Genomic DNA, 65,110 nt, shown 5'->3' on the forward strand with positions numbered 1-65,110 from the left:
TTTTCTCACCATCAACAAAACCCTAAAAACTCATCAATCCACTGATAATCAGTTTATTAAAGTCCCTGTTGGAGTCAGTGTGATCATTTCCATAGAGCCACTTTGCATCAGCAGCACCATGCTCCAGTGCTCTGGGAGAGTTTATAGTCATGAGAGTTGAACACTGGATGACTGACAGCTGTCCTTCATGACAACAGAAGACACAGAAATCCTCCTCATCAAAAACATGACTCTGATCTCCGTCCTCATCTGGACTCTCCTCTGCTGCTGCTTCACAGGTAAAGTCCAGAGAATCCAACTCCTCTCCTCTATTAACATCCGTCCCTCTGAAATGAAGCCCACAAAACCATGATGCTGCTTTCTGTTTTTGTCTCTGTGTCCTCAGAGACCAGAGGTCAGGTCACAGTGACTCAGCCTGGAGCAGTGAGCTCTGCTCTGGGAGGAACCGTCAACATCAGATGTAAAACAAGTCAGAATGTTCGTGTTTGGAAAAACTATCACTATTTAGCCTGGTACCAACAGAAAGATGGAGAACGTCCTAAGCTCCTTATTTACTATGCCACCACTCGAGCATCAGGGATTCCAGATCGTTTTTCAGGCAGTGGATCAAACTCTGACTTCACTCTGACCATCAGTGGAGTCCAGACTGAAGATGCAGCAGTTTACTACTGTCAGAGTTTTCATGTTATGAAGAGTCAGGATGTGTTCACACAGTGAAAAAGCATCGTACAAAAACCTCCCTCAGTCAGACTGAACAGAAACTGAACTGATGCTGCAGCTGGAAGCTACTGCAGAGACTGATACAGTTCACTGAGGACACGCACACACACACACACACACACACACACACACACACACAATTTTGCAAAACACTAAAAAATTTCTCCATCTCAGCTTCTAATCCTCTATTCAAACAAACAAAAAAAATCTTAATTGTTCCATATTCTCAAAAAGCCAAAATGGCTGTTTAAGTGACTCAGCTTTAAACTTGTTCAGCTAAATATAACTGAACAAAACCATGAAGACAAAGATCAGCATCAGAACCCTTGATGAGTGAAGACAGTCCAAAGATAAACATCACATCCCTGAAGTCCTACAAAACTTCATCTTTGTTAACATATGAACTAATTTCAGAATCAGTTTGAATCTTAAAAAGTTAAAGATCACTGACTTCATTTGTTAATATAAATAACTAAAAATCGCTGTAACAAACTGTACAATCACACATTTTCTCTAATATTTGACTGGAAAACTAAAATATAAACAGATTCAAAGATCATTTGGAAACAGCTGTAAACAAAACTATGTGACCACATTGTCCCACTACTTGTTGTGGAGTGTGACGTCCTCTGACCTCTGTGCTTTAACTTGTTTTGTTTAACGTTTTGTTTTTTATTTTTTGAATGTTGATGTGGCTTTCAACATGGTGCCCTCTGAGGCAGACGTGTTTGCTTGCTCCGTGCTCAAATATAAGGACTCATACCTGAGGATACTCTTCATAGACTACAGCTCCGCCTTCAACACAGTCATCCCTCACAAACTCACCCATAAACTGTCAACACTTGGTCTACACCCCACCCTCTGTGACTGGCTCCTAGACTTCCTGACTGGCAGGCCTCAGTCTGTCAGGATTGGTAACAGGACTTCAGGCAGCATCATCACAAACATTGGCACTCCACAGGGTTGTGTACTCAGCCCCATCCTCTACACCCTGTTCACCTATGACTGTGTCGCCTCCCACAAGGACAACATCATCCTGAAGTTTTGCGGACGACACCGCAGTGATAGGACGCATCGCTGGCTGTGACGAGGCAGGCTACAGGAGGGAGGTGGCCAGTCTGGTGTCATGGTGTGGAGACAACAACCTCACCCTCAACACGGACAATATGAAGGAGATGATAGTGGACATGAGAAAGGAGAGGAGAACGCATCAGCCACTGTTCATCCGGGAGCTTGAAATGGAGAAGGTGAGCAGCTTTAAATACCTGGGTGTCCACATCAGTGAGGACATCACTTGGACACCTCACGTCACGCAGCTGGTCAAGAAGGCCCAACAGCGGCTGTATTTCCTGAGGAGGCTGAGGAAGTTTGGCATTTCACCTAAGATCCTCAGCAACTTCTAAAGCTGCGTCATCGAGAGTGTCCTGACCAACTGCATCACTGTGTGGTACGGCAGCACTACTGCCATGGACCGTAAACGCCTGCAGAGAGTGGTGAAGACTGCACAGAAGATCACCAGGACTCCACTGCCCTCTCTGTAGAGCATCTACCACCGCATAGTCCACAGGAGAGCTGCTTTCATACTCAAAGACCCCTCCCACCCCCAGCACCGACTGTTCACACTTCTACCCTCAGGACGGAAGTACAGAAGTGTGAAATGCAGAACCTCAAGACTGAAGAACTCTTTCTTCCCCTCTGTCATCAGACTCCTAAACAGCTGACAGGAGTTTGCAACCATGAACATAACATAACATAACTGTTTACATTGAATCACATTGTGCATTTGCACACTCATTTTTTCAGAACTGCACTACCTCACTTTATTGCCTTATTGCTCTCTTTTTTTGCTCTTATTTTTTATTTTATTTGTATTTTATTTTATTTCTATTTTTCTTTCTATTTTTCTTTTACTTTACTGTATGACATTTAAGACAAGTAAGAATTTCATTGTGCAGGCAAACATGCTTTCTGTCTGTGCATATTGTCGTGGCAAAAACTGTAGGGCAAGTTAGGAGGCAAAAGGCAACATAACGGTGAATTTAATCAGCAAAATGGAGAAACATGCAGAGCAGAACAGAGCTACACTCATGAGTGGGTCAATCTGATTGACCAAGATGTGTAGGTTGTTCAGCCTTTTATACATTTAACTCAACAGCTGGGTTCACACAAAGAACAAAGGGATGAGTCAATGCAAATCAACCTTCATACAATGTGGTCAGGATCTGGTGAATTCTTTCTCTAATAGCTACAATTTTATTCATAAAGAAAATCATGAAGTCATTGCTGCTCAGAGTTAAATGAAAACTAGGCTCAACAGAACTATGGTCTTGATTGAATGATTTCAAATCTACAACAACAAATAACAAGAAATCCAATAAAGTCATTTTCAAACATCACTAGTTATCGTTACTCTGTTAGAATTTAGTGGAAACAAGTCACATGTAAAGATCAGAAAGCAGTTTTCAATGTGGTGGATTAAAGTAGTTTAACTTTGACCCTGACAGGAACATGGAAAGATACGTTTAGTAAAACTGCTCTGAGTTCACCTCCATGATGAAGGTGGGGAATAAAAACACAAATACTGAATCTGTTCCAAAGAAAACCCGATCATTTCAACAGCTGCAACTATTTAAAACACGACTTCACAAGATTTGACTTAGTATTTAATCAGAAACTTACTTCCAACATCCAGTCTGGTTCCTCCACCGAACATGAGCCACAGTGATACAAAGTGACTGAGTCTTCGTACAAAAACCTCTGACTGTACAGAGACACGGCTCTCTGACTTTGGAACAAACAAACTCAACAAAATGAGTCGGTGGTTGTAAACATGTCTTAGCTGATATGAAAATTGACAATAACCTCAAAATGTCTTTAATTTAAAATTAATAATTTAATTACCATGAAAATGTTAATAAATATTTTACTATATATGATCATATAAAAATTAGTTTGTAAATATTATATATAAGAAAAAAGATGTTTTCACAAAAGTCCCAAATAATAAAAAGATAATAAATAACCAAAATAAATAATAATTCATTAATCCACTGACAATCAGCCTGATCAGATTGATCCAAGTCCCTGTTGGAGTCAGTGTGATCATTTCCATAGAGCCACTTTGCATCAGCAGCACCATGCTCCAGTGCTCTGGGAGAGTTTATAGTCCTGAGAGTTGAACACTGGATGACTGACAGCTGTCCTTCATGACAACAGAAGACACAGAAATCCTCCTCATCAAAAACATGACTCTGATCTCCGTCCTCATCTGGACTCTCCTCTGCTGCTGCTTCACAGGTAAAGTCCAGAGAATCCAACTCCTCTCCTCTATCAACATCCGTCCCTCTGAAATGAAGCCCACAAAACCATGATGCTGCTTTCTGTTTGTGTCTCTGTGTCCTCAGAGTCCAGAGGTCAGGTCACAGTGACTCAGCCTGGAGCAGTGAGCTCTGCTCTGGGAGGAACCACAACCATCAACTGTAAAACCAGTCAGGATGTGTATGCTGGGAGCTATTTAGCCTGGTACCAACAGAAAGATGGAGAACGTCCTAAGCTCCTTATTTATTATGCCACCACTCGAGCATCAGGGATTCCAGATCGTTTTTCAGGCAGTGGATCAAACTCTGACTTCACTCTGACCATCAGTGGAGTCCAGACTGAAGATGCAGCAGTTTACTACTGTCAGAGTCTCCATAGCATCAACAGTCAGTATGTGTTCACACAGTGAAAAAGCATCGTACAAAAACCTCCCTCAGTCAGACTGAACAGATGCTGCAGCTGGAAGCTACTGCAGAGACTGATACAGTTCACTGCATCAGTGAACTGTATCAGTCTTTAAATCATAAAATTTAATGATCTAAAGATTAAGATGAATATAAAGCAACAAGAACATTTTTTCTAATGTTTTTGTTCTTCCACTGTATGAATTTTTATACAAAGTTCCACAGAAACTTCAGGCTCAACAGCAAAGAATATTTTGAGGTGATAAAAGAAAAGCTGGAAAGTCCTATATGAATAGTTGGTTGGTGAAAACTTTTCTTAGTTAGAAATGTTTCGCTACTTATCGACGTAGCTACTTATAAATCAATCCAAACTGAAGAAGCTGTTTGGATAATTAGTGAAACATTGTTAACTAAGAAGAAAAAGTCCAGTTTACACCATTCAACCTTCAAATATCTGGTTAGAAATTAAAGCACATTTTCTCAATAGTTCCTCCAGTTTGAATGTGCAGAAAATCATTGACATTGCTTGAATCCACATTTCACCTAATGGAGAAGCTGTTAAATAGATAAAGGTCAAACATTTCCTCAAGTTAAAATAAGTAAAACATCAGTTGGAATATTTTTTGTTTCTCCTGTTGAATTTCATGATAAAGTGAAGAGGACAGTTCCAGCTGAGTGACTGTGTGTGTTTGCATATGTGTCCTGCCTCTGTCTCCCAGCTGTTAAGAGACCAGTGTTGATCAGGGTCTGTCCAGGCCTTTCAGAGCCACTGACACGTCGGCAGCACAATGATGATGTCTCTGAGTCTACTGCTGTCCACCCTGGGGCTCCTTGTTCAGGGTGAGACTCTCTTGTGAAAACTTTGCTTCAGGATGAAACCAGGTTCAGCACAATGATGTTCTGCTCTGATGGAGAAACACTGAAACCAGCAGCATTGACCTTCTTCCATCTATTGTCCATGTTAAACAAATGATCCTCTTCTGTTTGGATGCTGATCATCTTTGTCCAAGCTGGATTTGTCTCAATAGGGATTGTCCAGGATTTCAGAGTTTGGACAACATTCTCCTCTCAGCCACAGCATGCAGAGGGTCCAGCTTCTCCCCCAGAACCGAACCAGTCCTCCTTATTAGTTTGTCCAGTCTGTTAATGTCTGCCACCTTCATGTTGCTGCCCCAGCAAACCACAGTATAGAAGATGCAGCTGGCTACCACGAGCTCATAAGACATCCACAGAATGGTGCTGCAGATGTTAAAGGACATTATTCTCCTTAGAAAATACAGCCTGCTCTGTGTTTTCCTGTAGATTGATGCTGCATTAATTGACCAGTTTATTGTCTGGGTGGACACCCAGGTATTTGTACTCCGAAACCACATCTACCCCCTCTCCCTGGACAGGAGTCCCGGACTTCTTGAAGTTCACCACCAGTTCCTTTGTTTTACTGATGTTGACCTGGAGATGATTGTGCTCAGACCAAACAAAACTGTCCACCACTGATCACTGATATCTCCACCCTGGATACCTCCAACAACCGTAGTGTCATCAGAAAACGTCTGAAGGTGGCAGGACTCTGAGTTGTACCCGAAGTCAGAGGGTTTACAGGGGAAGAGAAAGGAAGATAGAAGTGTCCCTTGGGGAGCACCTGTGCCTCAGATCACAGTCTCAGACACAGTTCTGCAGGTGGACGTACTGGGGACAGTCTGTGAGCTGGTCCAAGATCCAGGCAACCACAGGGTTGTCAATGAGCATTAAGCTTAATTTCTCCCCCAGCAGGACAGGCTGGATTGTGTTAAAAGCACTTCAGAATTCAGCTCAGCAGGTGGATGAGGGCGTCCTCTACCCTAAGTGGAGGGTGATAAGCAAACTGGAAGGGGTCCAGAGATGGTTTAACCAGACCATCAAGAAAGTCCAGGACCAGTCTCTCCAACACTTTTATGATGTGGGAGGTTAGAGCCACGGGTAGTTGCTGGGGACACTGGGGCGGGACACTTTCTGTCCTGGTACCAGGCATGATGTTTTCCATCCCACAGGCCCCCTCTCCAGCTGCAGGCTCAGGTTAAAGATGTGCTGCAGGATGCCACATAGCTGTGGGGCACAGGCTTCCAGTAGCCTGGGGCTGACTCCATCAGGACCTGCAGCCTTTGTGGGGCACAGCCTGCATAGCTGTCTCCTCATCTGCTCTGCTGAGATGGTCATTACTGCAGAGACAGGAGTGGTGTCTGAATCCCACAGGGACGAGACGTGGTCACCAGTAGTGAAGCTCTTTGGGGGTTGGACATGAGGCACAAAATGAAATCTATTGAAAACCATTAGCTCGATCCACACTCCCCTCTGTCCTCTGGTGCTGGTCTTATATCCATTGACGTTCTTCATGTCCTTTCAGACTGCTCTGGCATCCTTCTGGTGGAGCCTCTGTTCCAGTTTCCTCCTGTAAGCCTCCTTCCCCTCTTTGATTTTTTACTGACAGCCATCTCTGGACCTTCCTCACTGCTTCCCTGTCACTGGACCTGAATGCTGCCTTCTTGTCAGTCAGGATTACTTTAACAAATTCTCATCAATAACATAATTGTACTGAAAATAGTCATTATGTGGAAGAAACACTTCACTAGGTACAACTGTACAATCCAACACAATGCAGTAAAACATCTCTGACATAAATTCTGATTTTACAGAAGCAGAATCAGAAAACGGTTTATTGACTGTACTAGGAATTTGTCTTGGTGACAGGTGCACACACATGACTAGAATATAAAGTTACAATGCAAAGGTTTGCACCAAGGTTATAATACAAAAAAAATAGTTTAAATGCCATAAATATTATTTATGTAATTTTTCTATGTCGTTTACATATTATTTAAATGTTTGTGTGATTTATTTAATTGTTTTAGGTAGGAACTATAGGTCTTTTCTACACTTTTTAAGACAAGTGCTCGGTAAAGAAGAACATGTGGAGCGATAATTTAAAGAGCTAAAGTTATAGTGTCTTACATGATGTGTTGAGTTTCTTAAGTTGTTTTTGTTGATATATTTGATTTGAATTCATTCTCTCCTGGATGTGCAGCCAGCGAGGTTTGTGTAATAAGTTTGCATCCTGTTTTACATTTTATTTACGTATTTGATGTTTATTTTATCCACTTTGTGTACAAACGTGTATTTGTCTATGTGATGTTTTATATGTTTAATAGTTCGACGGTGGATTTACCTAAAGTAAGAGCAACAAGCGCTAATTAAGAGGGAACAGATCCATCAGTTGCAAAGAGCTTCGGTGTTGTGTCTTTCCTGGAGGGAGTGATAAATAGTAATAAACTTTTTAACTTGAAACTGTCTGATGACAATTCTAACTTGTTTATCATTAGGGTCATAGTTGGTCATGGAGTCATACTGGAGGGAATGTATAGTTAACAGGTGGTTCTAATGTTTTGACCCCTTCATTCATCTGCTTCATTCTTCCTGTGTGATCTGATTTTCACACGTGAATGTTCCAAAATGAATTTATCACATAACACAAATTAATTCTGACCGATTTTATTCATTAAATGTTTATTGCTTTAATAATTATACTGGACTTAATGCAGTGACATAGTTCAGCCACTATGGGGAGCAATCCCCCCCCTGCATCCTAACAAACTTCATGTATGTCCATGTCCCAGCTCCTCTTCAGGTGACAGGGAACCACAGAGGGGTTGGTTTGACCCACTGCAGAAAGAGAGATTGATACTGTTCATGTGAAGTAAACTAATCTCCTTCCCTCATGGTTCTATTGCTTTTCAGATTTTATGAAACTGGTCTTAAAAGTTTCACTTCTAAATCTGAGCTCAGTAACCATGGAAACAGACAGGCATCACTGCTGAACCATGAGAACGGACAGGTTTCAGTAAAGATATTTATATATTTACAACATGAAAGGTCATTTTAAAATCAAAAAATGATCAATTTTAAAGTGACAATTCTAAAGTAGGTAAATAACAATATTAAGTACAATGTTTTGACTCTGTTAATGCTAAAATTTAAACAACTGAATGAATTGTATTTGCTATGTTATTTAAAAAATATATATTTCTAAACATTCACAAATACAGAACTACTTACAAAAGCCCATCAAATCAATCTTGACACATTTCTTATCAATACTTTAATACAGGACTTGGCCATTGATCCGTTGATATCAATGTGATCCAAGTCCCTGTTGGAGTCAGTGTGATCATTTCCATAGAGCCACTTTGCATCAGCAGCACCATGCTCCAGTGCTCTGGGAGAGTTTATAGTCCTGAGAGTTGAACACTGGATGACTGACAGCTGTCCTTCATGACAACAGAAGACACAGAAATCCTCCTCATCAAAAACATGACTCTGATCTCCGTCCTCATCTGGACTCTCCTCTGCTGCTGCTTCACAGGTAAAGTCCAGAGAATCCAACTCCTCTCCTCTATCAACATCCGTCCCTCTGAAATGAAGCCCACAAAACCATGATGCTGCTTTCGGTTTTTGTCTCTGTGTCCTCAGAGTCCAGAGGTCAGGTCACAGTGACTCAGCCTGGAGCAGTGAGCTCTGCTCTGGGAGGAACCACAACCATCAAATGTAAAACCAGTCAGGATGTTTATTACAGCAGCCCTAATCATTATTTAGCCTGGTACCAACAGAAAGATGGAGAACGTCCTAAGCTCCTTATTTACCTTGCTACCACTCGAGCATCAGGGATTCCAGATCGTTTTTCAGGCAGTGGATCAAACTCTGACTTCACTCTGACCATCAGTGGAGTCCAGACTGAAGATGCAGCAGTTTACTACTGTCAGAGTTATCACTACATCAACAGTCAAGATGTGTTCACACAGTGAAAAAGCATCGTACAAAAACCTCCCTCAGTCAGACTGAACAGAAACTGAACTGATGCTGCAGCTGGAAGCTACTGCAGAGACTGATACAGTTCACTGAATGTACACAAACACCAGTTGATGGTTAAAGTCTGTGAACATCATTCACTGTATCTTAACATAAACATGAACATAAAGCAACAAGAATTTTTTTTACAAACATTTATTTCTTTCACCCACATACACATTTTTATTTAAGGCTCCAGGTGAACTTTGGACTCAGCAAATGACATTTTGAGGTGAACAGGAGTTGGAAATCGAAGCACTGATCCTGTCAATAATGAAGAATCTACTCTAGCTCCCAATCCACAACTCCCTAAAATATCAGCCTGTATGCTGATAGCCTCCTACTATATATAAAGAATTCTCATTTTCTCTTATTTCTTATGTTATTTTTATGTATTTTTAATGTTATTTCTCTCTGATCAGAAGGTAATTCACATTTTCTGGACATGTCCTCTGTTGTGAATATGCTGAAAATCTTTGACATTGTTTGGATCCACTTTTCACTAAACTGAGATACTGTAGAAAAGGTACGAGTCAAACATTTCCAACATAAGATTTTTTTCAACATTTTTTTCTCCTGTTGAATTTCATGATAAAGTGAAGAGGACAGTTCCAGCTGAGTGACTGTGTGTGTTTGCATATGTGTCCTGCCTCTGTCTCCCAGCTGTTAAGAGACCAGTGTTGATCAGGGTCTGTCCAGGCCTTTCAGAGCCACTGACACGCCGGCAGCACAATGATGATGTCTCTGAGTCTACTGCTGTCCACCCTGGGGCTCCTTGTTCAGGGTGAGACTCTCTTGTGAAAACTTTGCTTCAGGATGAAACCAGGTTCAGCACAATGATGTTCTGCTCTGATGGAGAAACACTGAAACAAGCAGCATTGACCTTCTTCCATCTATTGTCCATGTTAAACAAATGATCCTCCTCTGTTTGGATGCTGATCATCTTTGTCCAAGCTGGATTTGTCTCAATAACCCTTCTCCTCTTTTTCATGGTTTCCAGGTTCATCAGGACAAATCACCCTGACTCAGTCTCCTGGATCTCAGTCTGTTGTTCCAGGACAGTCTGTGTCCATCACATGTAAATCCAGTCAGAGTATTAGTAACTACCTGCACTGGTACCTTCAGAAACCTGGAGAAGCTCCAAGACTTCTTGTGAGATATGCTACAACTCGTCACTCTGGAGTTTCTGATCGTTTCAGTGGAAGTTATTCTGGAACTGACTTCACTCTGTCCATCAGTGGAGTTCAGACTGAAGATGCAGTAGTTTATTACTTTGGACAGAATGGATACTTCTTCCCATTCACACAGTGAAACAATGTTGTACAAAAACCTCCCTGAGCTGAAGAGGAACTGATCTGACAACAACTGTAATGAAACTAAAACACTAAAAGTTTGTAAAGTAACACAGAACATAACAAGTCAAAGCACAAAATCACAGAAACAGATCATTTATTAAAGTACTTATTAAAGTAACAGCAGTAAACTGAGTTTTACCTGCTGTTAAACAGTCACTTGTACTGACTGTTTTCTGTAACAATGAGACGATGAAACGTGGATTGAAATAATGACAGATCTGTCTTAATGTCTAAAAAGTCAAAAATCATAGTAAATACATAAATAAAAGTTTCTTTTAACTCCACACATTATAAGACTTTTTTAAATAAACATTTTTGTCCTTTGAGGTTTAGTTTATCATTTATATTCAATGCACTTAAATGAGCATATTAAAAAATAGAAATCATGGTCTTCTTTAGTTTTTGTTCCCATCAATTGTGACCTTCTTGTCTATTTATCCACATATATACAGCACAATACTAATAACTGAGCACTATATCCACACACACACACACACACACACACACACACACACAGCTTCATGAGGAATTGTGTTGGAATTGTCACATGTGTGTGTCAGACACAGGTTTATAGGTTTACAGTTACGTTTGCATCCCCCTACATCCCCCATGTAAGGAGACACAATCTGAACCTAAACCTACAGTAACATAGTAATAATGTACATTCAGCTGCTACAAATGGACTTTTTCCATCAGACGCAACAAAAATGTCCATTCTTCATAAATTATTTAAAAATGAGCTTTAATTATTTCTGATTAAGGATCATTTGTACCAGCTGAATGTGCCGTAAATGAAATGTTGATGGAAAAAAATGACTCGTTTTTCAATCTCACAATAGGAAAATGCAAACTTTGGCATCCAACTGTAGGACTTATTGTCACGCAGTTGTCATTTAATTAGCATCACTCAGTCAGTATCATCAGTACCATGTGTCCACGTGTTTATAAGAGTATTAAAACTTGAAAAATGTGTCGTTACAGTAAAATCTGATTAAAACATTTGTATTTAATTTTGGCTGATTAACTGGAATTTAAACATTTGAAGCAATTGACATCATACTAACGACCAAAGCTCTCAACTTGAGAACCCAAATAAAAGTGGAAGAGTTACAATGTATAAACCTGTACGGTACATTGTTTATGTGGGTCTTACAGTTTTAACGGAGTGGAGTTTATCATGAGTGGATCTAATGAAACTATGAGCACAGAAACATGAGTTTATTTTCCATCAACACACATGAAAACTACAGACTGGATGAGCAGGTTTTTATTGGACTGAATCAATCAAAGTTACAACAAGCATCAAAACTAAGAGACAAAGACAGATACAGAGAGAGGGAGCAGAGTGACATCAGTAGCAGAGTCCCTGGAACACATGTCAGGACTGGGGACACTGGTCTCTCCTCAGTGTCTGTATGACCGGAGTCTGGGAGCCCTGGGTGGCCTCACAGGTCACAGAGCCTGCATTCCTCCACTGGTCTGCAGGGATCCTCAGGGTGCTGCTCCAGCTGTAGCGTCCGTCCTTCTCCAGCACCCCGGGACTCCTGGTCTCCTCCCAGCTGCTGCCGCTGCTGCTGCCGTCCACCTTCCAGGACAGAGTCCAGTCTGAGGGGAAGCCCTTGTTGGCCAGACACATGAGTGAGACCTTGTCCTTCTGCTGCTCCTCGCTGGACGGGGACAGCACCGTCAGGCTGGGACTGACATCACCTAGAGTAGGAGACACCAGTCAGTTAGAGGACAGAGACCACACAGTTGGACGCCTTGACTGTGTGAGAGTGGGTTTGGTCCTTGAAGGAGTTTCTGTCAGATGGTTGTTCTGCTCCACCAGTCACTGACTCACACATTGTTTCACTTCCCTTTAAGAAACCTCTCATGCAGATCAGGACAGAGACAAACATCAGACAGTTTGACCTGAAATATGTCCCATTAATCTTAACTCTACATTAGTTTCAAATATGTAGTGGAAACATGGAGACAGAAAAACACCATGTGACAACAATCAAATGTTCTTCATGTGGATTTCAATCCCAATCAAACACATCAAATGATTTCAAATCTACAGCAACAAATAACAAGAAATTCAATAAAGTCATTTTCAAACATCACTAGTTATCGTTACTCTGTTAGAATTTAGTGGAAACAAGTCACATTCAAAGATCAGAAAGCAGTTTTCAATGTGGTGGATTAAAGTAGTTTAACTTTGACCCTGACAGGAACATGGAAAGATACGTTTAGTAAAACTGCTCTGAGTTCACCTCCATGATGAAGGTGGGGAATAAAAACACAAATACTGAATCTGTTCCAAAGAAAACCAGATAATTTCACCTACTGCTACTATTTAAAACACGACTTCACAAGATTTGATTTAGTATTTGATCAGAAACTTACTTCCAACATCCAGTCTGGTTCCTCCACCGAACGTGAGCCACAGTGATACAAAGTGACTGAGTCGTCGTACAAAAACCTCTGACTGTACAGAGACACGACTCTCTGACTTTGTCCAACTGAACTAAAGCTGAAACATCTCAAAATGTAACTTTAACATTTAAATCAGATTTACTGGTTTATCCACTGGTTTAAAAATTGATATTTATCACAACCAGTTTTTAAATTTCAGTTGCTAAAACAACGTTGTCTCTTAGTACAAAATATTTCCTTAACTACAGTGAAGTAACATGGAAACACAAATATTTGACCTGGAAAACTGAATAACAAGGAGAAAAGCTCCTGAAATATAAGAGTTTTTAAACCTTTGACTTACTTCCAACATCCAGTCTGGTTCCTCCACCGAACGTGTACCACAGTGATACAAAGTGACTGAGTCGTCGTACAAAAACCTCTGACTGTACAGAGACACGGCTCTCTGACTTTGGAACAAACAAACTCAACAAAATGAGTCGTTGGTTGTAAACAGCTGATATGGAAATTGACAATAACTTCAAAATGACTTTAATTTTACATTAATAATTAACAATTCAGGAAAATGGGAATTAAATGTTTTACTATATATGATAATAAAAAAAACACAATTTTTATTGTTTGTAATTATTACAAATAAGACAAAAGATGTTTTCACAAAACTCATAATTATAATAATAAAAAGATAATAAATAGCCAAAATAAATAGAAACTCGACAATCCACTGATAATCAGCCTGATCAGATTGATCCAAGTCCCTGTTGGAGTCAGTGTGATCATTTCCATAGAGCCACTTTGCATCAGCAGCACCATGCTCCAGTGCTCTGGGAGAGTTTATAGTCCTGAGAGTTGAACACTGGATGACTGACAGCTGTCCTTCATGACAACAGAAGACACAGAAATCCTCCTCATCAAAAACATGACTCTGATCTCCGTCCTCATCTGGACTCTGCTCTGCTGCTGCTTCACAGGTAAAGTCCAGAGAATCCAACTCCTCTCCTCTATCAACATCCGTCCCTCTGAAATGAAGCCCACAAAACCATGATGCTGCTTTCTGTTTGTGTCTCTGTGTCCTCAGAGTCCAGAGGTCAGGTCACAGTGACTCAGCCTGGAGCAGTGAGCTCTGCTCTGGGAGGAACCACAACCATCAACTGTAAAACCAGTCAGAATGTGTATAGTGGGAACCGTTTAGCCTGGTACCAACAGAAAGATGGAGAACGTCCCAAACTGCTCTTTTATTATGTTAACAGCCGAGTGCCAGGGACTCCAAGTCGTTTTACAGATGGTGGATCAAACTCTGACTTCACTCTGACCATCAGTGGAGTCCAGACTGAAGATGCAGCAGTTTACTACTGTCAGAGTTATCACTACATCAACAGTCAGAATGTGTTCACACAGTGAAAAAGCATCGTACAAAAACCTCCCTCAGTCAGACTGAACAGAAACTGAACTGATGCTGCAGCTGGAAGCGACTGCAGAGACTGATACAGTTCACTGAATGTACACAAACACCAGTTGATGGTTAAAATCGAGATCATTCACTGTGTCTGTTATGCTGAACATCAGTGTGTAACATCTTTACAAAGACTCATTTATGACCATGTTACTTGATAATATTTTATAATATTCTATAATTATTAAATCTTGATGACTCCACACTGTAGGGACTGATGCAATTCACTGAACACACACACACACACACACACACTTTAGCAAAACACTAAATAATTTCTCCATCTCAGCTTCTAATCGTCTATTTAAACCAAAAAAATCATCATAGTTCCATATTTTCAAAAGGGCAAAATGGCTGTTTAAGTGACTCGGCTTTAAACGTTTTCAGCTAAATATAACTGAACAAAACCATGAAGACAAAGATCAGCATCAGAACCCTTGATGAGTGAAGACAGTCCAAAGATAAACATCACATCCCTGAAATCCTACAAAACTTCATCTTTGTTAACATATGAACTAAATTCAGAATCAGTTTGGATCATAAAAAGTCAAAGATCAGTGACTTCATTTGTTAATATAAATAACTAAAAATCACCGTAACAAACTGTACAATCACACATTTTCTCTAATATTTGATTGGAAAAGTAAAATATAAACAGATTCAAAGATCATTTGGAAACAGCTGTAAACAAAACTATGTGTCCACATTGTCCATGTACTTGTTGTGGAGTGTGACGTCCTCTGACCTCTGTGCTTTAACTTGTTTGCTCTTCTTTCACAGTTACATGTAACTGGTGGTGTTTGTCTCAAAGGCAAAGAAAGTAAAAGACACTGAAAACACACTTGAAGAATTTATAGACAGAACATAAAGTGTGAAATAAGAGACGTGTGTAAGTCAGTTAAAAACTCCTAAAGGATCCACATTAAAGGCCTGGAGAGAGTCTTACAGAAAGGACTGAGGTGGAAACTTCTCTTTTGGTTGAAAGCACTGCTGCACTGATGGGAAACCCCCTGATCCACTGAGGACAGTTCCAGCTGAGTGACTGTGTGTGTTTGCATATGTGTCCTGCCTCTGTCTCCCAGCTGTTAAGAGACCAGTGTTGATCAGGGTCTGTCCAGGCCTTTCAGAGCCACTGACACGTCGGCAGCACAATGATGATGTCTCTGAGTCTACTGCTGTCCACCCTGGGGCTCCTTGTTCAGGGTGAGACTCTGTTGTGAAAACTTTGCTTCAGGATGAAACCAGGTTCACCACAATGATGTTCTGCTCTGATGGAGAAACACTGAAACAAGCAGCATTGACCTTCTTCCATCTATTGTCCATGTTAAACAAATGATCCTCTTCTGTTTGGATGCTGATCATCTTTGTCCAAGCTGGATTTGTCTCAATAACCCTTCTCCTCTTTTTCATGGTTTCCAGGTTCATCAGGACAAATCACCCTGACTCAGTCTCCTGGATCTCAGTCTGTTGTTCCAGGACAGTCTGTGTCCATCACATGTAAATCCAGTCAGAGTATTAGTAACTACCTGCACTGGTACCTTCAGAAACCTGGAGAAGCTCCTAGACTTCTTGTGAGATATGCTACAACTCGTCAGTCTGGAGTTTCTGATCGTTTCACTGGACGTGGATCTGATCCTGATTATACTCTGTCCATCAGTGGAGTTCAGACTGAAGATGCAGGAGTTTATTACTGTCAGCAGAGTTACAGCTCGTTCACACAGTGAAAAAACGTCGTACAAAAACCTCCCTGAGCTGAAGAGGAACTGATCTGACAACAACTGTAATGAAACACTAAAGGTTTTTACAGTAACACAGAATATAACAAGTCAAAGCACAAAATCACAGAAACAGATCATTTATTAAACTTCTTCAAATAAAAGCTGAGTTTTACCTGCTGTTAAACAGTCACTTGTACTGACTGTTTTCTGTAACAATGAGACCATGAAAAGTTGATTGAAATAATGACAGATCTGTCTTAATGTCTAATAAGTCAAATATCATAGTACATATTTAAATAAAAGTTTCTTTTAACTCCACACATAAATTTTTTTTTTTAATAAAATTTTTTTTCCTTTGAGGTTTAGTTTATCATTTATATTCAATGCACTTAAATGAACATATTAAAAAATCGAAATCATGATCTTGTTTAGTCTTTGTTCCCATCAATTGTGACCTTCTTGTCTATTTATCCACATATATACAGCACAATACTAATAACTGAGCACTATATCCACACACACACACACACACACACACACACACACACACACACACACAGCTTCATGAGGAATTGTGTTGGAATTGTCACATGTGTGTGTCAGACACAGGTTTATAGGTTTACAGTTACGTTTGCATCCCCCTACATCCCCCATGTAAGGAGACACAATCTGAACCTAAACCTACAGTAACATAGTAATAATGTACATTCAGCTGCTACAAATGGACTTTTTCCATCAGAAGCAACAAAAATGTCCATTCTTCATAAATTATTTAAAAACGAGCTTTAATTATTTCTGATGAAGGAACATTTGTACCAGCTGAATGTGCCGTAAATGATATGATGATGAAAAAAATGACTCGTTTTTCCATCTCACAATAGGAAAATGCAAACTTTTGCACCCAACTGTAGGACTTATTAATTGTCACGCAGTTGTCATTTAATTAGCATCACTCAGTCGGTATCATCAGTACCATGTGTCCACGTGTTGTTAAGAGTATTAAAACTTGAAAAATGTCTGATCTGATTAAAAACATTTGCATTTAATTTTGTCTGATTAATTGCAATTTAAACATTTGAATCAACTGACATCTCTACTAACGACCAAAGCTCTCAACTTGAGAACTCAAATAAAAGTGGAAGAGTTACAGTGTATAAACCTGTAAGGTCCATTGTTTATGTGGGTCTTACAGTTTTAACGGAGTGGAGTTTATCATGAGTGGATCTAATGAAACTATGAGCACAGAAACATGAGTTTATTTTCCATCAACACACATGAAAACTACAGACTGGATGAGCAGGTTTTTATTGGACTGAATCAATCAAAGTTACAACAAGCAACAAAACTAAGAGACAAAGACAGATACAGAGAGAGGGAGCAGAGTGACATCAGTAGCAGAGTCCCTGGAACACATGTCAGGACTGGGGACACTGGTCTCTCCTCAGTGTCTGTCTGACCGGAGTCTGGGAGCCCTGGGTGGCCTCACAGGTCACAGAGCCTGCATTCCTCCACTGGTCTGCAGGGATCCTCAGGGTGCTGCTCCAGCTGTAGCGTCCGTCCTTCTCCAGCACCCCGGGACTCCTGGTCTCCTCCCAGCTGCTGCCGCTGCTGCTGTCGTCCACCTTCCAGGACAGAGTCCAGTCTGAGGGGAAGCCCTTGTTGGCCAGACACATGAGTGAGACCTTGTCCTTCTGCTGCTCCTCGCTGGACGGGGACAGCACCGTCAGGCTGGGACGGACATCACCTACAGAAGGAGACACCAGTCAGTTAGAGGACAGAGACCACACAGTTGGACGCTTTTACTCTTTGAGAGTGGGTTTGGTCCTTGAAGGAGTTTCTGTCAGATGGTTGTTCTGCTCCACCAGTCACTGACTCACACATTGTTTCACTTCCCTTTAAGAAACCTCTCATGCAGATCAGGACAGAGACAAACATCAGACAGTTTGACCTGAAATATGTCCCATTAATCTTAACTCTACATTAGTTTCAAATATGTAGTGGAAACATGGAGACAGAAAAACACCATGTGACAACAATCAAATGTTCTTCATGTGGATTTCAATCCCAATCAAACACATCAAATGATTTCAAATCTACAGCAACAAATAACAAGAAATCCAATAAAGTCATTTTCAAACATCACTAGTTATCGTTACTCTGTTAGAATTTAGTGGAAACAAGTCACATGTAAAGATCAGAAAGCAGTTTTCAGTGTGGTGGATTAAAGTAGTTGAACTTTGACCCTGACAGGAACATGGAAAGATACGTTTAGTAAAACTGCTCTGAGTTCACCTCCATGATGAAGGTGGGGAATAAAAACACAAATACTGAATCTGTTCCAAAGAAAACCAGATCATTTCACCTGCTGCAACTATTTAAAACACGACTTCACAAGATTTGATTTAGTATTTGATCAGAAACTTACTTCCAACATCCAGTCTGGTTCCTCCACCGAACGTGAGCCACAGTGATACAAAGTGACTGAGTCGTCGTACAAAAACCTCTGACTGTACAGAGACACGACTCTCTGACTTTGTCCAACTGAACTAAAGCTGCAACATCTCAACATGTAACTTTACCATTAAAATCAGATTTACTGGTTTATCCACTGGTTTAAACATTGATATTTATCAAAACCAGTTTTTAAATTTCAGTTGCTAAAACAACGTTGTCTCTTAGTACAAAATATTTCCTTAACTACTGTGAAGTAACATGGAAACACAAATATAGAAAAGTTCCTGAAATCTAAGAGTTTTTAAACCTTTGACTTACTTCCAACATCCAGTCTGGTTCCTCCACCAAAAGTCCACCACAGTGATACAAAGTGACTGAGTCGTCGTACAAAAACCTCTGACTGTACAGAGACACGGCTCTCTGACTTTGGAACAAACAAACTCAACAAAATGAGTCATTGGTTGTAAACAGCTGATATGGAAATTGACAATAACCTAAAATGTCTTTAAATTTAAATTAATAATATAGGAAATTTCCTATATTGTTGTTTTACTACATGTGATCATTTTCAAATAAATGCAAAATTAAATTTTTAGTAATTATTATAAATGAGGAAAAGGATGTTTTTACAAAAGTCTAAAATACTAAAGAGATAATTCATAGACAAGATAATAATAATAAACAATTTGATCCACTGATAATCAGCCTGATCAGAATGATCCAAGTCCCTGTTGGAGTCAGTGTGATCATTTCCATAGAGCCACTTTGCATCAGCAGCACCATGCTCCAGTGCTCTGGGAGAGTTTATAGTCCTGAGAGTTGAACACTGGATGACTGACAGCTGTCCTTCATGACAACAGAAGACACAGAAATCCTCCTCATCAAAAACATGACTCTGATCTCCGTCCTCATCTGGACTCTCCTCTGCTGCTGCTTCACAGGTAAAGTCCAGAGAATCCAACTCCTCTCCTCTATCAACATCCGTCCCTCTGAAATGAAGCCCACAAAACCATGATGCTGCTTTCTGTTTGTGTCTCTGTGTCCTCAGAGTCCAGAGGTCAGGTCACAGTGACTCAGCCTGGAGCAGTGAGCTCTGCTCTGGGAGGAACCACAACCATCAGATGTAAAACCAGTCAGAATGTTGATAGTGGGAACCGTTTAGCCTGGTACCAACAGAAAGATGGAGAACGTCCTAAGCTCCTTATTTACTATGTCACCACTCGAGCATCAGGGATTCCAGATCGTTTTTCAGGCAGTGGATTAAACTCTGACTTCACTCTGACCATCAGTGGAGTCCAGACTGAAGATGCAGCAGTTTACTACTGTCAGAGTCATCACTACATCAACAGTCAGTGGTTGTTCACACAGTGAAAAAGCATCGTACAAAAACCTCCCTCAGTCAGACTGAACAGAAACTGAACTGATGCTGCAGCTGCAGTCACTTTTCCGTTCTTGCAGTCGTCACAGTAGGACTATTAAAGCACTACACAGAACTAAACCATCCATGTGTATGATATTAAAACTTTCCCACAGTATAACTGTGTTTCCTGTCAAGCATAAATGACACTTCTGTTTTAAGGTGATTGACAAAAGATTCCAATATTTCACTAACTGTCAGCTTAAAAAGTCATTCCTGTACATTAAGACCAGACTTCTTTGGACTGGTTCAGAATAATACACTCACTGACCCATAACACTCTTTACAATAATCACAACAGCAGTTTTTAGTAACATACCTCATACACATACCTCACAGTGTTTAGTTTTTAATCCACTATTCTGTTATCTGCTCAAAGTTATCCAGCATTTGGCAGCGATGCTATGCATGAAGGTATTTACAATAGCACTCAGCAGGTTACAGAGCTTGAACTCTTCAACTAGACTTTGATGGAGTAATGGTGACACCTGCTGGACACGGATTCATAGGAGACCTCAGTAACCATGGCAACAGACAGGCGTCTCTGCTGAATCATTAAAAAAGTGGACTTGTGGTCTAAAAGAGAAAACAACTGAGAACCTGCCAGAGGGACAAATATCTCAGACTCACCCCCATAATCAGATCTTTGTGATACGAAAAACGGTTCCCCTTTCAAGCACCGTGCACTCTCAGAGGGGGAGGGGGAGGACATATAATTGTCAATGGAGACACAAGATTTCCTATTAGACAAATATGAAGCAAATCCGTTTAATGCTGTGTTAATGCTTTTTAGTGCATCTATTAGCGGCTCATCTGATTTGTTGCATTATAATAATATCACCAACAATGTTGTTGTGGGGCAACAGCTTTTACTTCATTGGAAGACACCTAGATGAGAACTGGAAGATTTCTTACTTGGTAAAACGACAATGTAAAACAGTGAACCATGCATGTAACATATGTTACACAGACATGGAAACAATTTAAGCTAATATTTTTTTATTAGTAAATTGTAATATCAGTTATTGCTCCATCATCTGTGCAGAGAAAAGTGTGTTGTTCCCCTCTGACATTTATATATTTAGCTATAAATATCAGTCAACAAACTCTCACTGCTCTCTACACATATCAACATGTTTCTTTTTTCTACATTTGTTTAATTTATATCCAGTCAAAGGATTTTCCTCTTCACCCAGACCCCCTTTCTGTTTCAGCCGATGCCGAGTCGCTCAGACTTTCCCTGGAGGCCACCAACACTTAAAGGGAAAGTGTGTGTGTGTATATGTGTGTGAGAGACAGATCATCTGACTGTGTCCACACGTCAACACACCAACATCATGCCAGTCACCCTGTGTTAGTGCTCTTGTTCCAGCTTAGTTAAGTTTTTCTGCTACACGCCTGTGGTTTTTTTGTACCCTCCTGTTAAGAGTGGATTTCTGCTGGTTTTGAGTTTTGTCCTTCATGAAGCCCGTTTATTAGTTCACTCCCTCTCACAGTCTCTTCACTTGTGTCTGCCTTTAAACAAAACCTGACACCCTGACACAATCGTAACATTATTAGTTACGATTGTAATAACAAGTAAAAACCACGGAGTCACATTTTTTTTTTATGTAAAATTTTAATTGCAACTTCAATTGTATAAAACGTAGACAAAACATAAATAGTACTACAAAAGTCAATACAGCGCAACAGTGTTTTAATGTAACTTGTTAATATTATCAAACATTCTTAATTCATTAACCCAAAAAAAGAGAGATGAAGGATACACCTGCATCTCTATGCTTATTCTAAGACATAAATAACCAGTTAAAAAAATCAACGGTAGAAAAATACAAAAACTTTCTTCAGATTTTAGATCTTGAGTAATAATAATAATAATTAGTTGGCCATATGTGTGTAAACACTCCTTATAAGGAGAAAAGGTCAAATGTGGCAAAATGTTGACACATTTCATTCTTCAAATACAAGAATAGAAAAGCTACGATTCTATCCTGTTGTTGCCACATGCTTAACTGCCACAAAGCAGGTTCAGCATCCAGCAGGACAGAGACCCTAAACATACAGCCAGAGCTACAATGGAACGGTTTAGATAAGAGCATATTCATGTGTTACAATGACCCAGTCCAAGTCCAGACCTAAGTCCAATTGAGAATCTGTGGCAAGACTTAAGAAAATTGCTGTTCACAGATGTTCTCCATCCAATCTGACTGAGCTTGAACTATTTTACAAAGAGGAATGGGCAGAAGTTTCATGACATATACAATATACAATATACAAATACATAAATACATAAATACATAAATTATTTTGACAAAATATTTAAAAAAATTCAAGCAGTACTGACAATACTTTTGCAAGGCACTGTAGTTCTTACGAGGCAGGTTTGCATTCGTTTTGTGGGTATTTATGTGTAAACCAACTGAGAAGTTGATTTAGTTATGATGTTAGTCAGAGGAAAAGCTGAGGAGTCAGTGTTCATCCTGAGAGGTTCATACTTCTATATTTGAGTAATATCTGTCTGTAACAATTTTGTGCCGCAACAGATTTGAAAAGTGAAAATTATGAGCTGCACATAACAAAGCAAAGTGAAGGAATAAAAATGAGTAAAATACATTATTTCAGCTTAGTGGATATCAGTACCAAATTCCAAGGCATGGAGGAACTAACAGTGTGAGTCTCCCTGGGTAACAAACAAGTTCAAAGTGGTTTTTTAACTGCTGCTTATCTTATCAAGCGTTAATGTCTGGGACAGCGGGACATATGGTTGAGATGTAGTAACACTCTTCTTGACCAGTCACAAAAGACTTGCATCCGCTCCGCGATCTCTATGGAAACCTGAAGTACATCGAAGGCCGTAGAGACGTTGGGGAAGGAGGGAGTCATTGACTGAGGAACCTCTGGGCTGATCTGAAGACAGAAAATGTTTTTAGCAAGAAGAACATTGCAATTCTATGGTATGACTTGCTTCTCTTTAACTGCACCATGATCTAACTTCCATGCCTGATAAAAATATGACAAATATAGTTTCCAATTATAAATGAGAGCTCAGCGTATGTGTAGAAATGGGTCCATGGATCTTGGTGATGTGGTACAAAACATGACCCACAGACCCATAAAATTACATTTTACTGAAAACTTTTCTTTTTTTCAGTGTTTTAAAACTTTTGTTTAAAATGATTTGTCTTTTTTTAATTACCATCAAACACACTTAGAAAATATTTAATACCAAAGTATTTACTTACGCAACATGTTTGTGACCAAGAAACTTTTTCTCCTATTGCTTCTAGTTTGTCTCTTTTAAAAGAAAGTTACGTTTTTTTTAATGACTTTTAATATGGGTGCTTTTCATGTTTGGCTCTAGTTTGGTTCTTTTACCATTTTCCCATGTGACCTTGCATTTTAAGCAGCCATTTAAAAATAAACGTGTGAAAAACTTTTATTTAAAACTTTACATATTTGAATTTCACAATTTTTTTTATATTTGCAATTATTTACATACTGTATCCACATTATTACACTAAAATCTTCTTTTCTATTTGATAATGTGTATTTAATTGAATTTCTGGACGGATGTATCTTTTGCATATTCCCACCAAACCATGCTGGTCCCTTCACCTGCTGAATAGATGAATAGAGGAGGTTGGACAGCTGCCTGAGGTTGGAGTTGATGGCCTCTGTTGACTGGCAGGCTGGACTGTACTGTTCTTTTGCTGTTTTCAGCCAGTCCACGTGCAACTTAAAGGACTTGGTGTACAGGTAGAGCTGAGAGAGCGACTCACTAACCTGTAGGAACATTACACAGACAGTTAGTTTACACACTGATGAAGTAGGGGAACTGCTTTGCCATCAAAAATGAATTGTTTGATGTAGAAACCTCACATTCATTGAGCCAAGATGAGCAGCAGTGTGTTGTATACGAGGAAGATCTTGAAGTTTGTTTTTCATAGAAGCAATGTACATGGTGACTTCATCATCTGACTGTTGGAGACACGAACAGAAACATTAACTTATAAGACGCAACTACGACACAACTTGTACCACTAGAAGGAAAAGATTTCATATTTGGTTTCGTTTGAATCTATGAACAAAAGTGGGGGAATATTTTTTTTCTTCGTCTTTACCCTGTTTAGTATCAACTATTGAAGAGTAATCTACTCTCAGGGGTGGAAAGTGTATTTACTCAAGTATTGTACTCAATTACAAACAGACAGACTGATCAGTAAGTAAGAACATGTAAGGTACTGTAGTATTATATATGTAATATCATTGTTAGGTGGGGCCAGTATGTTTTTGAAAAATAATTATGTATCGTAAGTGTCAAAGGTCAAAACCTTACATTTAATTTGAAACAACACAAGTAACAATATGGATTAGTAATATGAAGCTGACACGGTTGAACACTGGTGAGATTTAGGTCATGGGCGGTTAGGTTGAGGGAAAGATCATAGAGAATCAGGATGCAACACAAAAATGTGATGGTTTGTCTCTCAACCACCAGCCCTGACCCGCTCCCTGGCAACATTTCGTAAACCATAAACTACGTGACCCATGCTCTGACTGGTCGTTATATTTAGTTATATATGGTTATATTTACTACTGCCAATACATGTCACTGTCTCACGTGTCTCGCTTGTAATCAAAATACCCATAGATACAAGGTGACCTGGATGGACTTATCTATAGACAGTGTCTGAGTTAAAACCTTACCAGGCAGTGGAGACCTTTGGATGAACTCATCAGCTTCTGCGTGTAAACGATCATGGAACCAAAGTTGCCACAGAGGGAGGGAGTTTGAGTGGGACGAGTCGACGTGTGGACAAAGAGCTCAGCCAGTAGCAGCAGGTGGAGAAGACCAGTAATGGATTTAGGACTCACTGTAAAGACAAGAAGTTTATTTGAATTATTGTATTAGCTCGACTGTTTAGTGTATAATCAATTAGAAATGTAATTTTAGTTACTTTAAGCCATCACACAGTGCACAGACAACGTTGGATTTCACTCTTGGGTTTAGACAGACAAGACAAATGTATTTCTGATGAAAGAAGATTTGCACCAGCATTAAATATAATGTTAGTGAAATGGAGTTGCTCCTCTGATCTACACTAATAACGGTCGGTGGGCTGTTCCCGCCTGAGCGTCGTTATTGTGATTCAAATAATGAGCGTAGAGCTTCAGCCTTCTGAGGTTTCAGGCCCAAACACCACTTTGATGGGTTTGGCTTCAAAAGGCGTTGGTAGAACTATTAGTGCAAGTGTGTGTGTCTAGACCACAGGAGTGATTAAAGAGTTAAGAGGCATATTTCCTTCTCCTAGTAGTTTGTACGTGGTGATTGGTCGAACCAGTGGTCACGGGGAGTCAAAATTCTTCTTAATATTCAAACAATACAGAATTACACATATGCACATGAATCCCAGTAGAACCCAGAGTTACGTAACTTGGGTTAAAATCCCAAGTAATGAACATTTTATACACATTCGAACAAAGTCTACATCAGAGTTCATCATCATCATGTTCGGATTTCTTAGGAAGTCAGGCTGCTGCATGTTGTCCTGCACTTCAGCTCTCAGCATTGACACCACATTATTCCATTGAGACAGCAGAGAAACATTCCGCTGTCGTCGCTCTCAGCCCAACTACAACAGGTGGCTACTTGGCCACTCGGTGTGCAACTGCAAAGCTCCATTTCCAACCCAAATCTGGACTCCATGACGTGTAACAGATGGCGCGGCTGCTTCTGTTTTCAGTCTGTATTGTTATGAGAATGAATAAAACAAATGATCATGTGATACACTCAGTAAAACTGTACAGCAGTTTCCACTGAGGCCAAATCACCAAATGTGTTTAGAATTAAGTCTGACAAGCATCAAAAATTTAAAGGCTCATTTAACCCAAATAAAAAGTGCTCTGACATCACACACTGTATTTCTGCATTACAGGATGCAGAGGACAGGACGTCATTCAGAGCAACCAGATAAAAGCACCATTTCCCATTTGAAAGAGGTCAGATTCCGACTAATACACTGTGTGTGTGTGTGTGTGTGTGTGTGTGTGTGTGTGTGTGTGTGTGTGTGTGTGTGTGTGTGTCAGAGGAGACACGCAAAGATTTCTGCAAACATAAACATTATGAGTCGGTGAAGATGAGCAACATAATCTCTGGTGGGATCTTTTTTGTGTGTGAAGATGACCTGCATGAAGCTTTTAGTCATCGGATTGACACGTTAACAGTTTCCAGCAGAAAGACACATCAGCACTAAACAGCCTGACAGCAGCTCCTTATTGAGGGGCTCCAGTTGGCACATTTCCAAGTGTTACCAGACGATGAATTTTTTTACATCAAAAATATAAATCTTGCAACACAAAAGTTTTGTGGAAACAGAGTTCTTAAACTGTTGTGGTTGTGGTCATTCATGCACAGCACTTGGTTAGACAACGACTGCATTCTGGACTAACGGAGAAAAACCTCACAATCTCTGGAGACACGATGTAACTGATTCATTTTAAGGAAACTACGATGGTCTCTAACCTTCACCAAAGTGCTGTAGCGTTTTCCCACACGAGGGGCTCTAGTCAAACTCAGTTCCGTGGAGTGATGCTGCAGTGTGTACATCAACACACCAACCACCTCATTGTGATGCCATTTCTCATTTCATTTATAATACAGTTTTATCAGATCATATTCCACCCACTGGTTTTAAATTCCCATTATGGCTGTTTATCACTACCCAGTGGTGACTAGCCCTTCATGGTCATTGATAATGCTATAAATACCAGGGTTTCCATGGATCTGGCTCAAATAGGACTTGTTAGCTTTAGGGACTAATTCTAGATGGTTAGATCCAGTACAAAGATTGTGGTTTGAGTTAATGTTTAAAGCTCTGACTCTCACCTACATCAACTGAACAGCTCCTGCTATCTCATTCAGGACTCCCTTATTCAGGTCTGCAGTCCCTCCCATCCACTGCGCTCTGCCAGCGAACAACGTCCAGCGGTCCCTTTACCACATCCCAAGCATAACTCTTTAGCTCCACGATGGTGGAAGGAGCTTCCAAACTCTATTTTACAGGACGTTTGGCTACTCAGGTGCCTGAGTAGTTTTATGACTCACAGTTTATAGGAATTAAAAACAGAACTAAGGACTAAAAACAGCTGCCTGCTGCTGTGTGGCAGTAAAAACAAAAGAAGGAGCTAAAAGACACCTTAAAAGATGGCGTCCGTGGTCATTTACATGCAGTTTGTGATGCGTTTGATAAATGGAGCTTTAATTGTGAAGAAAAAAGAGCTTGCGTGCATGTGCTCTGTCAGCATCGAGGCATTCAATCGAAACTGCTGACTAAGTATAAGGGGTTTCCATACGTTCAGTTTTTTTTCTCTGTACGCATTTCTGAAATGAGTCTTCCTGTGCTTAATCATTCCACTGACAAAATCATCAGTTTGTTTATCCAGAACACTTCAATCAATGCGAGACTGAATAATTCCCTAAAACCCCCTGTGGTTTGTTTTGTCTTGCTCCCTTGAACTTTCTGAAACAGCCATGATCTCCATTCAAGGAAACTGCACTTAGATGAAGATTAGTTCCAGCCTGTAAATCTGTCTGACGCTGTTTGCAACTTCAAAAGTCCCACTTCCCAGAGCAACAAAGACACAAACTGTCTGTTGGCGTTACACCAGGGATAAGAAATGAGAGGTATGCTGTGGGCTTGTTTTCCCTTCTCCCCAGCCTGCCCCGGGCCTCCTGTTAAAAAAGGAGCGGGGCACCGGGGAGGATGTCTGACTCACGTTACGTTTACTTGCTCATTTGTTGCGGTCAGCATCCTTTTTTAGAGAGAAAACATCCACTTTGTCATGAGTGTTGATGCACTTTAAACACTTTTACTGCTGCTCAAACACAAACTGTGAAATCCACTCCTACAACCAGACCTACAAGACCTTCTTGTTTTAATTTTTCTACCACTGCAGTTCAATGGGAAATAATGTGTATTTTACTCCACTGTGTTCACTGTCCACAGTAGGAATGTTGGGACTATGACAGGGAAGGCTAGAGAGTTGATTGACATGATGCAGAGAAGGAAAGTGGACATACTGTGTGTCCAGGAGACCAGGTGGAAAGGTAGCAAGGCTAGAAGCTTAGGAGCAGGGTTCAAGTTGTTCTACCATGGGTCAGATTGGAAGAGAAATGGAGTAGGAGTTATCCTGAAAGAGGAGTTTGTGAGGAATGTTGGTGAATAGAGTATCAGACAGGTTGATGAGCCTGAAGCTGGAAATTGAAGGGGTGATGTTCAACAATGTTAGTGGTTATGCCCCACAGATAGGATGTGAGTTAGAAGAGAAGGAGAAATTCTGCAGTGACTTAGATGAGGGCGATGTGCAGAGCTGTGGCAACTACAGAGGAATAAAGCTGATGAGCCAAACAATGAAGTTGTGGGAAAGAGTAGTGGAAGCTCGAGTAAGGGCAGAGGTGAACATTTGTGAGCAGCAATATGGTTTCATGCCTAGAAAGAGAACAACAGATGCAGTATTTGCTTTGAGGATGCTGATGGAGAAGTACAGAGAGGGTCATAGGGAGTTGCATTGTGTCTTCGTAGATTTAGAAAAAGCGTATGACAGGGTGCAGAGAGAGGAGCTGTGGTATTGTATGAGAAGTATGTTAGAGTGGTGCAGGACATGTATGAGAGCTGTAGAGAGAGAAGGTGGAGGAAAATCTAGAGAGGTGGAGGTCTGCTCTGGAAAACAGAGGAATGAAGCTTAGCCGCAGTAAGACAGAATACATGTGTGTGAATGAGAGGGACCCAGGTGGAATGGTGAGGTTACAGGGAGCAGAGGTGAAGAAGGTGCAGGACTTTAAGTACTTGGGGTCAACGGTTCAGAGCAACGGAGAGTGTGGAAAAGAGGTGAAGAGGCGAGTGCAGGCAGGTTGGAACGGGTGGAGAAAAGCGTCAGGTGTGTTGTGTGATAAAAGAGTATCAGCGAGAATGAAAGGAAAGATGTTCAAGAGATATTGTTCGGCCCCTGCGAATCTAGAATTCTGACAACACGTAGACGCGTTTTACAACTTGTGGGTGGTCACTTGCAGCCCAAGCATCCATGGTCGGGTCAGTAAGTGCATTTAAATCTTTCTGCCTACAAATTCCTGTTATTGTGTCATTCATTCTCTACGTGTCTCTTTCACTCAAGCAGGACACAAACAAGAAATCTGCAATAACTGAAAATTACTGAAAAACACTTCCGTTTGTTAGAAAGAAAAACAGGGCTGGCGGCAGAGCTGTGAAATCCCTGAAGTAAAAACAAAATTGCTTAAGAGGCAATGAATAGGCCCCTTTGATGTTTGTAGCAGCTCATTTATTCAGCACAGGCTCACACACACACACACACACACGCTGCATCTCTCACTGCTTTTTTTCTCGCTGACTCATGCTTTATGCAGCGCAGAAACGTTGGAGTTTCCTGTGTTATTCGCTGACACAGTGAACGACCCGTTTACTTCAGCCAAGAGCTTTTAACTTCTACCCTCATAAACGTCAGACAAATTGCACAGAAGAGAACGATGTCTGGCAGGAAGTGACCTGCGCTTGACTTCTCGACTTGACTTTCCCCAAAAATGAAATAACAAATTAAGCATCAAGCATCTGTCTAACTATGACTTTGAATCAGGGTATTTCAGAATAAATATGCTAAAGAAGAATGTTTTTACTGCTGTGAAAAGACCTGTAAAGTGCTAATTTCACCGTGCTGCCATGGCAGCAGACGTGTGTTGAAATTGCATCACTTTGTGATGAGCAAAGCTTGATTTCACACTAAACATCATCATGGGATCCACTGTTATCAGTGATCTGTGATCAGTGCTGGTTCAGCTCAGAGGTGGTAGAATTAGTTACAAAAGCAGGATCATAAAATCATCAGAAATCAGCACTTTACAGGTCTTGTCACAGCAGTAAAAACAAATTGATTCTGAAATACATACATGATTTCAAACAAGCTTAAGCCAATTTAATGCATCATATCTGTTTTACACACAGATGTTGTTTGCCAAAAGTAAGTGGACACACACAAGAAAGTTAATCAGTTAAACACATTGTTACTAATTTCATACGGCAGCTCTCTGTTTCATTCATTCTTTCACTCATTCATTGTTACGCTCATACTCACTGAGGCTGAAAGTAGTAGTAAAGACCACGTGACCCAAAGCATCATCAGTCACTCTGTAAAGCAGAATCATAAAAAAAACTTACACTTCATCTTTCTTCTCTTGTGATAAGCAAAGCTCCTTTGGAGTCCACTGTGTGTACTGTCACTGTGTGTAGATGCAAAATGTAAAAGTTCTTTTATAGCCCTGGATGATGCATCACCTGAGTCATAGTTGCTGCTCGAAGCCGGACAGGCTAACCCACCTCCCCCCCTCCAAAACCCCCTCTCATCTAAAAAAGCTTCAAATTTCTTTGTTAGTTGAGGAGGCTGAAAGAAATGAAATAAAATTTTATCAAAAAATACTAAATTGAGCAACTCCCAGCTTTCTCCTTCCTGCCATCGCTCTTATGACATCACCTCACTTGCTGCTTTTGATTCTCCCAGTCAGTTCAAATGCTAGTGAAACAGCAAGAAAAACAAAAGAAAAAAACATTTCTCTGGAAAAGTGATGCTCATGAAGTTTTGCAGAGTTGACGTTTTACTTTAGGTGGATTTTTGTTTGAGAAATCAGTCATTATTTCACTTCCTGTCAGTGAACCTAATGACACTAGTCTGTGATTAGTAAAGCATTGTAATTCAGCCAGAAGATGACAAACTCTGGAGTCCAGGGAAAGCTTGACTGAACCTGGAGCTGGAAGGTCCTGTAGAGAGTTGTCTTCTGGTGGCGGTGTATGTTACACTAGACTGATGAACAGAGCTGAAACTGTTTCCTCGTAAACACAGTGAATGGTTCCAGCAAGCCAGACTGGATTGGGGGCCAGGACTGTGGTCACAGTTCTGTCAAACCTGTTGTAACACTACATGTCCCTGGGCTCACCCTCTTTTCCTGGTTCCACCTCCCACCTGCCCTTCCCTTACTGCTCTGTCTGCCCAGTTTGCCCACCTGGCTCCACCCCACCAGTCCCGCAAACATGGCTGCAATTTTGTCTCATCACCTCCCAGTAGAAATACCCCCCATCTTCTGCTGCTCTTTGCATGTTTATTTGTTGAGCTTCATGCTGCTGTGTGGCAGCTGCTCTTGGACAGCAGACCCCCAGACCTTGGGGTAAACTTGTTTTGTTTATGAAAAGCTCAACCTATTCCATGTGACAACCTGTCTGATTTGTACTTTTGGCTGTGTTTAGGTCCTGTTTAGCCTGATGTCTTTACACCCTTTGGCCCAGAAAACCAGTCTCAGGACCGAGCAGGTAGACACAGCAATAAAGTCTCAAAAGAAAATGGGTTTTATTTACCCAAATGTAACATATACAAAGAAATTTAAATCTACTACCAAAATGTGGGCCCTAAAAGAGGTGACAAAAAAAAAAACCTGAAACTATGAAACTGAAATTACAACACAAGTTCTAACCACAACAGGGACAAAACTGGCCAAACCAATATGACACACAAGGGGTAGACATAACTGTAACTAGGCAAAGTATAAACAAACTGTAGTCAAACAGTTTAGTAACATTATCCAATTATTTAAATATGCAAAAGCAATAACAAAATAATGAACCAAATAATGTTTAAAAACCTATAACATCTAAAGAAACATGTTCCCCTCCCTGCATCAAACGGGGTACTTGGTACAGTTCAGGCCCAGTAGAAAGTAATTTAAGGTTGATCAGGACCTCGATGCAATCTTTTATTTGGATGGCCAACAGCCGCAGACCAGCAGAATGGTAACTCAAGAAAAAGAGAAATTAAATTAATTAACTGCTGTGAGTTGTGTGTTCTGAAGTTTGACATTTTCTCCTCTGCTGCTGGTTGCACATTTCAAATTTACAGGAAATATTAATCACTATTTTGGTCTCAGAATGATTATCCTAAAATCAACAGTGCAGCAGTAATTTGTTTTACCAGATGTGCTTAGGAAGACACAGTACAGGAATACTAATGACTGCACAGTTTAGTTTCAGCTCCCATCCTATTTTAACCAAATGTTCAGGAAATTCATGGGAATAATGTGCATTACTGTTTTCACCCACTGCTGTCATGGTATTAGGGGTTTGGTCCTTTAAACCACTGAACAAAAGGGAAAAAAATCATCACCATAACAAAATTGCTGAACCCATGTTGACAGGTAGAGCTTAGAATCAAATTACAAACCCTGAGGTTTTTTAGAATCCCGAGTGATATTTCAGCCGTGTTTTATGAATTTTGTGATTTTACTAGCAAAGTCAGTTCACACTGTATTTCAGTGATGAACCTTAGCAAAGAGGGTTTTTTTTTTTACTTTTCTCTACTAGATTTCTCTGATGGGTTTTAAATGAAACATACGTAAAAAGTTCTGTCAGTACCTGAAGCACCCAAACATTCTGCATAACCACTAAGATTATAAGTTATTTGATGCACAGAAAATAAACTTTTGTGCAAACAAGTTGTTACCTTTTCAACAGTGCAGTGACATAAATCCTAGCTGAGCATTACACAACTCAAAGTTGAAAACATGACTGTGTATTTTTTTTCCCCCATTGGATTGTTTTGAAGTCCTATACACCAATCAGGCATAACGTAATGACCACCTGTGCAGTGTAATGCAACCCAGTAGTGCTAATGTTTTGACTGCGATATTTAAAATGAGGTGAATGAGGTGGCCAAAACTTTGGCACCACCTCTCAGCATTTAGTCCAACAAAACCAATTAAAAGTTTAATGTCACTGCAGTCAGACAAGCTGGATATTTTGCTGTCCGTAAACATGTTTAGTATCAATGCAGTTTACACTTAAATGTCAGAAACAAATCTAGTTGCAGTTATAATACCTACAATAAAATGCATTTGGATTTGAGTGGTACAAAAAGTGGACATTAAAGAGGCAGATTTGCCAATGAGATCAATCCTATACACTTGTGACAAATCTTCAACTTTACCAATGTGTCATTTTCTAACTCGATCACATGTTTTTGTATATAAACACAAAGTCAGCACTTCTGACTTCATTGTGAAAGTATTTTACCTAAGTAATAGTAATTGTGTCCCCTGGTGAAAGCACATGTGTCCTCATGCAAACGTCAGTATAAACAGAAATGTTTGGAGGAACCGGTCACTGACTGACTCAATCACTCTCTCACTCACTGAGCTCTGTCAGCTAAAAAAAACTAAAAACAGTACAAAACTAGAGCATCACTATATGAATTACTTGTCATAAGCGGCTTATGTCACAGCTACGTTGATAGCAGGTGAAAACATGACAGATATTGCAGCGTTTCCAAGAAGCTACTAGTTTCCTGCTTCTTCTGAAATGTTTTTTTTGATGTAGTCTCTACCCACCAGGATAAAGAACTGCATCTGCAACCTAACCACACTTTGTAGGTAAATGTAAGTGTTATTTTAGGTCAAATTTTCAACTGATGAACTCTAAGTGAACATGGTGCCTGGAAAGAAGTTGTTTGAAAGTGTGAGTGGGTGGGTTTTCACAGTTAGACTTTCTTATTTCATCATTTCCTCTTTATTTCTTCAGCCACCCACATTCTGTATGTCTCCAGTTCTTTGTCTTTTCCACTGTCACTCTTTCCTTTTCTGACCTCAGCTAAATGGAGGAATTTGAGGAATGCAGCAGTGAATGAGCGGCTCAATGGGGGCTTGGCGTAGGGTGGGCATCATGTTAACGACTGACAGATGCAGGTTTTTTTTTTTACTTCCTGAATCCGATATGAGCCAACAGAAAGCTGTAGAGACTCCTCGAAGATTCTACGGTTCTAAAGTGAAGATGAAAACGCTCACTGCTTCAGTAACAGTGCAGATGCAGATTAACACAAACTCTAAATTAATAAATGCTGATTGTCTCTGACTGACCTTTGACCTTTTATTCATTACTAGCATGGATAGATTTTTGAGAAAATGGGGCCCCTGTGCACAGACTGAGGCCCTCACACCTTTTTTAGTGTATGGTCCCTTTTTATATCTTAATTTTGCCTTTTTTTGGTAATTTGTCAGATGTTTATGGCCTCTCTCGATCTCTTTTTTTGTTAGTTTTTATTTCAGGGCTTATTTAGGGGTTGTGTTGCCATGAAATCTTAACAATCCAGTCATACCGAGGCTCAAGAGCCCCCTGCCCTTTTGGTGCTGGTGCCACTCCATCCATGATCCCTAGAAACATTACCATATTTTTAAACTCTAGAAGTATTTACTGCTTGTTGATATTCTGGTGTGTGGCCCTTTTATTTTTTATTGCTTAATTAGTGGAAAAAAGAAATGAATGAAATCAGGTTTTTAAAGTTTTCTCCTTGAAACTGAACATGAAATAATTGATTAAAAATGTACTTCTGTGTTCAAAAACAGTTTCTTGTAAGGAAGCATCTATTTACAGCTCAAAAACACAGCAATTTACTTTTTTTTAACAATATTGTCTAAAATGATGTTCTGCAAAAAAAATAAAAAAACACTGGTTGCATCTACATGTAATCCAGTATGTTAAATAGAATTATAAAGTCCAAAACTGAGCAGAGACACATTCTGGCAGTTTGTCCAGGGTTGTTTTGACACAAATTGACTATTTTTAGGAATCAAACACTGCAGCCCGGTTGGTCTCTAGCCCTCAGACTAAACTGCCTCCAATTAAACCATCACATTAGGAAGGAATTCGGCATGACAGCCAGATCTCCCTATAGACAATAACTCAAGCTTGAAATCAAAGCAAAGTTTGAAGTAATCTGTGTGTCAGTGCTTCCTGTGGAAATTCTTGATGTGAGAGTGTGGTCGGAGACCCCAACATACCTCTAATTCCATTGTACGTTCAGTTCCAAGAGGTATAATATCATCATATATGGAGAATTATTTTAGGGAGTGGTAAGTTTTTCCAGCTGGAGCAGAAGCGTGTTATGCTTTCAGCCCCATCTGTGGCTGTTTTTAACTCCGAAGTTTACAAGTTTGCCCCATTTGCTGCATGTCGGGTGTCTTTTTCCTTACGCGGAAGGATTTTTATGATCTTAGACACACGGATGCCAGAGACAACATGCGGCAGGTGATGCTTGTTGCCCTGGAGTCAGCTGAGCTTCCTCCTAAATACAGTTGTATGCAAAAGTTTAGGAACCCTGACAATATCTATGGTTTTCATTCATAAATATTTGGGTGTTTGGATCAGCAATTTAATTTTGATCTATCAAACAACTGAAGGACACAGTAATATTTCAGTGGTGAAATGAGGTTTATTGGATTAACAGCAACAGCAACAAAATTAGACATGTGCATAAACTTTTGCATACAACTATATTTAAACGACTTGCAGAAGACTGTTCTCCCTGTCCTGTCCTGTCCTGTCCTGTCCTGTCCTGTCCTGGGTTGGCCGTGGACACTGACTCTCAGGAGCTTGGCTGCAGGCTGCTCTAAATATATTCATTTGGATAAACTGAGATAAACTGAGATAAGTGGATAATAGCTGTCTGAGGACAGGAAGTAGAACAGTTTCGAGCCTACTGAAATTGTCCCCCACTCTGCAATACAAGCTCTAACTTTTTTTTTAAAGCATTCCTTTGTCCTGCCGCCTTTATCGTCTGACAAATCCCCACGTGCAGAGAGTTGAATAGAATTCCTTCCACATTGTGCCTTTTTATTGTGTGTGCAGTAGATGGTGACGTCACAGCGGCTTAATGAAGTGGTTTTATATTTGCTGTAGGAAATGAAGCACATTATGAATTTCGATACAACAGCTAATGTACAGCATTTAAACATTTAGGGCCTAGAACCCGTTTTTAAAAGGAGCCACACTTATTGTCTCTTTCTCAGAAACACACTGGAACAGGAATCTGCTTTAAAGACACCAAAGTTCCTTTTGGAGCATGACAACATTCCCACTTTGCTGGAAGAACACATATATTAAGGAGTGTATTTTTTTATCTTTGCTCTTTCAGTACTTAGGCATGCAGTGCAGCTGGAGTTTTTGTTTTTCAAGCATATAGTCATGTTTACCGGCAAATGTGTGGGAAAAGTGCATGTAGCATCCACAGCGCAGTGGAATTAGCCAAAGGATTTATCTAAAAATAACCCCGGCCCAGCTTAACGGATTATGTGCATTGGATATGGTAGAAACTGACACTAAAGCCTTTGCAGAGGCAGGAATGAGCTGAAATAATTTTATTTAGGCAAATTTTTTGTCAGAACTTTTCTAATAAGAAGATTGATATTATGTATTATTATTTCACACACTATATACTTGGATTATGTAATAAAATTGAACACAACATTACCCATTTCTAAAGAACTTAAACTTGAGACATGTTTACTTTCTTCTTTTCCTTTGGGCTGTTTTCTTTCAGGGGTCTTCACAGCAAATCATGTGCCTCCATCTAACTCTGTCCTCTGCATCCTCTTCTCTCACACCAACTAACTTCATGTCCTCCCTCACTACATCCATAAATCTCCTCTTTGCTCTTCCTCTAGACCTCCTGCCTGGCAGCTCCAACCTCAGCATCCTTCTACTGATATATTCACAGTTTCTCCTCTGAACATGTCCAAACCACCTCAATCTGTGCTCTCTGACTTTATTTCCAGCACATCTAACATGAGCTGTCATCCCCCCCCACCATCCCAAATTTCCCATTTCTTTCCACTCCCCTTTCCACAAACATATGATGTCACTTTAGCACCATTGCTCAGCTTACTACCTCATTCACAGAACTGACATCATTCTACTACCTCTTCAGTCAGTTTAAATAAAAGAACTGCTCTTTGAGCCCTTTGTCACTTTAATCAGATTAAATAAGCTTGTCTGATTCAATCAAACTCACTAACTTTCCTCCCCTTACTGTGGTAACTTTGAGGAGGTCTGAACACAACCACACTGAATCAGACCAAGACCAAACACTGAAGCAGCTCTTATGTGGCGAGAAAGAACAAGTTTTAAATGACTATTTGACAAGTGGTGGATGTGATGCTCAAAAGTTCCACACTTTTATTTCTACTTGGAGTAAAACTAAGTACATGATTTTCTTTCAATACTTTATTTACAAAGTTTTTTCCCCCGTGGATCAGTATGACTATGTTGTTTAATAAATATTATCATCTCAAACAAATCTATAACCTCACTGACCGTCACCAGCATCAAATGTGAGTGTTTTTCCTACTGAGTGTGATATGGTCGCACTTTAATTTAAATCAAAATACCCTGACATCACAGGGCCATTAACAGCCTGCAGCAGTATTCAAGAGAGAAACACGGAAATGAGGTGATGATGCACAGAATTAAGGAGCTACAGAAATATACCTTAACAAAGAGGAATCATGAGTGTGTTTATCTACTAAAGTAAAATACAGATACGTGAACTCTTCAAAATAAAATTCAAATTTTATTTGTCACATACAGATCCATACACAGTATGATATGCAGTGAAATGCTTATGCGACTGACGGACTATAAGTACAAGTACCTTAGAAGATATAGAAATACAAACATATAAAATAAGAAAAATATAAAATATGAAGTTATGTAGTTATATATGAACTTTAAGCTAAAACAATTCAAAATAGAAGTGAATGAGGTGATAAGTGTAGATACTATCACCTCTACAATAAAACAGCAGCTGAGTGCAATAGTCCTCATTTGGTGGGAAAATCTAAATATGCAGCAAGTAGCAATGTGAAAATGTGCAGCTTCATGTGTGGTGTTACCCTGGCACTTCAGGTCAGCCCTCACATTAAAGTGCTAATTACCAGCCTGCTTCAGGGTGAACAGAACAGGTTTCTACTCTAGGCTGAGGCGAAGGAATTCATCCAGCTATTCACTACCTTCATCCCAATGTTTCCCCTGCTGCCTCTTCACTAGCACCTGCATAGCCCTGAAACTACAGATAGTAATGGAGTCACACTGGTTAACAGTAGCTTCCTTCTTATTGTAACAATTGTTGTGGTTGCTGGAAAATATTTAAGCTGCAAGTAAACTCTCACTGCTTAGGAGATAGTATTTCAGGGTCTAAACAGACTAGGGACTATCTTAGCTATCATTCTACTCAACCTCCTTGGTGACTGAAGAATAGGGCTGGTTAAGGAGTGTAAAAATCAAAAGTGTTGATTTATTTTATTTTTTTAATGGTTGTTGAAAGACTCTGGTTGTATCTTGATCCTATCATCTGTTTCCCTCCTCCGTGGTGGAGTCTCATCTCCAGGCCCGATGGCCTAACTACCTATGGCAGATGTCTCTCCTAGTTAGGTGGATCCTGGATGTCTCGTGTCGGTCTCGTGCACTCCTGGTTGTATCAAACATCTTGATGCAGACTGACAGTGTCCCCATGCAGTTGAAGGACGCATGTCCAAGCAGCTAAATCCCAGGGTTTCTATAATCTTTTCCCTGCATTAGGTAACACTTACTTTACACCTTCACAATCCCAATATGCACTTCCACCATGTGATCATTGTCAGCATACAGACACAGCTTTACAGATGGCGTGATCAGCTCGTGGCGTAGGGTTGATACCTACACACCTTTAACTTTACCCAATCCTATCATCATTAGATGAGGATATATGATACACTGTTCATGAACCACAGATTTGTTGGTTACTATGATCCCATCATTTATTTTTTTGTCAAGGTCGTTCCCCTTTTCTCTGTCTGTGTCTGGACGGCCTCCTCGTTCCTTCATCATTACAGCATTAAACACGTACAGTTCATTAGGCCAAAGTCTTATTACACATAACATTTCAAATCCTTTTAAGGTTAAGCATTAAAGAAATATCATTAAAGAAAAGGAAGACAAGACCCAGGATGCAGGGAAGAAACACGTTTCCAGGTTTTGGTTAAATTCCTCTATTTCCGGCATAGCTTCTCTCACACATACTTTTGCTATGAGCTCTTAAAGGCTTTCTCAGGTTACCATCGATGTGCGTTTTTCTGGCCTCCTTGACAGTGGTACTACAACCTGACTGATGTAGGGAAGGTGGTTATTGCATGGATGAGCAAAGAAGGGAGCTCAGATTGTTTATTTTCGTTCATTGTGTTGTTCTGGTTCAGGGCTCAAATCCACTGTGGGAATAACAGAAGTTCAATCAATGTCCTGTGTTTGCTTGGTTGTTCTCGCCCCACACTTTTTAACCAATGAGTAGAATTCCCACGTGATTCGTAAAAAATATAAAAAATATCACATTAGTCATCAGTTAGATGAGTTAGAGTTATTAGAGTGGATGTATCTGGATGTATCCGGATCTATCTGGATGTATCAGACGAGATGGTGACTACTGGTGGATTATATTTCAGACAGACTGTTTTTGGCATGGCTGTCTGTCCCATTCTCTCGTGGGAAGAAGGAAATGCAGGGTGGGATCTGAGTTATTTGGAGTCATTTCAAAACCTGCCAATGTAGATTCATCATCATATCATCAGTATGTTTTCAGAACTGATGTTTGTTATATTGAGGTAACTGGTAATAAGGAGGGTAATATGGTGAGTGTGAAGTCCTCCAATAAGCACAAGGCGTAACTTTTCTTGAATGTTTAATGAAGGCTCACTCTTGTTTTCTCTTGCTTTACTTTACTATCTCACTCACTCACTATGTTAGCTAACTGTTTAGCATAAACCAAGTTTCACTCTTTGCAAGGACAGTATAGTAAAAGGACAAATAATGTCCAAGGCTAAAACGTTATAAAGAAGATTAGCAGCAGGCAATCAGTCACCCTCTCTCCTCTACCGTGCTTCAGTAAATCTTAGGGGAATTCCAGGCTCTAAGCTGACCAGAGGGGGGTACTGCTGCTCACAAAATGCTATACACAAAGCTATGTAAAGGTTTTTTAGCAGTTATAAATGCACTCAAACAGAGGGCAGAACACTCCCCGCCTGGTATAATGTGATTGTACCACTAGAACTAATTAACCTTACACAAATACAATAATGCAGAAGTCTAATTTACTTTCCTTCAGACAAAAGAACAACCATCTCTGATTGGCCTCAGAAACACCTTCACAACTCCGTCTTTAACTGTTCTTACTTCTGCTATGTGAATCTTGCTGTCACTACTAAGGAATGTTTTTATGACAAGCCCAACAGGCCAGTCATTCCTGTGAGCCTGACTGTCCTTGAGCAATACAACATCTCTTTCTTTAATGTTGGGTTTATCTTCTGTCCATTTTCTGCGGCTCTGAAGAGTGGCCATGTATTCTCCTCTCCATCTCTTCCAGAAAGTGTCTGCAAAACATTGAACGTGCTTCCATTGGTTAGTATAGGGTTTTGCTGGTTCAAAGTTGCCGGGAGGTGCTAACAGAGCACTTGTCTTCTGAGTTAGAATCAGTGCTGGGGTAAGAACAACTGGCATGTCTGGGTCAGTGGACACTGGTACCAACGGTCTAGCATTCATTATTGCCATAACCTCAGCCATGAAAGTGCTCAGTGCTTCACGTGTGAGTCGAGCATGTGCCGACTGAAGAAGCATTGCATCCAAGATTCTTCTTGCAACTCCAATAAGCCATTCCCATGAACCACCCATGTGTGAGGAATGTGGGGGATTGAAGTGCCATGTGCAACCTTTCTCTTGAAGATAGTTGTTTAGTGTCACATCACTGTGATCTATTTTCAACTCTTTACAGGCACCAATGAAATTTGTGCCTCTATCTGACCGCAGAAGTTTTGCAGGTTCACGAACACAGAAGAATCTTCTCAGTGCATTTATGAAGCTGGATGTGGACATGGATTCAACAAGTTCAATGTGTACAGTTCTTGTTGACATACATGTGAAAAGCACCGCCCACCTTTTGCTGTCTGCACTTCCTCCTCTAGTGCGACGTGTCATCACCATCCATGGACCGAAGATGTCAATGCCTACGTTAGTGAAGGGTGGCATTGGTGAGAGCTTGTCAACAGGCAAATCTGCCATCTTTTGGATTTGTAGTGTTCCTCTAAGCCTACGGCAGACGACACATTTGTAGATAACAGACGAGACCAGACGTTTACTCCCAGTGATCCAGAATCCTGCTGCTCTGCTTGCTCCCTCCGTGATATGGCGTCCCTGATGTGCTACTTTCTCGTGGTAGTACCTTATTAAGAGAGTAGCAATGTGGTGGGTGCTTGGAATGATAAGCGGGTGCTTTTCTTCTTTTGTCAGACTTGAAGGTGCCAGACGACCACCAACTCTGAGTAATCCATCTTCATCAATGATGGGGCTCAGTTTTCTGAGTAGGCTTTGTTTTGGTAAGGACCGTTTCATTTTGAGACATTTGTATTCCTCCTCAAAGATTTCATTCTGCACAGTAAGAATGATCGCAACTTGTGCTTGAGAAAGTTTGTTTGATGTGCTTCTTTCCATTTAAGGTCTCCAGCCATGGTGTTTTGCCTGACGTGAGGTCTTGAATGATTTTGCAACACGAATAAGTGATGCTATGGTGCGACAGAGTCATCCAATGAGGAAAATCTTTCAAAACAATGGGACTTTAACTTGAATTCTGAGGTTTTGGAGATCAGCAACATCAGGTCGTATTTCTACATCTGCTTCAGGGTGTATGAGATTGAAGACATCAGACTGCGGTAGCTCTGAGTCTGGTGGCATGGTCTGCAGAGTTATTCTCTGTAGAGATGAAGTGCCAATGCTCAGGAAGTTTAGATTTGCGGATTCGGGCCACTCGGTTAGCAACGTATGTGTAAAACCTTCTGGTGGTGTTGTATATGTAACCCAGGACTATTTTGCTGTCAATGAAAAGGTTTACAGCATCCAGATTAATGTCCATCTCATCTCTGACTAGCTCATATACTTCCACAGCCAAAACTGCAGCACATAACTCTAGTCGTGGGACAGTGTGTGCCGGCCGTGGGGCTAGTTTTCATTTGCCCAGGATAAATCCAACGTAGAACTGACCGTCACTGTCAGTGACTTTCAGGTAGGCAACAGCTCCGATTGCTATTGTGGATGCATTTGAGAAGAGGCAAAGCTCCCTTCTCTGCACAGAAGACTGAGACAATGGAACGCAGCATCTTGCTATCTGGAGATGTTGTAGACCTTTCAAAGAGTTTTTCCACCTATTCCATTCCTCTGCCTTTTTAGAAGGAAGTGGTTCATCCCAGTCATTGCTCTCGGTTGAGAGTTCTCGAAGTAGGGCCTTTCCTTGCATAGTTATAGGAGCCTCAAATCCTAGAGGGTCATACACACTATTTACAGTGGACAAAACACCTCTCCTGGTGTATGGCCTATCTTCTTGGGACACTTGGAATGTGAAACTGTCTGTTTCCAGGTTCCACAGGACTCCAAGACTGCACTGTAGGAGGAGATCATCTAATCTAAGGTCTAAACCTTTTAAATCTTTGGCCAGCTCATCAGCTGGAAAAGCTTCCATTACCTTGTGGCTGTTCGATGCTATTTTATGTAGCTTCAGGTTCGACTCTGCTAACATCTTTTGAGTTTTCTTCAAGATGTCAACAGCCTCTTCCTCGGTGGGAGCAGATGCAAGTCCATCATCAACATAAAAATTTCTTACGACGAACTGCTTGGCATCAAAGCCCTGTTCTCTCTCACCTTCTCCAGCAGCTCGCCTCATGCAATAAATAACCACCGCTGGTGATGGGCTATTTCCAAATACATGAACTTTCATTCTGTAGTCCCTCACATTCTTGCTGAGGTCGTTGTCTTCATACCACAGAAACCTAAGGTAGTCTCTGTGGTCTTCTCGTACTACAAAACAATAAAACGTTTGTTGAACATCAGCTATGAATGCTACAGGCTCTTTTCTGAACCGTAGAAGAACCACTAAAAGTGTGTTGTTTAAATCAGGACCACTTAGTAGTAGCGTTTTTAAGACACAGACACTTGATGGCCTATGTGTTGTTCCCAGGCATTGATCACCCACGATGACCCACCCCAAGTCTAGCCTTTGTGCGTAAGGAGCACTGTGGGGGCCATTGATTTGCTCTCTCACTTTGTGCACTTGAAGGATGTCTGTACCCAAGAGCAGAAGGATGGGAGCGTTTGGATCCACAGGGGGTATCTTGTCTGCAACTCACTGTAAGTGTGGGTGCTGACTTGCCACCTCAGGAAATGGGATCTCTTCCCGGTCATCAGGAATCATGTCACACTCAATTAAGTTTGGAAGTGGAAGCCTTATTTTGCCATCTACTGACTCAATCATAAAGTTTGCAGCCCTTCTGCCTGCCGTTATCCCCGTGCAGGTTTAAAGCGTGTTTGGGTCTGCTGCTGTTTTGATGTTGAAAAGATGAAAAAACTGAGATTTGGCAAGTGCTCATCCAGCACTGCATACATTTTTCTAGCTTTTTCTCTTTGTCCATTGGGATTTACTATCACCGGGCTGATTTTGGAGCAGGAGTACTGCCTCTTTGCATTAGCGCAAATCTCTGTACATTTAGATGTAACCGGGGTAGAAGACATTTCACTCACCTCCCCGCAATCATCTTTGTCCTCTTCTGGGTTGTCTTTTATAGAAGCAGGAGGACCAGGATGTAGTGCTGAGATGTGTTTTTCACTGTCACATTCCATACACTTAACTGCTACTCTGCAGTCTTTTGCCACATGCTCTGTTGACCCACAACACCTGTAACAAATGTGTTTCTCCTTTAGGAATGACTTCCGTTCTTCAGTAGGCTTAGCTCTAAAGCTCCTGCATTTCTGGAGAGGATGGGGCTTTTTATGTATAGGACATTGCTTATCAGGGCTTTCTATTGTATTTTTAGTCAAAAACAGGGAACATCAGTTTTGTGCACATTTATCGAGGTTCTGTTTCCACTTTTTGTGTATTTCTCATTTTTTGAGCTCTGGTTGGTGAGAGCTGTTAGAGCAAAACTGGGGTCATTCCTTACTTTTGCCTGTTGTCTTACAAAGCTTGAGAAGCAACTGAAAGGGGGAAATGCAACTCCATATTCTTCCTTATACTTGGATCCCACAACAATCCATTTGTCCTGCAAACTGTAGTGTAACTTCTCCACAATTGGATTTACTCCACGAGCTGTGTCCAAATGTGACAAACCTGTCAGATATCCACCCACTTTTGCTCACTCTATTTCCTGAAGAATATCACCGAGCTCTCTGAGCTTGACATTATCTCTTTGCCTGTTCTGAGGATTCGACACCAAGCCATTTTATCATTAAATCGAACTCTTCTCCAGCTGAAAGCTTGAGGTCTTTAGTAACACTGTGAAATGATGTCTTCCATGACCAGTAACGTTCTGGCTTGTCCTCAAATGTCAGAAACCCTGCACTCAACATTTCTCGTCGAATTAAATATTTTGTTATGTCTTGCACCCCTTGAGGTTCAGATGAAAACTGGTTTAGTGGATAAAATGACTGTCCTGCTGATTTTGAGGAAAACATTTTGTATTCAGAGTCCTTATTTGTTTGCTCTTGTTTCACATTAGCTTTTCCTTTTTCTACCACTTGGATTTTGTTATCATTAGGCTGTTTCACAAGCCTCTCTTGCTATTTTGTGGCATTGTTGTGTATCAATCTTGAATGGGTTTTTCTCAGAACATGCTTTAGAGAGCTGGCAGACATATTCAGAGGTGCGCTCAGCTGTACTAATGTCTAATAAGTCTAATAAGTGTTGTCTAATTTCACTCTTATTAGATATGTCATCTCCTTCACAGGCAGCAGCTTCAGCTGTTGCAGCAGCAATGGCTCTGTGGCTTTGTAGAATGTGAAGACTGGCTTCCAGGTCGGCTTTTTGCTTTATAATATTGGCTTCTTGTTCCGCATATGCAAGTTGGGCGCGTGCAGCCTCCGCTTTAGCACAAGCTCCTAATGCTGAGGAACTAGCTGAGGAGACTCGACTTGACTGCCTTGAAGAACGGGAATGAACTGACCAAGCAATGATATCAGCACCTTTGCTAGGTTCTTGCTGCTTGTGAACTTTCTCGTGCTTCTGCTGAGGAGCTGGCTTATATTGTTCGCCTGACTCATTAGACTCATTATTATGGCTTATTATCTTGTTAAGTTGTGCCCACTGTGCATTTGTCCTTTTACTATACTGTCCTCGCAAACTTGGAACTTGTTCTATGCTGGACAGTTAGCAAACATGTGAGTGTGAAGTCCTCCAATAAGCACAAGGCCTAACTTTTCTTGAACGTTTTGTGAAGGCTCACTTTTCTTTTCTCTTGCTTTACTCACACACTCACTGTAAAACTGAAGAAAAATAACAATAGGAATGAAAATAACATAACATACATCTTACAGGTACAATTCAAGCTTTCAAATATTGAAATAAAAATATGCTGAGTCACAACATCAATGATCACCACAATTTACTATAGTTCTGAATTACCGATTTTAAAGCAAAATAATAATGCAGCAACCATAGTCTGTTTACAGCATCAAAAATGGTAATAAACAAAATACTTGAGGACAAATAATGTCCAAGGCTACAACAATATAAAGAAGATTAGCAGCAGCCGATCAGTCACGCTCTTTCCTTTACCTGCTTCAGTAACTGTAAGAGGAATTCCAGGATCTAAACCTGCTGCTGCTGCTGGCTGACCAGAAACAAAACTGCTTCACAAAACTCTATGCACAAAGCTATTTAAAGGTTTTTAGCAGTAATAAAAAAAAACAAAAAACAAAATGCACTCAAACAGAGGGCAGAACTAACCCAGGCCCTGGAGCTTTCACCCAGGCTGTAGAGCATGAGCCTTGGCTGGGGAGAATTTACCCAGGCCAAGGCCTTTTTATTCAGGCCCTGACAATTAACCCAGGCCCTGGAGCTATTATTCAGTCCTTGGATAATTAACCCAGGCCCTGGATGTTTTACCCAGGCTAGGGAGCATGAGCCTGGGCAGGGGAGATTTTACCCAGGCCCTGGAGCTTTTATTCAGGCTGGGGAGAATTTACCCAGGCCAAGGCCTTTTTATTCAGGCCCTGACAATTAACCCAGGCCCTGGAGCTATTATTCAGGCGTTGGAGATTTTACCCTGGCCCTAGATGTTTTACCCAGGCTGTGGAGAATTAACCCAGGCCCTGGAGCTTTATATTCAGGCTGTGGAGCATGAGCCTGGGCTGGGGAGATTTTACCCAGGCCCTGGATATTTTACCCAAGATAGGGAGCATGAGGCTGGGCAGGGGATTGTGGGCCAGGGCCCTGGAGCTTTCACCCAGGCTGTAGAGCATGAGCCTTGGCTGGGGAGAATTTACCCAGGCCAAGGCCTTTTTATTCAGGCCCTGACAATTAACCCAGGCCCTGGAGCTATTATTCAGTCCTTGGATAATTAACCCAGGCCCTGGATGTTTTACCCAGGTTAGGGAGCATGAGGCTGGGCAGGGGAGTATTAACCCAGGCCCTGGAGCTTTTATTCAGGCTGGGGAGAATTTACCCAGGCCAAGGCCTTTTTATTCAGGCCCTGACAATTAACCCAGGCCCTGGAGCTATTATTCAGTCCTTGGATAATTAACCCAGGCCCTGGATGTTTTACCCAGGCTAGGGAGCATGAGCCTGGGCAGGGGAGATTTTACCCAGGCCCTGGAGCTTTTATTCAGGCTGGGGAGAATTTACCCAGGCCAAGGCCTTTTTATTCAGGCCCTGACAATTAACCCAGGCCCTGGAGCTATTATTCAGGCGTTGGAGATTTTACCCTGGCCCTAGATGTTTTACCCAGGCTGTGGAGAATTAACCCAGGCCCTGGAGCTTTATATTCAGGCTGTGGAGCATGAGCCTGGGCTGGGGAGATTTTACCCAGGCCCTGGATATTTTACCCAAGATAGGGAGCATGAGGCTGGGCAGGGGATTGTGGGCCAGGGCCCTGGAGCTTTCACCCAGGCTGTAGAGCATGAGCCTTGGCTGGGGAGAATTTACCCAGGCCAAGGCCTTTTTATTCAGGCCCTGACAATTAACCCAGGCCCTGGAGCTATTATTCAGTCCTTGGATAATTAACCCAGGCCCTGGATGTTTTACCCAGGTTAGGGAGCATGAGGCTGGGCAGGGGAGTATTAACCCAGGCCCTGGAGCTTTTATTCAGGCTGGGGAGAATTTACCCAGGCCAAGGCCTTTTTATTCAGGCCCGGACAATTAATCCAGGCCCTGGAGCTATTATTCAGGCGTTGGAGATTTTACCCTGGCCCTAGATGTTTTACCCAGGCTGTGGAGATTTTACCCAGGCCCTGGATATTTTACCCAAGCTAGGGAGCATGAGGCTGGGCAGGGGAGAATTAACCCAGGTCCTGGAGCTTTCACCCAGGCTGTGGAGCATGAGCCTGGGCAGGGGAGTATTAACCCAGGCCCTGGAGCTATTATTCAGGCGTTGGAGATTTTACCCTGGCCCTAGATGTTTTACCCGGGCTGTGGAGAATTTACCCAGGCCCTAGATATTTCACGCAGGCCTTGGAGCATGAGCGTGGGCTGAGGAAAATTTACCCAAGTCCTGGAGCTTTTATTCAGGCCCTGACAATTAACCTAGGCCCTGGAGCTTTCACCCAGGCTGTGGAGCATGAGCCTGGGCAAGGGAGTATTAACCTAGGCCCTGGAGAATTTACCCAGGCCAAGGCCTTTTTATTCAGGCCCTGACAATTAACCCAGGCCCTGGAGCTATTATTCAGGCATTGGAGATTTTACCCTGGCCCTAGATGTTTTACCCAGGCTGTGGAGAATTTACCCAGGCCCTGGAGCTTTTATTCAGGCCTTGGAGCATGAGCCTGGGCTGGGGAGAACTAACCCAGGCCCTGGATATTTTACGCAGGCTAGGGAGCATGAGCCTGGGCAGGGGAGTGTGGGTCAGGGCCCTGGAGCTTTCACCCAGTCTGTAGAGCAGGAGCCTGGGCAGGGGAGTATTAACACAGGCCCTGGATGTTTTTATTCAGGCTGTGGAGCATGAGCCTGGGCAGGGGAGAATTAACCCAGGCCCTGGAGCTTTTATTCAGGCGTTGGAGATTTTACCCTGGCCCTAGATGTTTTACCCAGGCTGTGGAGAATTTACCCAGGCCCTGGAGCTTTTATTTAGGCCCTGACAATTAACCTAGGCCCTGGAGCTTTTATTCAGGCTGTGGAGCATGAGCCTGGGCAGGGGAGTATTAACCCAGGCTGTGGAGCATGAGCCTGGGCAGGGGAGTATTAACACAGGCCCTGGATGTTTTTATTCAGGCTGTGGAGCATGAGCCTGGGCAGGGGAGAATTAACCCAGGCCCTGGAGCTTTTATTCAGGCGTTGGAGATTTTACCCTGGCCCTAGATGTTTTACCCAGGCTGTGGAGAATTTACCCAGGCCCTGGAGCTTTTATTCAGGCTGTGGAGCATGAGCCTGGGCTGGGGAGAACTAACCCAGGCCCTGGATATTTTACGCAGGCTAGGGAGCATGAGCCTAGGCTGGGGAGTGTGGGTCAGGGCCCTGGAGCTTTATATTCAGGCTGTGAAGCATGAGCCTGGGCTGGGGAGTATTAACCCAGGCCCTGGGTGTTTTTTACCCAGGCTGTGGAGCATGAGCCTGGGCAGGGGAGTATTAACACAGGCCCTGGATGTTTTTATTCAGGCTGTGGAGCATGAGCCTGGGCTGGGGAGAAATGACCCAGGCCCTGGATATTTTTACCCAGGCTAGGGAGCATGAGCCTGGGTAGGGGAGTGTGGGTCAGGGCCCTGGAGCTTTCACCCAGGCTGTGGAGCATGAGCCTGGGCAGGGGAGTATTAACACAGGCCCTGGATGTCTTTATTCAGGCTGTGGAGCATGAGCCTGGGCTGGGGAGAAATGACCCAGGCCCTGGATATTTTTACCCAGGCTAGGGAGCATGAGCCTGGGCAGGGGAGTTAGCCCTAACCCTAACCCTAACCCTGGAGCTTTTACCCAGGCTGTAGAGCATGAGCCTGGGCAGGGGAGTTAGCCCTAACCCTAACCCTAACCCTGGAGCTTTTACCCAGGCTGTGGAGCATGAGCCCGGGCAGGGGAGATTTTAACCTGGAGGCCCTGGAGCTAGTCTGAGTTTATTGTTCAGACAACACTCATAATGTGATTTTTCATTAAAACTGGCAGGTTGAAGGGAAATTCCGCCACCACATTCTGGTACAAATGTCCACAGCAGTGATAGAAGCTTAGAGATGATTAACCAAAGTGATCCGATATATGAAAACATAATAGTGACTTTATTCAACAGGAAACTTTTTTATTGACTCCCTAAGGAGAAATTGTTGTGAAACAGGAATATCGCTGCACAGACATAGAACCAATGTGTCCATCAGAACAAAAACACGTAGCCACAGTCCATACAAACACAATTCTTAACGTCCTCACAGACACATCTGTGACTAAGCTATTACATCACTTCCCCCCCACATAGTTTGGCATCAATTGGTAATAAAAAAAACCTGGAATTTGTCATTGCGGTTGTAACTGTATATGATGGACAAACACATAAAACGAACTTACTGTGTACACAGCACCTACAGTGCTACTATTTTGTAGATAGGTGGTACTTATCATGCAATATTTAAAAGTATACAACTGCTTATTGTTTGAAACACACAGAGTTTTACCCAGCTATTAGATTATTATTCTTCTCCATAAATACATTGATCAGGCATAACATTATGACCCCCTGTGCAATTTAATACAATCCACTACAGTGGCTCTGCCATGAATTCTACTTTTAGAAGGTTATAATTTCTCCGTTTTTAGGGTGAAACTGTCAACATAACTGCCAGTTTATTATTGATGTCAAAGTGGGTAGTGGGTAGTGGAGTGCATTGTAAGAAGAGGTGGTTCTAAAGATTTGGCCATCTCATTCATTTTAAATGTCAAAAATTGTTATTTCTAAACCCCTTTGTTTCCCATAGTTACACGGTCAATATGACAGAGGGCTGTAATTTCAAGTGGAGCCCAACCAGCAATTATATACCTATCATGTACTTATTTAACAAGTATCCCCTTAACTACAAAATACTAGCACTGTAGTTATTTTTCTTATTCTCATCTTGTTGCCCTGTTATTCCCCAATGTCTGTTTTTTATTATCAAGTAACAACAAATATGTATCCATAGGTACTTTGGAGGTACTTCGTTGTTACTCATAAGTAAACAGTATGTTCGCTGTACTTACTGTAATTTACACTATTCCATTATTGTCAAATAGGACCATCTTTTATTTCTGGTACTATAAGCAGTGATCTTCTGGACTTTGTGACAGATAATATTTATACACTTATTTCCTGTTACCGTTACTAAGTAAAAGACTTGAGCACTTCTTCCACCACCATCATTAACATAGCCTGCAGTACAATGGCACCTTGTACAGTAACAGTCAAGTGTTCTCCTGAAGTGTGTTATATTGTGTCTCACACATTTATCAACTTAACGGTTAATAAATCATTGTCAGTGTGTTCATCATAATGAAGATCAGCCACAACATTAATGCCACCTTCTGTTTTTAATTTTAAAAATGATGTGGCTTTTATAAAACTAGCAATGTTCAAGGACAATAATAATAATCTAAGCAACCATGTCTATAAGGAATATGGCAAAAAGCTAATTTACAGCACCTGCACCTGGTTAGGAAAATAATGTACAATCAGATAAATTAAAGACAATCAGCATAAAACAGAAAATGTAAAAAGCAGAATCAGCATGTCCGTACAAATACTTTACGCAAAATTATGTCAACACCATCACTCCTGACGTTCCAACACAACTATGTGCGTATGCAACTCCACACAAACAGCGAACAAACAATGTTTTCATGATTTCTGCTTCATCACCCGTAAAGTTTGTTTTGCATGATGAGATTAGAGGCGTAATAAGTGATTGAGAGGCCTGGTCCCAGATAATCATGCAATAAGACATTTGATAAAATCATAGCCTGTGTGGACATTCGAGCAGCTTTATCAGATATACATGATGTTTAAATGGACACTATGACAGTAGTAAACTGCTGCATCTTCAGTCTGGACTCCACTGATGGTCAGAGTGAAGTCAGAGTTTGATCCACTGCCTGAAAAACGATCTGGAATCCCTGATGCTCGAGTGGTGGCAGCATAAATAAGGAGCTTAGGACGTTCTCCATCTTTCTGTTGGTACCAGGCTAAATGGTTCCCATTATAAACATCCTGACTGGTTTTACATTTGATGGTTGTGGTTCCTCCCAGAGCCTCCTCTTGATCCTATGCATTTCTAAACTCACATAAGTTTCATAACTTTCTGTTGTTCGGCAGAACATTCTCCACCCTCAGGCTACTGCTCTCAGCCCTTTTCTCCTTTTCTGGAAACCTTTTCCCTTTTCAGCACTTTGAAAAGCACCTGTGAGCATGAAGTGACTCTGGGTCACTGCAGTGTGGGATGGTCTGCTGTTAGACAATAACTGACCTTGGAGCAGTTCTGCAAACACTTCAAGACAAAACATGTATATGACACAGAGTTTGAACAATGTTTCAAAAGTACAAGTTCCTATTATAAGTAAATTGAGTGTTGAGTGTTCTCTTCCGATTGGCTCCCTGGTTCCCTCGAGGTTCCTGCCCTGTGTATCCACGTCTTTCACTGCTGTGTGGTTTGTGTGCATCATTTGAAGGGTCTGTTCCACCTCCTAATAATGCTTCAGCTGGAATAGAAAAAATTGTCCTTCACCTGCTAATGTATTTGAAACAAAGCAGAAGGCAACATCTGGCAATACTGCAACATGTCATTTTCCCAAATTTGGAGATTTTTCCAAAAGTATCTCAAGTCATGTTCACAAGTTTCCTGAACAGCAACGAGAAAATGAACATTGTTTAGTTTGTCCTTTCTGATTGGTTGGTAAGACTTGATAGCTATAGAGTCAGAAGTTAAAGGACTAGAGGTCTTGTATGAGTGAACCCTGTTGTTGGTATAGCTGTACTGTCTGTAGTTCACCCTGTTCATGTATAGTCTGTCATTTCGTTACCTTTAGTTCTGTAAAGTTTATTACCCTCCTGTTTGAGTGACTCTCCGTTGTGTTAAACCCTCCTGTTTCTTTAGAAATAAATACCCTTTTCTTTATACCTCCTCTTGCCGTCTCCTTACTTGGGTCCTTGTAAAAACCGTAACTACATTGGTCTCTGCAGTAGCTTCAACCTGCAGTAGGCAGTTCAGTTTGTGTTTAATCTGACTGGGAGAGCTTTTTCTATGATTTATTTATTTTTTACTGTGTTGTCAGACCTAAGACCATTGATGTTGAGTAGACTTTGACAGTAAACTGCTGCTTCTTCAGTCTGTAACCCACCGATGCTCAGAGTAAAGTCAGGGTTTGATCCTTGTCAAGTCAAGTCAAGTGGCTTTTATTGTCATTTCTACTATACACAGTGGTACACAGTACACAGTGGAAACGAAATAGCGTTCCTCCAAGAACCAACGTGCTACAAAACAACATAAGCTATGTAAAGTGCATCGAGTGCAACTTAGTGCAAACAGTGCAGACGAAAAAAACAGTACAGACAGACAGTGTAGACAGACAACACAAAATAACACAGGACGGGACACAGAACCTAAGACAGTGCCGACCAGTAAACCTATTGTGTACTTCGATTATACAGTACAGTACAGTCAAGTTTGCTAAAGGTGCAAAAAAAGCAGCATGTAAACAGTGTAGTGCGGTAAGTGTAGAATAATATAAATAAATAAATAAATAAATAAATAAGTGATGGTGGAATGAGTAATGAGTGATGAGAGTGTTTTGAGTTCGGGTGGTAGTGTGTGTAAGTTCCATTTCAGTTCTGTGTATTGAGGAACCTGATGGCTTGCGGGGAAAAAACTGTTGCACAGTCTGGATGTAGCGGCCCGAATGCTTCGGAACCTCTTTCCTGATGGCAGGAGTGTGAAGAGTGTGTGTGACGGGTGTGTGGGGTCGTCCACAATGCTGTTGGCTTCGCGGATGCATCGTGTGGTGTAAATGTGCATAATAGAGCGGAGAGAGACTCCGATGATCTTCTCAGCTGTCCTCACTATCCTCTGTAGGGTCTTGCGATCCGAAACTGTGCAGTTCCCAAACGAGGCAGTGATGCAGCTGCTCAGGATGCTCTCAATGAACCCTCTTTCTCTGTGCAGTCAAAGATATTTGCACAATGACTCAGTCAGTGTGGTAGGGGGATGTCCTAACGCGGATGTGTATGAATCACACATTCATACAGTAAACAGTGGTATCAACGTCATTCACTGTTGTCGTTTGTGTGCATCATTTGGGTTCGTTCCACCTCCTAAAAATACTTCACTTGGAATAGAAAGAATTTTTATCCCAAACAGATCTGTCCTCACACCGACCCCCCCCCCCCCGACCACCACCACCGTCCCTCCGCTGCTGCTCTACCTCACATTGTACATGCTTTGTGTGAATGTATATTTAACAGTAAAACTGTAAAATTGGTTTGGTCCATCCACGCTGTTGTTAGAAGTAGAAAAAAGATTTGTGAAGTGCACGACTAATAGTTGTCCTGTGGACAGATTCTCCCGCCTGAGCTGTGAATCTCTGCAGCTCCTCCAGAGTTACCATGGGCCCCTTGGCTGCTTCTCTGATTAATGCTCTCCTTGACAGCCCTCGTCAGTTTTGGTGGACGGCCATGTCTTGGTAGGTTTGCAGTTGTGCCGCACTCTTTCCATTTTTTGATGATAATAGTTTTCAGGTATGTATTTGTAAATTTTGAAAACCCTTCATCATTTCACTTCACAGTTATTTGCCCCTTTTCACATAAAATCCCAATATAATAAATGTATGTTTTTGGTTATAAAGTGACAATGTGTGGAGAAGTTCAAGGGGACTGATGTGTGATGATAATGTAACTCTTACTAAATGGCTCGATAACAGTCAGATCATGCAGATAATGTAGTAACATTCAAATTTCTCACTATATGGTAAAATAAACACCAATGAGTCGTACTTTAACTAACGTAGCCTCCTGGATGCTACAACAAACTGTTTGGGGAAAAAAACATACCACAGAATACCATTTCTAAAATAGTAGGACCACTGTGACACGTCCAGCACGGACATTAGTCTCCATAAAAATGGTCAATTCTGTTTCCAACCTCCTTCACATCCCCTCGAACTCATGCTTCTGTTATGGTTTTCCCAGTTTCTTGACTTTCACCTGCGCACCTTTGTTTGCCCAGCCACCTCACCTATTGCAGATGCACTAATCCCTCCCTCGAGTCTGCCACACCACCCGGTAGTGGCAAAGAATCTCACATCTAATGAAAGGCAAACCTATAAAAAATGCATTTCAGACGAGACTTAAAAGGTGACACTGAGTCAGAGAGAGTGATTTCTTCACGCAGGTTATTCCACAGTTTTGGAGCCATGATGGAAAATTCTCAACCCCCTTGGTTTTTAAACGGTATTATGCCCTTGGTCTAGGGGAACCTAGACATAACATGATGTGCCCCACCACTGCTTGCATTCCCAATCAAAACCAGACCAAGTGTTGTAATACATAGCTATTTTATTCACTTCGGACGTGAGCAATGCCCAAAACAACAAACAAAAACTCTTAACACCATCCCTGTCTTACTTAAACAACCAAATAAATGCAAAACAAATGACAGGGTGCCTAGCCTGAACTCCTAGCCCAAAACAGGAGAAAAGGTAGTAACAAAAAGGGCTTCTCACGCCTACCGTGGCTACTTGGTGCTCAATATTTGACAGTAAGTTATATTTACAATTTTTACAGAAATATCCAAATTCACAAAACAAAGTGCGGAGCTCCCTGTAAGTCCAGCAAAATGAAATATCATGTCTGCGTATCACCCAGTGGAATATTGATTGAGAACAGAATTGGGCCAAGTATGGATCCTTGGGGAACACCACACTGGGGATGACATGTAATTGTCAATGGAGACACAAGATTTCCTATTAGACAAATATGATCTGTGCAGAGAAAAGTGTGTTGTTCCCCTCTGACATTTATATATTTAGCTATAAATATCAGTCAACAAACTCTCACTGCTCTCTACACATATCAACATGTTTCTTTTTTCTACATTTGTTTAATTTATATCCAGTCAAAGGATTTTCCTCTTCACCCAGACCCCCTTTCTGTTTCAGCCGATGCCGAGTCGCTCAGACTTTCCCTGGAGGCCACCAACACTTAAAGGGAAAGTGTGTGTATGTGTGTGTGTGTGTGTGTGTGTGTGTGTGTGAGAGACAGATCATCTGACTGTGTCCACACGTCAACACACCGACATCATGCCAGTCACCCAGAGGTCCGTGTGCGCCCTCACGATGACGATTTTAACTTCACTGCCTTTACGAGTGTTTGCTGCAGAGGTGGAGTTACAGCGATGGAGTCATACTGCAACAGGTGCTGCCATTACACATATACAGCAGGAGGTCACCACGAGTGGAAAATGCACAAAGTTAACAGATCAGAAAATGCTGGTGACATGTATTAGCAAATCAGCTGAAGAAAATCTGATCAAATTAAAAAAATGTAAGATTTAATGGAGTCATTTTTCTGTCTGTATTGTTGTCTCTATGTCATGATCTGGCTCAGTTCCACTTCCAGCCTTGGACTTTTATTTTGTAGCCTTTTCTCCGCCTTCCTGTTCCAAGTCCTTTTCACCAGCTCTACCTTTTATTATCAGTCATCATTGTTTATACCTGTTCCCCTCACTCTCTAGACCCAGCTTTCCCCACATTTCCTCATGTCACTCTCAAAATACACACCTTGCTTGTGATCTACCCGACCTGGTATTTATTTAGTAACTCGAGGGTTCATTTCATGGTTTATGATGTATCTTTGTTAGTATTCTATGTTTGCTGCTCTTGTTCCAGCTTAGTTAAGTTTTTCTGCTACCCGCCTGTGGTTTTTTGTACCCTCCTCCTAAGAGTGGGTGTCTGCTGGTTTTGAGGTTTTTTTTTTGAACCCGTTTATTAGTTCACTCCCTCTCACAGTCTCTTCACTTGTGTCTGCCTGTTATGATTGTATTAACCAGTAAAAACCATAGAGTCACATGGTGTTTATAGCAACATTTAATACACAAAACATAGACAAAAGATAAATAGCACTAAAAAAGTCAATACAGTGAGTCAATACAGAAAATTACACATTTTTAATACAGTAACCAAAAAGAAAAGAGATGGGGGAGATAGCTGCATCTCTATTGTAAGACAAAAAAAATAGCATCCTAATCAACAGTAGAAAAACACTAACAATTTCTTCAGATTTTAGCTCTCGAGTAATAATACTTAGTTGGCGATGTGCGTGTAAACACTCCTTAACGGGAGAAAAGGTCACAAGTGACCAAACACAGTGGATCAGCTTGTTGTAAAAGGTTGTGCACCAAAAATGTGGCAAAATGTTGGCACATTTCATTCTTCGAATACAAGAATAAAAAGGCTACGATTCTATCCTGTTGTTGCCACATGCTTAACTGCCACAAAGCAGGTTCAGCATCCAGCAGGACAGAGACCCTAAACATACAGCCACAGCTACAATGGAACGGTTTAGATAAGAGCATATTCATGTGTTACAATGACCCAGTCCAAGTCCAGACCTAAGTCCAATTGAGAATCTGTGGCAAGACTTAAGAAAATTGCTGTTCACAGACGTTCTCCATCCAATCTGACAGAGCTTGAGCTATTTTACAAAGAGGAATGGGCAAAAGTTTCATTCTTTGATGCAAAGTGGGTAGAGACATACCCCAAAAGACTTGCAGCTATGACATAGAATCCAGATTAACTATAAATATAAATATAAATTATTTTTGTTAGTGACAAAAGACGACAACGTGACAAAATGTGAAAACATTTCAAGCGTTACTTACAATACTTTTGCAAGGCACTGTAGTTCTTACGAGGCAGGTTTGCATTCGTTTTGTGGGTATTTATGTGTAAACCAACTGAGAAGTTGATTTAGTTATGACGTTAGTCAGAGGAAAAGCTGAGGAGTCAGTGTTCATCCTGAGAGGTTCATACTTCCATATTTGAGTAATATCTGTCTGTAACAGTTTTGTGTCGTCACAGATTTGAAAAGTGAAAATTATGAGCTGCACATAACAAAGCAAAGTCAAGGAATAAAAATGAGTAAAATACATTATTTCAGCTTAGTGGATATCAGTACCAAATTCCAAGGCATGGAGGAACTAACAGTGTGAGTCTCCCTGGGTAACAAACAAGTTCAAAGTAGTTCAAGTTCAAACTGCTGCTTATCTTATCAAAGGTTAATGTCTGGGACAGCGGGACATATGGTTGAGATGTAGTAACACTCTTCTTGACCAGTCACAGAAGACTTGTATCTGCTTCGCGATCTCGACAGAAACCTGAAGTACATCGAAGGCCGTAGAGACGTTGGGGAAGGAGGGAGTCATTGACTGAGGAACCTCTGCTCTGATCTGAAGACAGAAAATGTTTTTAGCAAGAAGAACATTGCAATTCTATGGTATGATTTGCTTCTCTTTAACTGCACCATGATCTAAAAATGTATCATAAAGACTTAAATCCAAGGAAAGAGAGGAAACAAAACCGCACATTGTACATGCTTCCTGTGAATGTATATTTAACAATAAAGCTGTAAAATTGTTTTAGAAAAAATTGGGTATTTAAAGGTATCAAAATTAGAATTGCACTCATTATTACTTCTAAGTAGCTTGGTCCACTTTGAGTAGAAGTACATAAAACAGAAATGCCTCAAAATGTATTCAAGCATTTCAAACGATAAAGATTTATTTCAGAATTTGCTGAAATTAACTTCCATGCCTGATAAAAATATGACAAATATAGTTTCCAATTATAAATGAGAGCTCAAAGTATGTGCAGAAATGGGTTCATGGATCTTGGTAATGTGGTAAAAAACATGACCCACAGACCCATAAAATTACATTTTACTGAAAACAGGTGGAAACTTTTGTTTTTTTCACTGTTTTAAAACTTTTATTTAAAACTTTACATATTTGAATTTAACAATTTTTAATTTTTTTCAATTATTTACATACTGTATCTGCATTACACTAAAATCTTCTTTTTGTGTATTTAATTGAATTTCTGGACGGATGTATCTTTTGCATATTCCCACCAAACCATGCTGGTCCCTTCACCTGCTGAATAGATGAATAGAGGAGGTTGGACAGCTGCCTGAGGTTGGAGTTGATGGCCTCTGTTGACTGGCAGGCTGGACTGTACTGTTCTTTTGCTGTTTTCAGCCAGTCCACGTGCAACTTAAAGGACTTGGTGTACAGGTAGAGCTGAGAGAGCGACTCACTAACCTGTAGGAACATTACACAGACAGTTAGTTTACACACTGATGAAGTAGGGGAACTGCTTTGCCATCAAAAATGAATTGTTTGATGTAGAAACCTCACATTCATTGAGCCATGATGAGCAGCAGTGTGTTGTATACGAGGAAGATCTTGAAGTTTGTTTTTCATAGAAGGAAAGTACATGTTGACTTCATCATCTGACTGTTGGAGACACGAACAGAAACATTAACTTATAAGACGCAACTACGACACAACTTGTACCACTAGAAGGAAAAGATTTCATATTTGGTTTCGTGTGAATCTATGAAAAAAAGTGGGAAAATATTTTTTTTTCTTCGTCTTTACCCTGTTGAATATCAACTATTGAAGAGTAATCTACTCTCAGGGGTGGAGAGTATTTTTAAGTATTCAAAATCAAAATACCCATAGATACAAGGTGACCTGGATGGACTTATCTATAGACAGTGTCTGTGTAAAACCTTACCAGGCAGTGGAGACCTTTGGATGAACTCATCAGCTTCTGCGTGTAAACGATCATGGAACCAAAGTTGCCACAGAGGGAGGGAGTTTGAGTGGGACGAGTCGACGTGTGGACAAAGAGCTCAGCCAGTAGCAGCAGGTGGAGAAGACCAGTAATGGATTTAGGACTCACTGTAAAGACAAGAAGTTTATTTGAATTATTGTATTAGCTCGACTGTTTAGTGTATAATCAATTAGAAATGTAATTTTAGTTACTTTAAGCCATCACACAGTGCACAGACAACGTTGGATTTCACTCTTGGGTTTAGACAGACAAGAAAAATGCATTAAAAATGTATTTCTGATGAAAGAAGATTTGCACCAGCATTAAATATAATGTTAGTGAAATGGAGTTGCTCCTCTGATCTACACTAATAACGGTCGGTGGGCTGTTCCCGCCTGAGCGTCGTTATTGTGATTCAAATAATGAGCGTAGAGCTTCAGCCTTCTGAGGTTTCAGGCCCAAACACCACTTTGATGGGTTTGGCTTCAAAAGGCGTTGGTAGAACTATTAGTGCAAGTGTGTGTGTCTAGACCACAGGAGTGATTAAAGAGTTAAGAGGCATATTTCCTTCTCCTAGTAGTTTGTACGTGGTGATTGGTCGAACCAGTGGTCACGGGGAGTCAAAATTCTTCTTAATATTCAGACAATACAGAATTACACATATGCACATGAATCCCAGTAGAACCCAGAGTTACGTAACTTGGGTTAAAATCCCAAGTAATGAACATTTTATACACATTCAAACAAAGTCTACATCAGAGTTCATCATCATCATGTTCGGATTTCTTAGGAAGTCAGGCTGCTACATGTTGTCCTGCACTTCAGCTCTCAGCATTGACACCACATTATTCCATTGAGACAGCAGAGAAACATTCCGCTGTCGTCGCTCTCAGCCCAACTACAACAGGTGGCTACTTGGCCACTCGGTGTGCAACTGCAAAGCTCCATTTCCAACCCAAATCTGGACTCCATGACGTGTAACAGATGGCGCGGCTGCTTCTGTTTTCAGTCTGTATTGTTATGAGAATGAATAAAACAAATGATCATGTGATACACTCAGTAAAACTGTACAGCAGTTTCCACTGAGGCCAAATGTCACCAAATGTGTTTAGAATTAAGTCTGACAAGCATCAACAATTTAAAGGCTCATTTAACCCAAATAAAAAGTGCTCTGACATCACACACTGTATTTCTGCATTACAGGATGCAGAGGACAGGACGTCATTCAGAGCAACCAGATAAAAGCACCATTTCCCATTTGAAAGAGGTCAGACTCCGACTAATACACTGTGTGTGTGTGTCTGTGGGTGTGGGTGTGTGTGTCAGAGGAGACACGCAAAGATTTCTGCAAACATAAACATTACAAGTCGATGAAGATGAGCAACATAATCTCTGGTGGGATCTTTTTTGTGTGTGAAGATGACCTGCATGAAGCTTTTAGTCATCGGATTGACACGTTAACAGTTTCCAGCAGAAAGACACATCAGCACTAAACAGCCTGACAGCAGCTCCTTATTGAGTGGCTCCAGGGTAAGCGGATAAAAGGATAATTCTAGTTTATTACAAATCGTGTCAAATCACTAAAAATATGTTTGTAATTTCGGGCATTTATATTCATTATTATGAATTATTTTGAATTTTGTTTGAATGTTTTTTTTTTTACTGAATAAAAGACAGGAGGCAGAGCTGGAGGTAGCAGAGCTTAAGATGTTGAGGTTCTCTTTGGGAGTGACGAGGATGGACAGGATCAGGAATGAGGACATCAGAGGGACAGCTCATGTTAGATGTGTTGGAGATAAGAGGCCAGATTGAGGTGGTTTGGACATGAGAAGAAATTGCGATTATATCGGTAGAAGGATGGTGAGGTTGGAGCTGCCAGGCAGGAGGTCTAGAGGAAGAGCAAAGAGGAGATTTATGGATGTAGTGAGAGAGGACATGAAGTTAGTTGGTGTGAGTGAAGAGGATGCAGAGCATAGAGTTAGATGGAGGCACATGATTCGCTGTGGCGACACCTGAAAGGGAACCGCTGAAAGGAAAAGAAGAAGTTTGAATGTTTTTGTGTTCTGAACAGTTAAAAATATGCAGAAAAGCAAGATGATGAAAATGCACTAAATGACAACATTGGATTACAGGCATCAGTTGTTTCCTACAGCAACCATGAAAGTGACAATTACTTCATCAAAAAAAAAAAAAAAAAAAAAAAGAGAAGTTGCTTTGCTATGCAACAGCTGCTCTGAAATAACATGAGATGTTCTGGGCTGTTGGGGGTTCAGTGTCTTGCCCAGAGATACTTTGACATATAGCCAAGACTGGGGAGTATTTTTTTTTTTTTTTTTTTCCCCCCCCCAATCTCTTTTACATTTTCTTGACTTGTGTGTTCCTGGTCAGGGTCACGTCACAGCTGCAGCCTTTTCCCAGCATAAACAGGGCAGGAAAAACCAAAACAGCTGCAAATTTCTCTGTCTTTACCAATTACAAGTCTTGTCTGAAAGACATCTACAGTTCAGCAGCACCTTGATCGAAGAATAAACCTCTTATCCACAGAGGTAATGTTGATCTATACTTTATATTTCTTTTTGAGCATCTGTTCTAAGGAAAAAAGATGACCTCTCGGATTCATAAAGTTTCTGATCTAGAAAAATTCTAGATCCGCCCCTGCGAATCTAGGATTCTGACAGCACGTAGACGCGTTTTACAACTTGTGGGTGGTCACTTGCAGCCCAAGCATCCATGGTCGGGTCAGTAAGTGCATTTTAATCTTTCTGCCTACAAATTCCATGTCATTCATTCTCTACGTGTCCTCTTTCACTTTAACAGGACACAAACAAGAATTCCGGAATAAGTTTGCAAGGCTTTAGGAAACTTACTGAAGAAAAAAAAAATCTGCCTCCAGAGCTGTAGTTGCTTGAGAAGCAGTGAATGGGCCCCTGAGATTTTTGTAGCAGCTCATTCTTTCAGCACATGCTCACACGCACGCACACTGCTGCATCTTTCACTGCTTTGTTTTTTTTTTTTTCTGACTCGTTCTAACTGGCAAAATGTTGGAAGATTCTGTGTTATTCTCTGACACAGTGAACGACCCGTTTTCTTCGGCCAAGTCCTATTAACTTCTACCCTCATAAACGTGAGACAAATTGCACAGAGGAAAACGATGTCTGGCAGGAAGTGACCTCCGCTTGACTTCTCGATTTGACTTCCCCAAAAATGAAATAACAAATTAAGCATCAAGCATCTGTCTAACTATGACTTCAGAATAAATAAATAAAGGGTATTTCAGAATAAATATGCTAATGAAGAATGTTTTTACTGCTGTGAAAAGACCTGTAAAGTGCTGATTTCTGGTGATTTTATGATTCTTCTTTTGTAACTAATTCCACCACCTCTGAGCTAAACCTCCACTGATCAGTCATTTGATGATAACGGTGGATCACATGACAATGTTTAGTGTGAAATCAAGCTATGCTCATCACAAAGTGATGCAATTTCAACACGTTATTCACTGTATGTACAGTAGTGTTGGGAAACACTGGAACAGCAGCATCCACATTATGAGTTGGCAGCTATAACAGGAAGGGAGTTCATTCTCTGGAATTACTAACTAGCTGTGCGCTGTGGTGACGCTGAACTCACGGGATAAGCCGAAAGGACTAACGGCACATGTTGTTTATGTATCTGATCCATGAATATACTGTAGTATAATTACTAGGCCCAAAATACCTGGCTGGAATCCACTTCGTTCCAAAATCTGTTTCTACTTGTGTTTTCCTACTGTACCTTACGCTGAGATGATGTCCCACAGGTAAATGTAGCCATTTCTACCTTTAGCAACTACTACACCATCATGGAAGAAAGTTTGGTTGGTATTTACCATTAAAACTTGTCCTGTTAAGTTAAGGACAAGGTCAGCGATTTCTCCCTGAACAATGACTGTACAAGTCCCATTACAGTAGGAGCCCTCGTGATGTCCAATGATGATATCACTGTCTGTCTACCTGACTCATAGGTTCCCCTCTCTGTTTATGTTACTACCAGCATTTCACAAAACGGTGAACATCAGCCTGACAATGGTGAACAATAGAACCAAAATGCCTTTTCTCCGTTCTAGTGCACCATCACAACACTGCGAAAAGCCTGGCTGAAAGGTCGGAAGCTTTTTTCCCTTTCTCACAAAAGTTCTGTGTCGGACTCAAAAATCACAGACGACAGTGAGCTTATAGTAGAGTCTGGCACATCTGCTGCAAGAAACAAGATCTGACCCAATACAAAATATGACCGTGTTGTTGTGTCATCCTGGAATAAATCTGCCTGTCTCTGAGCACACTCCCGGTTCGGCACGAAATCTGGCTCTTGCTCCTACTTACATGATTTCAATTTAACAAGTTTAAGCCAATTTAATGCATCATATCTGTTTTACACACAGATGTTGTTTGCTAAAAGTAAGTGGACACACACAAGAAAGTTAATCAGTTAAACACATTGTTACTAATTTCATACGGCCGCTCTCTGTTTCATTCATTCTCTCACTCATTCATTGTTACGCTCATACTCACTGAGGCTGAAAGTAGTAGTAAAGACCACGTGCACCAAAGCATCATCAGTCACTCTGTAAAGCAGTATCATAAAAAACTTACACTTCATCTTTCTTCTCCTGTGATAAGCAAAGCTCCTTTGGAGTCCACTGTGTGTACTGTCACTGTGTGTAGATGCAAAATGTAAAAGTTTTTTATAGCCCTGGATGATGCATCACCTGAGTCATAGTTGCTGCTCGAAGCCGGACAGTCTAACCCACCTCCCCCCCTCCAAAACCCCCTCTCATTTGAAAAAAAATTATTTTTTAGTTAAGGAGGCTGAAAGAAATAAAATAAAAGCTCATCAAAAAATACTACATTGAGCAACTCCCAGCTTTCTCCTTCCTGCCATCGCTCTTATGACATCACCTCACTTGCTGCTTTTGATTCTTCCAGTCAGTTCAAATGCTAGTGAAACAGCAAGAAAAACAAAAGAAAAAAACAATTCTCTGGAAAAGTGATGCTCATGAAGTTATGTAGAGTTGACATTTTACTTTAAGGTGGATTTTTGTTTGAGAAATCAGTGATAATGTCACTTCCTGTGAACCTGATGACAGTGTCCACTTTCACATGTGGACATGAGGGCCTGAGATTTGAACCACCAACCTGCTTCACCCTCTGATCCCCAGCTGCCCCCATCTTTGGTGTCTGTTGTAACCCTACATGTCCCTGGGCTCACCCTCTTTTCCTGGTTCCACCTCCCACTTGCTCTTCCCTTCCTGCTCTGTCTGCCCAGTTTTCCCTCCAGTTTTCCCAACTGGTTCCTGCCCCCAAAAGTCCCCACATGGCTGCCATTTTGTCTCATCCTCCCCCAGTAGAAATACCCGCCATCTTCTGCTGCTCTTTGCATGTTTGTTTGTTGAGCTTCATGCTGCTGTGTGCCAGCTGCTCTTGGACAGCAGACCCCCAGACCTTGGGGAAAACTTGTTTTGTACTTTTGGCTGTGTTTAGGTCTTGTTTAACCTGATGTTTTTTTACACCCTTTGGCCCAGAAAACCAGTCTCAGGACTTAGACACCCAACACACAGAGCTAAAATTCTGTGTCAAAGACCGAGCAGGTAGACACAGCAATAAAGTCTCAAAAGAAAATGGGTTTTATTTACCCGAATGTAACATATACAAAGAAATTTAAATTAACTACCAAAATGTGGGCCCTAAAACACACTCTAGACAAACAGTTTAGTAACATTATCCAATTACTTAAATATGCAAAAGCAATAACAAAATAATGAACCAAATAAAGTTTAATAACCTATAACATCTAAAGAAACATGTTTCCATATTTTCGCCTCCCTGCATCAAACGGGAGTCCAGGCCCAGTAGAAAGTAATTTAAGGTTTATTAAGTAATTTAACATTAATTAAATTAATAGAACTTACACAGCTGGATGGAAAATGGAACAAGTCAGATTCCTTTAAACCACTGAAGGAAAGCGAATAAAAACCTGGCAGTTTGCTGAATGTGTCATTTCTGTCAAAGTCCATGTTTATTATTAGTTTTATATATATATATATATATATATATATATATATATATATATATAGAGAGAGAGAGAGAGAGAGAGAGAGAGAGAGAGAGAGAGTCTGCAGTCAGACAAGCTGGATATTTTGCTGTCTGTAAACATGTTTAGTATCAATGCAGTTTACACTTAAATGTCAGAAACAAATCTAGTTGCAGTTATGATCCCTACAATAAAATGCATTTGTATTT

General features: G+C 41.0%; 1 protein-coding gene and 2 gene segments (V, D, J or C); all 3 read right to left on the reverse strand.

The window, feature by feature from the left end:
• Window positions 1-11,924: 11,924 nt before the first annotated feature.
• Window positions 11,925-13,442, reverse strand: LOC137101405 (Ig kappa-b4 chain C region-like). The segment is given in 3 exon segments: window positions 11,925-12,379; window positions 13,061-13,181; window positions 13,434-13,442. Coding segments are annotated over 3 exon segments (459 nt in total).
• A 4,108-nt stretch (window positions 13,443-17,550) lies between these two features.
• LOC137101412 (Ig kappa-b4 chain C region-like) lies at window positions 17,551-18,882 on the reverse strand. The segment is given in 3 exon segments: window positions 17,551-18,005; window positions 18,687-18,807; window positions 18,859-18,882. Coding segments are annotated over 3 exon segments (474 nt in total).
• A 2,510-nt stretch (window positions 18,883-21,392) lies between these two features.
• LOC137133126 (uncharacterized) lies at window positions 21,393-30,410 on the reverse strand. The gene is made up of 5 exons (XM_067516406.1): window positions 30,359-30,410; window positions 24,840-25,006; window positions 24,012-24,110; window positions 23,748-23,915; window positions 21,393-23,039 (listed from the first exon to the last, which is right to left on the reverse strand). Exons 1-5 carry the CDS (start codon window positions 30,363-30,365, stop codon window positions 22,869-22,871), a joined length of 612 nt encoding a protein of 203 aa, XP_067372507.1. The 5' UTR covers window positions 30,366-30,410; the 3' UTR covers window positions 21,393-22,868.
• Window positions 30,411-65,110: the final 34,700 nt, after the last annotated feature.

The sequence above is a fragment of the Channa argus genome, chromosome 1 (assembly GCF_033026475.1).
Source record: "Channa argus isolate prfri chromosome 1, Channa argus male v1.0, whole genome shotgun sequence".
In the NCBI taxonomy this organism is placed as follows: Eukaryota; Metazoa; Chordata; class Actinopteri; order Anabantiformes; family Channidae; genus Channa; species Channa argus.

Coding starts and splice junctions, on each gene's coding strand:
- LOC137133126 (XM_067516406.1), bottom strand. Junction 23,916..24,011: donor CTCATCTTGGCTCAATGAAT/GTGAGGTTTCTA, acceptor ATGTTCCTACAG/GTTAGTGAGTCGCTCTCTCA. Junction 23,040..23,747: donor TCTATTCATCTATTCAGCAG/GTGAAGGGACCA, acceptor TTCTGTCTTCAG/ATCAGCCCAGAGGTTCCTCA.